This window comes from Mytilus trossulus, chromosome 11 (assembly GCF_036588685.1).
Source record: "Mytilus trossulus isolate FHL-02 chromosome 11, PNRI_Mtr1.1.1.hap1, whole genome shotgun sequence".
Classification (NCBI taxonomy): domain Eukaryota; kingdom Metazoa; phylum Mollusca; class Bivalvia; order Mytilida; family Mytilidae; genus Mytilus; species Mytilus trossulus.
This window is the reverse complement of record NC_086383.1, coordinates 44,150,070-44,222,158: the sequence shown is the minus strand read 5'-3', so window position 1 is coordinate 44,222,158 and position 72,089 is coordinate 44,150,070. Positions and strand designations below refer to the sequence as shown.

General features: G+C 32.0%; 2 protein-coding genes and 1 long non-coding RNA gene across 3 annotated transcripts in view; 2 read left to right on the top strand and 1 right to left on the bottom strand.

The window, feature by feature from the left end:
- The window catches only part of LOC134690396 (perlucin-like protein), a 10,445-nt gene extending 3,901 nt beyond the window's left edge, over positions 1 to 6,544 (top strand). Inside the window, exons 2-5 of the mRNA XM_063550369.1 lie at positions 3,191 to 3,264; positions 3,671 to 3,752; positions 4,770 to 4,985; positions 5,884 to 6,544. Of these exons, the coding sequence (XP_063406439.1) occupies positions 3,191 to 3,264; positions 3,671 to 3,752; positions 4,770 to 4,985; positions 5,884 to 5,891 (380 nt within the window). The 3' untranslated portion in view covers positions 5,892 to 6,544. The remainder of the gene's footprint in view (positions 1 to 3,190; positions 3,265 to 3,670; positions 3,753 to 4,769; positions 4,986 to 5,883) is intronic.
- A 31,361-nt stretch (positions 6,545 to 37,905) lies between these two features.
- LOC134691159 (uncharacterized protein DDB_G0286299-like) lies at positions 37,906 to 55,319 on the top strand. The gene is made up of 7 exons (XM_063551453.1): positions 37,906 to 38,486; positions 47,244 to 47,355; positions 48,295 to 48,441; positions 48,942 to 48,995; positions 49,916 to 49,990; positions 52,367 to 52,420; positions 53,096 to 55,319. Exons 1-6 carry the CDS (start codon positions 38,163 to 38,165, stop codon positions 52,408 to 52,410), a joined length of 756 nt encoding a protein of 251 aa, XP_063407523.1. The 5' UTR covers positions 37,906 to 38,162; the 3' UTR covers positions 52,411 to 52,420; positions 53,096 to 55,319.
- Positions 55,320 to 57,886: 2,567 nt separating this feature from the next.
- LOC134690395 (uncharacterized) lies at positions 57,887 to 62,815 on the bottom strand. Its single transcript, XR_010101923.1, has 4 exons — positions 62,692 to 62,815; positions 61,296 to 61,418; positions 59,147 to 59,267; positions 57,887 to 57,955 (listed from the first exon to the last, which is right to left on the bottom strand). It is a non-coding gene; the product is annotated as an uncharacterized LOC134690395 (long non-coding RNA).
- Between the last annotated feature and the right edge of the window lie 9,274 nt (positions 62,816 to 72,089).

Genomic DNA, 72,089 nt, shown 5'->3' with positions numbered 1-72,089 from the left:
ACGGCCTAATTGATGTATGTAAAATGTGAATTGCTTTATACATCAAATCTGTAGTCCATTACAAATATTTCACTAAATCTGTAAAAGAAGCACTTTACTATATTCAGTACACCTAACTCCTTTATAGGCTACCATTTTTTTTTCCCTGTATGATAGTAAGTGGTCCAAATTTATGCCTATTGAGACTAAAACTAAATGCAAGTTTTCCATTGAAAAGTGAAAAAAAAAACAGCCATCAGACCATATTGTCTTTTAAAAAAATTAAATGCAAGAGTCCTTTTGCAATTAGACTTCTTGTATCAAAACACCTTAGCATAGAAATCAGCAACAAGTAACACATTTTCACTTCTGATAGCTTCTGTGTGCATTTTTATATGTCAATATGAACTACCGCCTAAATTGACTCTAAATAGTTCTCAGAACTACATGGCCCAAGACCATGTTATACCCACGTGGTATACTTTTTGTAACTTTTCTATACATTTAAAGTATATTTAATGTATATGAAAGAAAAATTTAGGCTTAAAAAACTTCAATAACTTCAAATTGGCTGAGAAAAATGTATATTTATATAAGGCGTCCCTAAATTGGAAAATCTCTATTTTCAGGCATAGGCTCATATAAATTCGACTTTGGAATAATTACAATACATCTGGTAAATAAAATGAGTGTGCAGATGCTTTTAGTACTTAATATTTAATATTCAAGAGCATTTAAAAAGAAAATTTTAGCAAAATTAAAATTTTTTATGCCAAAATCTTGACAATTGAAGATATTTAATTTATACGTCAAAAATAAACATCCAAATGTCAATACTAAAATGACCCCAAATTCTCTTATATATGACATATGGTCATGAAACTATGCAAACTATCTCATTATTGCCTAAGCTTAGGTTATGCAAAGTTTAATAAAGATTGGTCAAGTCTTTCTGTCCTATTAGGTCCAAGTACACAGTTATCGTCCTTTGGTTTTCGTTGTCTACGAATATAGTCCCTAGTATAAACAGTGAATAACTTGCATGTTTTATTTGATATACTTTCCCAATTTATTTCTTGATATTAAATGCATGAAATATTAAGTTGGGGGATGTAATTACATGTCCAAAAAAATTGGGTGCTGAATCTTTTTGTTAAGTAGCGAATTGGTCCAGTTCTAAAAGGTCAATTTTTATCACGTCTGAAGCTGTCAAACTGAATTTTACACCCACATAACACAGAATTGTCAATATTTTGAGTTAGAGCTGGTAGAATATTCTATAATTTTGATATTATTTGTGTCACTGGTAGTACACTACACTGTAAAAAGCTTTTTGAGAAAGAGCAGGTGCGATTTTTTTAATTTGAATTTATTGTCTAAAAGAAATGCACTACGAAATAACTGTGTTCTCGGGCCTAAGAGATTGATTCCTGTAATCTAGATTCTGTAATTTGGCAACTTTCCTGAGTGATTTGCTGGTTTCAATTTGTTAAACTCGATCAAAGTAAAGGATTTACATCTTTGGTTTACAGAAATTCTGTTAAAATGTACAATTTTGGCATTCTTCAGCTATAATGAGCATTTTAAAGCATTTTACATTTTATGCCTAAGAGGCATGCTGAATTTAAATATGACAGCTTTTTTGTTCCTGATATTTGTGTTTCTATGCTTAAATCAAATTTAATTAACCATTTGTGAACTCTGAATAAAGAGAAAAGTAGATTATCACAGAAAAAAGTGCAGCATGTTTTATATTCATGGCCCTGGTTAAACGGCCTAATTGATGTATGTAAAATGTGAAGCGCTTTATACATCAAATCTGTAGTCCATTACAAATATTTCACTAAATCTGTAAAAGAAGCACTTTACTATATTCAGTACACCTAACTCCTTTATAGGCTACCATATTTTTCCCCCTGTATGATAGTAAGTGGTCAAAATTTATGCCTATTGAGACTAAAACTAAATGCAAGTTTTCCATTGAAAAGTGAAAAAAACAGCCATCAGACCATATTGTCTTTTAAAAAATTTAAATGCAAGAGTCCTTTTGCAATTAGATTTCTTGTATCATAACACCTTAGCATAGAAATCAGCAACAAGTAACACATTTTCACTTCTGATAGCTTCTGTGTGCATTTTTATACGTCAATATGAACTACCGCCTAAATTGACTCTAAATAATTCTCAGAACTACATGGCCCAAGACCACGTTATACCCACGTGGTATACTTTTTGTAACTTTTCTATACATTTAAAGTATATTTAATGTATATGAAAGAAAAATTATGCTTAAAAAACTTCAAAAACTTCAAATTGGCTGAGAAAAATGCATATTTATATAAGGCGTCACTAAATTGGAAAATCTCTATTTTCACACATAGGCTCATATAAATTCGACTTTGGAATAATTACAATACATCTGATAAATAAAATGAGTTTGCAGATGCTTTTAGTACTTAATATTCAATATTCAAGAGCATTTAAAAAGAAAATTTTAGCAAAATTAAAAATTTTTAGGCCAAAATCTTGACAATTGAAAATATTTAATTTATACGTCAAAAATAAACATCCAAATGTCAATACTAAAATGACCCCAATTTCTCTTATATATGACATATGGTCATGAAACTTGGCAAACTATCTCATTATTGCCTAAGCTTAAATTATGCAAAGTTTTATAAAGATTGGTCAAGTCTTTCTGTCCTATTAGGTCCAAGGACACAGTTATCGTCCTTTGGTTTTCGTTGTCTACGAATATAGTCCCTAGTGTAAACAGTGAATAACTTGCATGTTTTATTTGATATACTTTCCCAATTTATTTCTTGATATTAAATGCATGAAATATTAAGTTGGGGGATGTAATTACATATCAAAAAAATTTGGGTGCTGAATCTTTATGTTAAGTAGTGAATTGGTCCTGTTCTAAAAGGTCAAATTTTATCACGTCTGAAGCTGTTTAACTGAATTTTACACCCCCTTAACACAGAATTGTCAATATTTTGAGTTAGTGCTGGTAAAAGTTTCTATAATTTTGATATTATTTGTCTCACTGGTAGTACACTACACTATAAAAAGCTGTTTGAGAAAGAGCAGGTGCGATTTTTTTAATTTGAATTTATTGTCTTAAAGAAATGCACTACGAAATAACTGTGTTCTCGGGCCACTTTATATGTAATAGCCAAGCTGAAAAGCTGTGTTTTTGTATTTACAGAAAGACAATGGAAAAAATACAATGGGCATTGCTACTACTACGGAAACGACAAACGTACTTGGTTTTTAGCGGAGGTATAACGTTTATCAATATATCAACGTCGTTTTCTTTTAAAAATTAAAAAAAAAGAATAAATAACAGAAATATATAGAGTTTCAATTTTTAATTATATTAAAGATAAGTGCATACATGTATAAACTACATGTTTCTACCGTTTTATCTTCAAAATGAAAAATTAAGAAGGAAACTGTGTGTGTTCACTCCTGGCAGTTAAAACATCTTTGCTAATACTTATCTAACGATCCATAAACAAAGACGGATCAGACGACACAAAACGTTTTTATCTGGTTTTGATAAGATTTTTAAACCTTGTTAGGATGAAACTTGGGAGGCAAAATACTGTATTGTTTGCTAAAATTGCAAATTTAATGTATTGTTTGCTATAATCACAAATTTACTGTATTGTTTTGTTTCCTCTAGCAAAATTGTAAACAGATTGGAGGTAATTTAGCAAAAATTGAAGACGAAGCAGAAAACAAATGGATCAAGGATAATAGATCAGGTACATAACATGTACATGTAATAACAAAACTATTCTTCATAAATCAATTTTCAAATATCTGCATGTCTTTTCCAAATTGTCCGTTTATTGAAAAGGGAGTTGGTGCCAAATGATATGAACAACGTCAGCGGTTTGTTTTTCAAATTTCTTTTTGTCGTTCAGGAATTGGACTTTGATTGCAGATCTATAATAAACTCTTTTAAATATTTCTAATTTTCTAGATCGAGGGCTATTTAGAACTTGGCGTTATGTAAAAACACACGTCAATTGCTGGAGTCAGTATACAGATGCGTTTCTGTTGTGTGGTGCTTTCTCGGTGGGGTAGATATACATATCCTAAATTTTCAAAGTAACAACGTATCTAATGAAATGAAATTTGTTTGAATTCTTTCACCAGACGATTTGTTTGTTACCTCACACTTATCTAAAGTATTGTGATTCCTTTTTGAAGAACGAAAGAAACTCTCATGAAGTATCAATGAACGAGTTGTTTGAAAAAAATAATATAACCAATCAGTCTCCTTTAGATCTAGGACTTTAACACTATGTGATTTTTCCAGGTCTCAGTGGCTTCTAAAATGACTATATGTTTTGTTTATATAATGGTTTATAATCATGTTACGTTGTTTGAATGTGTATTCGTGTTTTTTTAAATGTACTTTAATCATTCTCATAATTTACTGTGTTTTATTTTGTAATTAATTTGATTGTATAGCTCAAATTGTGGGCACCATGACTGGTTGATAAAATTATCTTGTCTTATCTTATCTCCTTATATTCAGATTCCATTTTTTGTATCACTTTCAGTAGATACTGTTCGTGTTAATTTAGTAACTCTTTTTTCTTGAACTATCATGAAAGCATTGAATCGAGAAATACATTAACAAGGTAGTAAAACATTAATTTGTCATTATATTACCTTTCTATCTTATTTACGAATGATGCTACTTACAAGCACAGTAATTTGTTGTATTCAACTAGGTCAACATCAATAACTTTCTAATATATCCACTTCAGAAAAAGATCACTATTGGATTGGACTAACTGATCTAAATGAAGGAGAATGGCGTTGGAGTTCCGACCAGAAAGTAGCCACATACAAACCATGGCATAGTGGATCTGGAAACAATGGTGTAAATTATAACTGTGGGTTGATATATCACACCACTTCTTATACGTGGGTAGATGAGCCTTGTACTAGCAAGCTGCGATACGTGTGTGAAAGTCACTTCTGTTAGTATTTCTTTATACGAAAATTGATGAATTGTTTAACTTTATTATAATGTAAATAATATACAAAACAATTAATTTCCAAATTCTTTTTGTGAGACTTAAACCTTGTCTTGGGTTATGCATTATTTTCAGGATTTCATTTGGATGAATTTGACTAGTTTCCGTAAATGAATTGTTCTCGTAGACAACACTTTCAGGTGGAAAGAAATCAAGCGAAGCTCATATTGTCAAATTTATTATTTGGTGCTATATCAGCGGTGCACGATATCATGCTTGTAATGAACGTTATATCAATGACTTAATATCTTAACGCTGATGTATGAGCTATTTATCAAATATCACAGCGAACAAAAGGAATTGCGGATTTCAAAAACGGCTTTACACTTTTTAACTATTATGTTACAGATAATAATGCACAATAATGTCATATAACAGCACACAGCGAAAACTTTGCACAATCTTTATTACAAATATGTAAATAAATCACGGCTTAGTAACTCGTTGTAAAAACTAAATAGATCATTCGTGAAACTTTGTTGTAATAATAATTAAGTTTAGTCATCTCAACGGGTTTATTAGTAGTGATAACGACTCAGAAGCTAGACGGCACTTTGACTCTAACTAATTTTCGTACTTGTCTAAGCAGGTGTGAATTAAATCAGAGCTATACAGATAATGAGTCTTTGAATATAAGAAACATTTCGAAATTTCACATTTGGTATTTATAAAAACCAATTAATTGCCTTTGTTTTTTTGAATTTTCTATATTTGATCCCTTACTAGTTATTTCATTACCTGTAAAATTTAAAATTGAGAATGGAAATTACCTGTACATACTTTTTGTATGAAATTTGTTATTTCTTTTGTACGTCAAAAACAATTGTAATTATTTTTGCAGGCTACTGAAATTCGAAGAGATGTCTGACATTAGTCTCTAGTAAAGAGTAAATAATGCAATTTGTTCTTGCAACATCTAATGATATGTACGAAGGTAGCAATTATATAACTTCAAAGGAAAGAGGGGATTGGATGTTCTGGTTTTTCCGTCGCTATCAAACAAATTATTATTTTCTTTTAAAATTTAACATTATAAGGTATGTATGGGAAATCTGGATTTAGAAATGTGTTTGTCATCTGCTTAACCACAATTTTTGTTTCCTTCTATTGTTGATCAGAATTTATTTTTTTACAGAAAAAAAACCCAACCCCCTCCTCGTCCTATAAGTCATATGGTCGTTCCGTTATATGTGTTTTTCTGTAACATTTTGATTCTTTTATGAACAATATTCAAAATACATTTGAAAAGCAATAGACAAGAGACTTCTTAAATAAAGGAAAATCTTGCTTGGTCTTTTATGTAAGCTTATTCCCTCTCCCATAATTTAAACGGGTTATTGACAGATAAATAAGAATCACATATACAATAATGAATATATATGAATATCTCCCACGAAATTTGTTTTACATGAACACGTATACAAATTTCGGTTTCGATACCTAACATTACTGACGAGACATTAATTGTCGAAATCCGCATATGGTGTACAAATGTTTGCACCTCATGTTTGCGGTATACCAGTCACCGCAAGTTTATTGTTTTCTGTTTGGTATTACATTAGAAATACAAATCCATGTTACATCTCGTGATCAATTTTTTTGTCAATCATTAATGGCAGTCGGCAGTTTTTAAGAACATCAGTTGTTCGACCTGTTAGTCAAAGGCGTTTTGTTAAATTATGTTTTAAACTCTTTTTAACTTTGTTCTGTATTCTGACCCCTCTTCCAAGACATTTGTTTTACATTTACACGTATAAAAATTGCGGGTTTTATCAAAAAGTAAAATCACAAAAAAACTGAACTCAGAGGAAAATTTAATCGGAAAGTCCATAATCACATGGCAAAATCAAATGACAAAACACATCAAAAACAAATGGACAAGAACCGTCATATTCCTGACTTGGTACAGGCATTTTCAAACGTAGAAAATGGTGGATTAAACCTGGTTTTATAGCGCTAACCCTCTCACTTTGATGACAGTCTCATCAAATTCCGAAATCTATTATAGGTTTGAACGTTGTTTTCTAATTTTGTCTTGTAATTATTTTTAGTTTGGGATTGTATACTATTTTGATTTGGGTTGATATCATTCGTTCATCTAATTTCGACTTTTTAAAATTCGATTGTCTATTCTTGATTGAGGTAAATTATAGGGCAATCCAAATGCCGTTTCAATACTTAACTTAACTGAAGAGACATTAATTGTCGAAATCTGGTTATGGAGGTCAAATGTTTTGCACCTCATGTGTGTGGTATATTATCTGCACCGCATGTTTATTGTTTTCTGTTTGGTATTAAATTAGAAATTCAGATCCATGTTACATCTTGTGATCAATTTATTTGCCAAACGTTAATGGTAGTCAGTATGGGTAAAGAACATAAATTGGTCGACCTGTTAGTAAAATGCGTTTTGTTAAAAATACTTTTCATTTGATTGGTTTTTGGAAAATGTTGTGTGTGCTGTATTTAGACCCCTTTACCAAGAAATGCGGTTTTCTTCAAACGCAATCAATGAATCATAGGTTTAAACGTTGTTTTTGATTTAGACTTTTTTTCGTTTATGCTTGTATTATGTTTTGCTTATATGATCGTTCATCCTATTTCGACTCTTCCAATTCAAGAGTATAAAGAGTCCTAAATTAAAGTAAGTTCTAGGGCCTTCCAAATAATATTTCAATCCCTACCATCACTGAAGAGACCTTATTGGTCTCTTGTGGACAGTTGTCTCATTTGCAATCATACCGTATCTTCTTTTTATGCACCACTTACGATAGTAGAGGGGCATTATGTTTTCTGGTCTGTGCGTCCGTTCGTCCGTCTGTCTGTCCGTTCGTTCGTCCGTCCGTTCATTCGTCCATCAGTCCCGCTTCAGGTTAAAGTTTTTGGTCAAGGTAGTTTTTGATGAGGTTGAAGTCTAATCAACTTGAAACTTAGTATACATGTGCCCTATGATATGATATTACTAATTTTAATGCCAAATTAGAGAACTTATTCCACTAAACATAGAAAATGAAAGAGCGAGTGGGGCATCCGTGTACTGTGGACACATTCTTGTTTTATATTAATTGACGAAATTTGAATATGATGTACAAATTTGTTCACCTCAAGTTTGTGGTTTACCATTTTAGCCGCAACTTTATTGTTTTCGGTTTGGTATTAATAAATATATAGGATCCTTGCTACATATCGTGATCAATTTATTTGGTAAACGTTAATGGCAGTCATGATAGTTAAAGAACATCAGTTGTTCGACCTGTTAGTCAAATGCGTTTTGTTAAAAAATAATTTTTACTTTTGGACTTTAAAAAAACTTTAAGAAAACGTTGTTTGTGCTGTATTTAGATCCCTCTACCAATAAATTTGTTTAACTTGCAAACGACTAACATTCAACGCTGTCATACATGTAGGTTTGAACGCTGTTTTCAATTTAGACTTTTTTATATATATATAGTATTTTTACTAATTATGACTAGGGAGAAGAGAGGTGTCTGACTGGGACGTATACCACATCTTCTTTTTATATATATACATGTATTAAATCGAAACTCAAAGTCTTTGATTTATGAGAAAATGTCTATTCAAAGGTAGAAAGAATGAACGAACGCACAGATAACGTGCATAGGGATAACTGAATGCCACAGGTTTAATATAAGCCGGCGCATTGAACCCTGAGGGTTCACACATATTAATGAGTTAGAAATATAGTCTATGGAGGAATATTCGGAACCTAACTTATAGTTAATTCGGAACATTCATTCTTTTTACCTGTATTAGCTCCCTGTATTAAGAGAACCTCCATACGGAGCATTTAAGATATTTAAAACTTGGCAAAACAGAACTTTACACTGATAGTTGATAATATATATATATATATATAAAAATAGTTTACCATACGTATAATTCTTAAAGAATAATAAAGATTCAAAACATAGACACATATAACTCGGTCTTTCAAATGTTCTATAAATTAATCTAAAAATAATTAATGAGGCATTTCAAAATGGTCAACTAGCACGAGACATTAATTAGTGTAACTCTCCTACGAGACGCATTGATACATTAAATGATCTGATATAAAACCATTTTTGTAGAGGCATAACTTGTAATTTCAATATAATAAATAGTTCATTAATAAAACACACGAGGTAAATAGAGAATGCATTCTTATTGCCTCTGATGAAACGTAATTGTACAAAAATATGAACATTGATAGTTTAAAAGAAACAGTTATAAATGCAAAAGAATTAATAGACACAAAATAATATCCTTAAAAGACTCTCAGCAAAAAAAGATTAAACTGCAGTTGTTTAATTAATTCTAAGAAACTATAAATTTCACTTTAAAGGAAAGTTATACGAGCCCTCTATAGGTGGTATATTTTCACTATCATGCACATAGCCGCATCTGTCGGTCTTATGAATAAATATCTTAGATAAGTTCAAATGGAAAGAAAAACATCAAATTACACTGTCAATTTTGAGATGACGGTTTTATGTTCTTAAAAGGGGCATATTAGAGCAAGTTGAATATTTCTGAAAAATGGTGAACAAACTTTCCCCAATACTTTAGTTCACATACGAGGTAGTAGTTAAAAGTTAAAATACCTGTCCAAATCTAGAGCCTGTTTTTTGTTTGCTTTTCATCGTCACTGTATAAAAATATTGCCATTGATTAATATCTTGTACAAGACTGGTCAATTTGATGTCATTTAGCTGGCTTTGCTAAGACTCAAAAGAGGGACGAAAGATACCAAAGGGACAGTCTAACTCATAAATCTAAAACAAACTGACAACGCCATGGCTAAAAATGAAAAAAAAAACCGACAAACAATAGTACACATGACACAACATAGAAAACTAAGGAATACACAACATGAACCCCTCCATAATCAAGGGGTGATCTCAGGTGCCCCTGAAAAGCAGATCCTGCTCCACATGTGGCGACTTTCGTGTTGCTTATGTGATAACAAATCCGGTAAATAGTCTAATTTGGTAGGTCACATTCATGAAAGGGAAGGATATTGTAGTTACGACTTAAGGGACATATCCGATATCATTTTTGAAACGGTAATTCCATAACGGTCAACCAACTCGTGATGGCGTCCGTAAAATTTATGAAAGGATAATTTCAACTGCACCATTTGGAACTCTTGGTTTAATAGCTTCCTTGTGAGAATATTCATGCAAGTTGTCGAGAAAATAGGACTATTAAAGTTTCGCAACTATTTGGGTGTGAAAAGGTAATGCTACAACCAACTTCTCTTGATATTCTGCTTAACTTTGGCGAAAGAGTTGTGAATCATCAGTGATGTTATAAGACTTACCCCATAAGGCAACATTGCTGCGTCTTTAAGTTAGAAACTGCACGAAAGTCATATATGTGATCAAACTGTTCCACATGTATCCTCACAACCTGACACTTTAATACGATATTGCGCTTAGTTTCCGCATTGTAGTTTTGATATGAAAACAATATGTGTAAAGGCAAAACCTATACAAAGGACAGAAACCTTCACAAATAGTTATCAAATGTACCAGGATTATAATCTAATACGCCATACACGCGTTTCGTCTACATAAGACTCATCAGTGAGGCTCCGATAAAAATAGTTATAAAGCCAAACACGTACAAATTGAAGAGCATTCAGGACCCAAAATTCCAAAAAAAAAATTGTGCCAAATACGGCTTAAGTAAATGCAATTTTTAACAACATATTTAACAAAACTATAGAAAGGCAACTCATAAAATTTTTAATTAATAAATAAATAAATACATAAAAAGAAAAGGAGGTTGTATATTTATTGTCGACCTTCAAAACGCTTTTGATTCTGCTTGAAATATAGGTCTTTTATAAAAACCAGTGAAAACTGGTGTTTTAAAACATTTTTTCAGTTTTATAAAAGAGCAATGCAAGGATTCGAGATAAAGGATTGTATTTTTGAGATAACAGACTGTTACATCGAGATTACAGATTTTGAAACCGAGGTAACGGTTATACAAACGGATTGTGACTTAAGTTTGATAAAAACTAAAAATAATGTTTTTATATGCATAAATAATCAATCATTTGATAAAAAAAACAAAGTGTCAAGGACACAAATTAAAAAGAAATACCAGACTGGTAATTATGACAAAAATCAAAATGAATAAGCTTAGCTCAACACTGATATTCGCTGATGTAATTCTTACTAATAACAAGACCATACTTGGTCTGGACCTCGTCGCTGTATGTAATTGATTAATATTGGACACATACACATTGTCAGACATTCCTTATCAATCGTTTTCCGGTGTCAAACCACTTATGCATAGTTTAAAATATGTACTAACATGTAAATATTTCTATCTTCCTACAACTCAACTTTATCAAGAGAAAAGTCAACCGACAAAAAGACAGATCGACAGACAGACGAATGGACGGACGAACATGCATGCAGCAAAGGCGGATGCAATCGAGCTGTTACCACACCTGATTAGCCATGGCGATAGAGGGATAAAAAAAAATACCTCGTGTTGCAATGGACCAAAAGTCAAAACTGTCAAAATTTTTTATACAAAGAATTGAAAATATTTCAAATTATAAATACCAATCTACACGTACCATGCTAACAATCGTGAATGAACTGACAACTTTAAGCAATTGATTATTCATACGCACCTAAACTTTAACTAGTAGAGTACTGCACACGTTCCCTGTCAAATTTTACAGAAGCAGGGGATAAAGATATGATGATACCCATCCACCCAACTATCATAAACGCTCTGACACCTACAGTTCTAATTGAATAGAAAATAACTGAAACAACTGGTCTTGATGAGCAATATCAAGGAGAAATTATTAAACCAGGGACAATCGATTATTCATTGTTGAATTTATATCTCTCGAAAATGTTGATAATAAGTACTTTTAATTATGGAGAAGCGCTATATATCCATATTCATGATTCTACAATATAGCTATGATATAATAGTTTTGGAGTTTGACCCTGATTTGTTTCAGTTAAATCGATTTATGACGATCGAACAGCAATATACTATTCTTGCCTTATTTCAACCCATGTTGTAATTTCCATTTGGAAGCAATTCGTTATTGGAATCCAAATGTTTGCTCTGTGATGAATGACATGAAATCTTCAGGTTGAGCTTAGTTTTTTGTCGAACGACGATTAAAACAAAGCTTCGGGAATATCGTTTCAGGTGCCAATTAAAAACCTGTTAATAATTTATGCTGTTTTTTGATGATTTTCCTATTATTTAACCTCATGTCAAAATAAAAAGGAATCATGTGTCAATTAACAAAAATACATATAAATAATTTGAATATATATTTGAGGGAAATAAGATAACTTCCTGTAAACTTACCTCGTGTCAAAACTAAACGATAAAATTAAACGATCTAAAATTATTATGACTGCTGAATTTCTCTACATTGGAGAAGGTAGACAACACTACCACATCTGTATATCCAAATTATTACAATAAAAAAAAAATATTGCAGTTTCTTAGATAAAAAATTAACCTTAGAAAACTAAATTAACTAATGCCCAGTTTGGATTTAGAGTTAATCATAGAACTGAAGACAGTGTATTTATCCTTAAAACTTTAATTGATAAATATATTCATAAAAATAAAAGAAAACTTAATGTCTGTTTTTTAGATCTAAAAAAAAACTTTTGATTCCCTTTGAAGAATTAGAATGCTTTACAAATTAGCTAAAACGGGTGTGGGCAAACATTTGTTTGAAATAATTAAAAAACAGTTTATTTATACTGAAGCATCTTTAAAATAATATGATAAACATTCTATATTGTTTTACATTGACCGAGGAGTAAAACAAGAGGACAGTATAAGTCCTACACTTTTTAATGAATTTATTAATGACGTAGTTGAAAATTTTGACCAAAAAGATTCAAAACGCTTGAGAATATTAAATTCTGATATAGAGAGTCTAAAGCCGATGCCATAATTATTTTATCCAAAAGTAAAGAAGGTCTTCAAAATAGCTTAAATAATTTATCAAACTGAAAAAAAAATGTCAGTTATGTCTAAATAACTATTAAAACAAAAACAACGATCATTGAACAAAGAACTACAAAACTGGAACAATACATTGTAAGGTTCAACAATGAAAAAAATGATAACGTTACTAAATATAAATTTCTTGGCAATCTGATAAAAAAAATTAGAAATGTAAATGCAAGTTCAACAGAATTATCCAAAAAGCTAGGAAAGCTCTGTTTTCAATAAAATCACATGCAGCCGTTTGAGAAAATTTCTCTGTTAACGTATCCTGTAATCTTTTTTATTATTTTATTATCCAGTTTTAACATATGATACAGAATTATTATACATGTATAGAAATCAATCTTATCATAGAGCAAAAGGCAGATAAAATACCAGAACAAAGGTATATAAATATTTGGATAAGACTCCTTCCAAAAAGGTTTATGTTAATTTAAATAAATATGTTCTAGGTACTAAAAAAACATCTGCTAATTTAGGTGTTAAAGCTAAACTTGGTTGACAAACAGAAGAAAAATATGTAAAATCACAAGCAATTTTTTTTTTAGGCTAAATTAAATACTGAAAACATAAACCCATTACCTTGATTCACAAGGAATTTATACTTGGTCCACTTTTATCAAATATTCTACACAAGAAATGAATATTGATACAAAAAAGTAGTTTCCTGTCAAAATATGGAACAAGTAAAAAAAACTAAGGACTTGGATTAAGAATATTTCAAGTTACTTTTATTCCGAATTAATGGAAAATAAGTTAAACATTTAAACGAAAATAACAAACTTTTCTTCACAAAAATTTTAAGACAAACAAGACCATGATTTTTTTTTAAGATATCCGAATTTGAAAAACTAAACGTTTTTTTTTAACAAAAATTAGAAGAAGGGACCATAATTTACTCATAAAAAAGTGTACATATCTAAAAATACCTCGAGACAATTGAACATGTCCAACTTGTAAAACCTAAGAAGATGAAAATCACTTTCTCCTCTACTGTCAAATTAATACTCAAAATCTGTCTAATACTGACAAGCTAGTAGTCCTGCTAAATTCTTAATATAAACCAATACAAGTGAAAAACAGGTTCCTTAATCAAACAGTCTTAAGAGCTGAGAACAGGGACCTCTTAGTTATTCTAACTTGTATATTTATGTATCTTACCTCCTTTATATTTAAAGAGATATGATTGGTTAAAGAACTACATATGGTGATTGTATTTTTGATATAGGGTGTCCAAAAAAATATATGGCTAGTTACCATACATGGTTAGATACAATATGTAGTTAGATAGGAGTTACTTCCCTTTTTAAACAAAAAAGATGCCACAACCCTTTATGAAACGACACGGTGTTGAGGAAAATCTGAAAAAAATCAACAGACGAAGATGAACGGTTGAAATAGATTTATCAACAAATTTAAGCAAAAATGTCTTTATTGTTGTCTTTTGTTTTCTGTATAGACAAATGGACGTAGGATCTTAATACTAAGTATTGACTTGATCACTTTGATAGGTCGCTAGTCAAAATACCACATGTGAAGATAGTCGATAAGATAAATTCGTAACACGGTGTGCTAGTGACCTAATCCGATATATATGGGGTCTTTAATTTCATATGGGGTTCGGTTCTTAGCTCTCATCCCATATTGAATGTACTGACCCTTTTATATCGTATTAGGTCACTAACACACAATGTAACTAATAATATGTGTTATTTTTATGACAAAAATAAATAAAGAATCTATATTTATATTTTCGCACAAAAATAAATGACGCCCACAATATGTTTATATGGAGCAAACAAAATGCAGGCATAAAACATACATTTGACCACAACATATATGTAACGCACAAAATAGTATATTGTTGACCGATATATTTTTTATGTTTGCATAAATATTTAACAGGGCCTCTTAATAATCAGTCTACATTAATAACAGATACTTTTATTTTTCATGAATACCAGTGAAAAAATTAAACCTACATAAAATAGACTTTCGGTTTTGTTTAATACAACAACAACAAAACGTGCATATGACAGATTTAAAACAAAAATACAAATTCCAGGTACATTAAAAAAAGGAGGGGCGGGGGAGTTCAAATAAAATGACAAATCAAGTTTTATCAATAAACTGAAGGAGTGCAAAACAACTGTTATATTTTTTATTTCAGTTGGTAAATAAACTTATCATACATACCAGGACCAGGACTAAATTTAGTATATACGCTAGACGCGCGTTTTTTTTGTCTACAAAAGACTCATTAGTGACGCTCGATATCGGATATGTTCCTTACGTCGTAACTACAATACACTTCCCTTTCATGAATGTGACCTACCGAGTTAGACTATTAACCGGATTTGTTATCTCATAAACAAAACGACGGGTACCACATGTGGTAGAGGATCGGCTTACTCTTCCTGAGCACCTGAGATCACCCCTATATTTTTGTTTTGTTTGTATTGTTTATTCTTTAGTTTTCTATGTTGTGTCATGAGGACTATGATTTTTCTGTTTGCCCTTTTAATTTTTAGCCATGGCGTTGTCAGTTTATTTTCGATTTATGAGTTTAACTGTCCCTCTGGTATCTTTCGTCCCACTCTCGAAGGACCTCCTAATATAAATTGAAAAATTTAACTTTTGATTCATTGAAATGCTTTGGTTACCATAGAAACGGCATGCAAATTTTCGTCACACCACATTTCCTGCGAAAATATAGTAAATATATACAAATATGTATTTTGATGCTTTCTCTAATAAATAAATCTGCATTACTGGTTCAATTTATCAAAAAAAATAAGTTTGTTGTCCAATGAAACTAAGAAATATGATCTAGAATCGGTCCAGCTCTCTTTTTTTAAAACAATTTTATTTTTCAAAATCAGAAGAATCAACTCTCTTTCCGATTTGGACGAAAACATATAAAACTACATATTTCAAAACAAAAATAAGTGGGGTCTATGCTTATTTAGAAACATTGGCCGATTGAACTACCCCCTTTTCCCGCATTTTAAACAAGAGGTATTTCGCTTTCAGTGTAAAAATCAGTATGGACAGTGTGTGTGGCAGACACAATCTGAAAACTTTTTTTTAAAATAGCTGTCCTTTAAAGCATGTATTTCATGGATTAAGTGAAGGTGCAATACGGCAGATAACATGAAACAATAAATAACCAGAACAAATTAATACCATACCAACAAAAACTGATTTTTGCCATGAATGTTATCCTAGTCTACAATGTTGTGAAAAATACACATATACTGGTTAGATATAGGAAGATGTATTAGTAATGTTAAACCATTCAAACGGGAAAAACCAACGGTCTAATCTATATAAAAACGATGGACCACCAAAACAAACGACAACTATTGTACATCAGATTCCGGACTTAGGACAGGTGCAAACATTTGCAGCGGGATTAAACTTTTTAATGGTACCACGAGTTTGAATGTCGTTTGAGTTTCTTACTCCTCTCTTTGTCAACATGTGAATGTAGAAAAACATATAAAATAATGTTTGACAAGAAAAGGCTTAATCAGATATGACAAGACAATAAGTATTCTTTTTAGTGCATTTTTTTTTTTATAATTCGGTTAAAATTTCTGAAGTGCGTGTAGAGCAAGTCCATTGATAAAATAGGTCACCCTTCACATTGACATGTTGATCTTTTTCGGTTATATCAGTTCTTCAAGTTTTTATAAGGTTTAAAAAGAATTTGTGTCTTAAGCATAAGTAAAATGATATATAATTAATTGTCGAAAAAAACACCTGGCCCTTGGTGCATTACAATTGGTACTGCATTTGTCATACATTAATTTCTTTTTCAAAGTTGGTGCCACAAAATGACATAGGAGCTTTTTTATCAATTTGCGTCCGTCGTCCGTCGTCGTCTGTCGTATGTCGTCGTTAACTTTTACAAAATCTTCTCCTCTGAAATACAAGGCCAGATTTCACTAAACTTGGACACAATGATAACAAGAGAATCTAGTTTGAAAAAAATGTGTCCGGTGACCTAGCTAGACAACATAGATGACCGACATGGCTAAAAAATGAACATATGGTAAAATGAAAATGTTCTCTATTATTTTGGATACCTTTGTGAAAAGAGAATATCTAACTGAAGCAAAAATGTTTAAGTGATGAGCTCTTCCAATTGTCTATATACTTCAAAATGGCTTAGAGGAGTTATTTCCCTCAAATGACAATGTTGAAAATGCACATAGACCAATATGAGCGATACATGCTCTTTAGAACCTTTAGTTTAAGTAAAGTTTTGTGTATGAATAAACGCATTCTTTGTGTACTAATAAGTTTTTATTTTATCGTACTTTATATTAACAAAAACCTTGAACTACTTTGTAAAGGTAAAGCAAAATATCCAACTTAAGTAACAAAAAACACGATAGCTCTGCTCTTTAAATACACGTCTAGCTTTGATTGATGAACTATGTATACTAAGCTGCATGACGCATTTAACTAGGAGTAGTGTACATTAAAATCATAAAATTTACATAAACGTATCCCAATAGTAATAGTATCAGTAAATGATTCATATCTTTCAACAATACAATGAACCAATATCATTTAAATTTGTTTTGTACAAATATCAGGTTCAAATGTAGATAAACCTGTTCAAATGCTAAATTGAAAGGAGGAGGTATGATAAAACATTAAAGGACACCTTATGGGAGTTCGCTTCTCAGTTTCAAAGTAATTTTTCAAAACACTAATTTATATTGATAGGGGATTAATAAAGGAATCCAAAGATCAAAAAAATATATAGGTCACCTTGCTTGTTTTCGAAATATTAGCCATTGAAATTTTTGCGGGAAAATATTTTCTCTTGACTTTTCATATCTTTATCATTGACAAGTTCAAGTTCTCAATAACTATTAAAAAATAATTAAAATTTTATAAGACTTTTACAGATGGCTTATCATTATACACGTGAAAGATTTACAAAAAATGGGGTCACTGGGCAAATGTGTTTCAAGGCAATCAAATGGATAAAACCAGAGGATTCCGAAAATCAAGCAAGCTTCCTTAAATTTTCAAAATAAAAAATCTTCAAACTTCCCAAATTGAATCTATTTATGTGGATACGGTTGTATACTATAACTGATGTAATTTTAAAGTTTCAAAATGTAAAACTGACATACAGCATGTACAATGTCTAGGCATTATTGTATATATCTACAGAAGCCTGCAACACTCAGCAATATATATGTTAGACGGACTCTAAAAATGCTAAAAATAAAAAAAATATTCAAGCATCTGACGGCCGTTGTATATATAATAGATTGATTTTTTTACACTATGAAAATGTTGCTTTATAATACAGTCTCATGCTTTGGTTGTTGCTTTTGTTTTCAAATCTTTTATTTCATGGTACTAATGTATTTTCAGAAAAAAAACCTGTGTTGTATGGATACGCCATGTGTTATACAATTTCGTACCTCTTATGTATATATAACCTATGTCAAATATTCCCTTTAATATATATTTGACTTTAAAAGATATATTGTGTTTGTATTTTGATTGGTTTATTGAATTTAGTGTATTGATCATTATTCACGAACACCAGTTACATGTAATATGCATAATGATGTGTATTCATTAACCTCACTTCCAAATTATTTACAATTATATTCTCCCTCACTACGTTCGTCCGAATATAAAGTAATTATTATTCTATGGCCTTAACAAAGAACAAACGACATAAAGTAGGTGTGCTACTCGCTATAACCTTTAATTCTATATAATACAACAATGTATGTACCACATACAAACATAATAACAATAATATCATAATTCCAATTACAAATTCACATTTAATCAACCGTGAATACACGTGTCTACTTTAGGCTATAGCGAGAGTCGATGGTCAGAAAGATGACCGCACGGGTTTTAAGTGCGGACAAATGGTCACATGTCATGAATATTCATGAACTACTTACGTACGACGAACTAAATTTTATTTCTACTGACAATTGTAATCAACTCAAAGTTACTTTTCTAAATGTATGTGGAATTAAGTCGAAATTGTTGAACCCTGATTTTGAACTGCTTATCAAACAATATGATATCTCAATTTTTGTAGAGTCTAAAACTGATGAACTTGACCATTTGAATTTACCAGATGATTATACTTTTGTAGCCAAACACAGAAAAAAATGTAACAAAAAGTCCGGTGGTATAATAATTATTTATAAAAAAAGTTTGTCAACATTTTTGAAATTTTTAAAATCAGAGTCAGAATTTGTTCTATGGGTTGAAATTTTTAAAGACCCTACACAACTGCATAATTTGAATTCTTCTGTTTTACTTGGTTGTTTATATATTCCACCTGAATTTTCTAAATATTCATCAGATGAAGCCTTCACCGAAGTGGAAGAAGAACTGTTAAAATTTTCAAAACATACTGAAAAAGTTGCTTTGGTCGGCGATTTTAATTCAAGAACTAGAAAATTAAGTGACATTGTTGAAATAGATGAACACTTATTTGAGATTCTAAACATTGATAATGAAGTGACAAACGATCAAAATTTTATGTTATATAATCTTATGACAGAAAAAGGTATTCCTACTGAAAGATTTAGTTTAGACAATACACGTGTCAATAAATATGGTAAAAAACTTGTGGAACTATGTAAACGATGTTCAATTTGTATTGCAAATGGTCGTATTGGTAAAGACAAATGTATTGGTAAAACTACTTGCAAAGATGCAAGCCTCGTTGATTATTTAATTGTATCTCCGCATTTATTTGATGAAATTGTAGATTTTGAAGTAATTGAATTCAATCCCATGTTCTCTGATGTGCATTGTCGATTACATTTTTCGATTGACAGTGCACCTACAGTGGCACTAAAGACAGAACAAAATAATAATAAAGGTAATACTTACATCAAATGGAACCCTCAAAAGGCACCCGATTTTGAACAGATGCTCAGTGATGACACAGATCAAGTATTACAACAGGTGAACGGTGTACTCGATCATGTAAATATCGACGATGTCACGCCTGAACAGATTAACGGTATATTGCATGATGTTGGTAGCTCATTGATGAATACCGCATCTTCTGTCTTTGGTTCGAGAAAAAGAAAGCAAGAAAAACGAAGTGATTTTAAACCGTGGTTTAATAATGACTGTAAGATAAAACGTAATGAATTTCACAAAGCCAGGGATTCTTACTCAAAACGCAAGACAACTGAAAATAAAGACTCCATGAATAAAATAGCAAAGGAATACCGAAAGGTTCTGAACACAAATTTCAAAGATCACTCTGAGAAATGTTCCAGAGAGCTTAGGTCTTTATCTAGATCGGACACTAAAGCATTCTGGAAAACATTACATAAATATTCTAGTAGACGAAAAGAAAATCCAGATATAGATATTGAACTATTTTATGAATATTTCAAAAAATTAAACGCTGGTGACCATGTCGGTGATGTTGAAGATGAGGACTTTGATATAAACGATGTTTGTAATAATCCAATTTGTGATGAGATCTTAAACGGAGTCATAACTGAACTAGAAGTTAGTGAAGCTATAAAAGGCTTAAAAAACAATAAAGCACCGGGCTTGGACAAAATTTTGAACGAATATTTGAAACATTCGCCTCCTAGTCTAGTATCTATCTATTGTAAATTGTTCAATATTATTTTGAATACAGGTATTATACCTGAAAATTGGACTTCTGGTATTATTAAACCAGTTTTCAAAAACAAGGGTTGTAAAATTGATCCTGATAACTATAGAGCAATTACGCTCATCAGTTGCCTTGGGAAACTCTTCACATGCATTATAAATACTAGACTGAATATTTTTTCTAATGAACTGAATATTATATCTGAGAACCAGACTGGATTCCGTAAGGGATATTCTACACAAGATAATATTTTTGTATTACATGCACTTATTGAACTGTATTTTTCTTTTGGGAAGAAACTCTTTTGTACATTTGTGGATTTTAGAAAGGCATTCGATACTGTTTGGCGTACAGGGCTGTGGAAAAAATTACAAAAAAGTGAAATCAAAGGGAAATGTTTTAAAGTTGTGTACAATATGTACAGTGGCATTAAGTCTTGTGTTCAATTTAATGACTCTCAGTCAGAATTCTTTCCATGTCTAACAGGTGTTAGACAGGGGGAGAATTTATCGCCTTTTCTCTTCTCGATCTTTTTAAATGATCTTGAAGACTATTTTTGTCAGCTTGATGGACTTCCCTTAGAATTAGTTAAAGAGAAACTTGAAAGTGAATTACATATTTTTTATAAAATTTTCATTGTATTATATGCTGATGACACAGTTATCTTAGCAGAGAGTAAAGATAGTTTACAAAAAGCACTTGATGTATTTCAGTCTTATTGTTCATTGTGGAAACTACAAGTAAATGTAAATAAAACCAAGGTTATCATCTTTTCTAAAAGAAAAGTAAACCACAATTTAAGTTTTACATTACAAGGTCAAATTCTTGATATTGTAGATACATATCCTTACCTAGGTGTTATATTTAAATATAATGGTACATTTATTGAGACCAAGAAAAAACTTGTAGAACAAGCAGAAAAGGCAATGTTTTGTGTTTATAAACTTATCAGAAATGAGTCTATACCTGTTGATATCCAATTAAAGCTTTTTGATTCGATGATAGAACCAATTTTATTGTATGGTTCAGAAATCTGGGGATACGAAAACCTCAAAACTATTGAGCAAATCCATTTGAAGTTTTGTAAAAGAGTACTCAAAGTAAGGAACACTACGCCAAATTTTATGGTTTTAGGTGAGCTTGGGAGATTTCCCCTCGAAATTAAAGTTAAACTTAGAATGGTATCATTCTGGGCAAGACTTGTACAAAATGATACTAAACTAAGTAGTATTTTATATCAACTGATGTTATCCTTACAAAGTAAAACTAAATATACCTTCAAATGGATTAAATATGTAGAAACTATTTTTGATGAAGTTGGGATGAGTTACATTTTTAAAAACCAGTATGCATTTTGTGATAAAATTGTTGTGAAGCAAATTTTATGTGATCAGTTTATACAAAAGTGGTATAGTGATATACAAAATTCCTCCCGTGGCCTTTTTTATTCGATATTCAAAAAACAGTTTTGTTTGGAAAATTACTTATTGAGACTTAGTGAGTTTAATCGAACGTGGTTAACCAAACTGCGTACATCTAATTTACATTTACCTATAGAAACTGGTCGTTGGTTCAATATCCCAAGGGAAGAAAGAACATGTAACTTATGTACAAATGGTATTGGAGATGAATTCCGTATTTTGTTTATATGTAAAAATGAAAATATTGTTTTATTAAGAAACAAGTACATACCTATGTACTACACAGCTCACCCGAGCATTATCAAGTTTGAAGGTTTACTCTCTTATTGTAATACTGAACTATACAAAAAGCTATCATTGTTCATCAGAAAAGTTAATGTATTTCTTTGATTTATGTCATATCGATCCATATATATTGTATATCTTTTTCTTTATAATCATTCACACTGTTTGGTTCTAATGAGCTGTATATTTTGATTTAAATATGTTTAATCGTTCTTCTGTCATGTTGTTTGCATATATTGTATTGTATATTTGACCTCATGTTACACGTTTATATGTGTCTGAGTGTTTTCTAATAAATCGTAAAAATCGTAAAATCGTAATAATAAAGACATAATAATAAAGTTAAAAGAATGAAGAAAAAAATAACATTTTCGCCTAAATTACATTTCAATTGTTTTCCATGTTGTCTTGAAGTGTGTCCACGGAACCCAGAGATAGATTTCAGAATCTTGTCAAAGTCAGGACATTTGTAACCAAAGTATAGCAGTAACATCTGCACTTAAACTCTTGTCAATTTCCTTGACCTTTTTTGGGGGGGTGCACACCTGTCGCCAGAACAAAGTCGTCGTCACTATCTACAATTGGGTCAGTGTCTGTGTATTCTCCTAACAATATATCTAAATCTAAATTGTCGTCCCATGATAAAAAATCTGTCTTGGACATCGTGAATATCACAACAACCACCAAACATCAATTTTAATATAGATATAAATATTGAGATGATTGAAAGTTAATTTCAAAAGGGGAAATTTCGCTTGCTGACATCTTCGACATTACACAGTTATTTCTTGCAAAGATAATATTTTCCTCATATACACCTAATCATGGGTCCCCCTAATTAACAGACCGATTGATGCTACATGTAAACAGTGTCATTATTATTCACCTGCGAATTTGTTTACAATACAAGATTTTAATTCTGAAAGTCTTTGTCACAGGCACTTGTTTCTATCCATTGGAAGACAATATAATTACGTTGATAGTGTCGGTTCTTCCAATGGATAGAAACAAGTGCCTGTGGTCTTTGTCCTGGTCCTTAATACAAAGAAAAACAACAGGGTGTTCCGAGTGATTATCATCGATTGCCTAGACTACCGCTAATCTCGTTATCATATGATTAGAGGATGCTGGGTACGAGTTTACACGCGTGAAGTCAGCGAGATTTACAAGTCGCTAATCTCTTTAGTATACATGTCTCTGTCAGTTGGTAGTAAAAAGTGAATATACATTGTATATTGTATATATAACAAAGATTTAAGTTGATTCTGGACAAAGAAAGATAACTCCAAATAAAAAAAATTCTTACAATTAGATATTTCTTGCTTACTATTCTGGACAAAGAAAGATAACTCTAATTAAAAAAAAAATGCTATTTCACAATATTTTGCAATAAGATATTTCTTGCCATTGCGCAATACTGTGCAATTGAAAAGACTTGTTATTGCACAAACTTAATATAATAATTTAAGATCCTGATTTGGACTAACTTGAAAACTGGGCCCATAATCAAAAATCTAAGTACATGTTTGGATTCAGCATATCACAGAACCCCAAGATTTCAATTTTTGTTAAAATCAAACTAAGTTTAATTTTGGACCCTTTGGACTTTAATGTAGACCAATTTGAAAACAAGACCAAATATGAGGAATCTACATACACAGTTAGATTTGGCATATCAAAGAACCCCATTTAATCAATTTTTGATGAAATCAAACAAAGTTTAATTTTGGACCCTGATTTGGACCAACTTCAAAACTGGGCCGATAATCAAGAATCTAAGTACATTTTTAGATTCAGCATATCAAAGAACCCAAACGATTATTTTTTTGTCAAAATCAAACGAAGTTTAATTTTGGACCCTTTGGACCTTAATGTAGACCAATTTGAAAAAGGGACAAAAGTTAAAAATCTACATACACAGTTAGATTCGGCATATCAAAGAATCCCAATTATTCAATTTTGATGAAATCAAACAAAGTTTAATTTTGGACCCTTTGGGCCCCTTATTCCTAAACTGTTGGGACCAAAACTCTCAAAATCATAACCAACCTTCCTTTTATGGTCATAAACCTTGTGTTTAAATTTCATAGATTTCTATTTACTTATACTAAAGTTATGGTGCGAAAACCAAGAAAAATGCTTATTTGGGTCCCTTTTTGGCCCCTAATTTCTAAACTGTTGTGACCTACACTCCCAAAATCAATACCAACCTTCCTTTTGTGGTCATAAACATTGTGTTTAAGTTATAGTTATTGACCAAGCAAGTCGGTATATGGGATTTAATCTGCACAGCACGAGATGACACAATAACCCGAACGACGTAGGAGTTCGGGTTATTGGGTCATCTCGTGCTGTGCAGATTAAATTCCATATACCGATTTGATTGGCCAATAACTGTTTTAACACATGACGCAATCAATTTACGTGAACGTTTTAGAAATGTTGACGTCATTCCGCAATCCACGGATCCTAGGAAAATTTCTTGTAGGGTAAAGTAAGGCGAAAATACGACTTTGGTAAGTTTAAAATTTTTAATTTTTTTCATATTTAGACTCATTCTAAAATTGGGATTTAATGGTATATTTTTTTTTATCGTTTCCACAGGCGCTTGGGTATATGATAAAAACAAATGTTTTGTTGATTAAAATATTTCAGTTAACTTTATTCCCCATTTTCATTTAATTGGTGACGATTAAGACTTTCACAAACTGTACTTTCGGTGTATGAATAAAAAAAAAACATAACTGCAAGGGTTATTGAGTTTAAATCAGAATAATTGCTTTTGAATTTCTCAATGATATGCTTAGAGAGAAAAAGAAACGAGGAAGATATTATATTACCTAAATTTAAAATGTATAATAAACAGAAAATACGTTTCTCTTTCAAAACCTTTTACTCCCCGCAACCCCCCCCCCCCCCCCCCCCCCAATCTCTTTTTATCTTCTGTATTGCTTTTTAAGACACGTCAGTCTAAATGAAGTCTGATTGATCTCCAGCTAATCCCCCTGTTTTAAAACAAACTGAAATATGGTCCTCATTAAATTCGATCCAAAAATAGTTCCTTTATATTCGGATATTCAAAAAGTCGTTATAAATTCCATTGAGTCTGAAACTAATCTAAATCAGATTGATTTATTTATATTCGGATATTCTTAGATACAATTCTTTTTGGGCAGAAATTAACAAAAATTGTTTTAACTTTCTTTTTTACTTTAAAACACTGATATAGATTTACGTTGTACACAAAATATAATAAAATAGTTTATGTCCAAGCTTTAAGATAAAAAAAAATTGAAGGAATGAGAAACATTTCTTTTTCCTATTTTGAAACTACGATGTTTGCACGAAGTTTATCTTTGTCGTAATTTCAAGGCAGATGGCAGACTCGGGGTGGGGGCGAACAGGTCGTTAACCCTTAGATTTGACAAAGTATCGTGTTTTAGCTTCAAAACGTTAATATTGTCTTTAGTCTCGCTACACTCGGGGATTTTTTTTTAATTTGATAGAATAACGCCCCTTTCAAAATCCAAGAACCGCCCCTAAAGGTAAAAATAGATTTGAACTGTGCAGTTATCTGAGGTAGTTAATGCACACCTTAGCTGTGCATTATCCAGATTATACCACAGTAAGAACAAAGAGATTTTACTCTTGCCATGTGTTAAATTTCATTATTTTCTATTTACTTAAACTAAAGTTATTGTGCGAAAACCAAGAATAATGCTTATTTGGGCCCTTTTGTGGCCCCGAATTCCTACACTGTTGAAACCAAAACTCCCAAAATCAATCCCAACCTTTCTTTTGTGGTTATAAACCTTGTGTCAAAATTTCAGATTTCTATTGACTTAAACTAAAGTTATAGTGCGAAAACCAAGAAAATGCTTATTTGGGCCCTTTTTGGCCCCTAATTCCTAAAATGTTGGGACCAAAACTCCCAAAATCAATACCAGCCTTCCTTTTATGGTCATAAACCTTGTGATAAAATTTTATAGATTTATATTCACTTTTACTAAAGTTAGAGTGCGAAAACTAAAAGTATTCGGACGACGACGACGACGACGACAACGACGACGACAACGACGACGCCAACGTGATAGCAATATACGACGAAATTTTTTTCAAAATTTGCGGTCGTATAAAAACTGTAAATATCAAGCTTTTTGCACCTGCCCTAATCACTCAATATCAAATTCAGTTCAAATAAAACATCAACAAGTTTTTTGTTAAGCTCTCTTCTTTCATTTCCACCCAGAAAAACTAAGAAATGTTTTTAAGAGAAAGGGAAGGAAAAAAGATATAAAGAACTATGATCTTCTTCTCCGTAACGTAAATCTCTCCATCCTTGGAGAACTGACAGAGCTAACTTAGAATAGAATAGAACATTTTTATTTACCAAACTAGCAGTGGCGGATCCAGAACTTTTCCTAAGGGGGCCCTCTGACTGACCAAAAAAGGGGGGCCTCTCTGGTCATCAGTGCTTCAGTGATTCCCTATATAATCAACCAAATTTTTCCAACGAAAGGGGGGCCCTGTCCCCCAGCCCCCCATTGGATCCGCCTATTACTAGGGTCCCATGAGGGCAAATAATTATCAAAGTGTTTTATTGAAATTAGTTATTGCAGATTATGTTTATCTCCAATTCTTAGTATCTTTTATATATTTATAAAATTCAAATAGTACATTGGGATCCTTATATTATTCGTGTTATTCATCCAAATTAATTTGTTATTATTTTTAATATATACCGAGGTGCACCTGACATGCCTGAGACAAATTCGGTTTTGTCAAAGAGTACCCTGCCGGTATCTTCAAGATTCAATTTGCTATTTGTGAGCAGATATTCTTAATCTATAGCAGAGACATATAATACATTGTATGTCTATAGTAATCTCATAGTAATACATTTTCATTGCTCAAAGTGTCACAATATTGACAAATAATATTCAAAACCAAAGTTGCACTTGAATGTTACGTAAGGTCATTTTAAATATATCTAGCTGGGTTTTTCTCCCACAATGCCCAGTGTAATTAAAATGTTGAATATTTGTTTCTGGAATTAGGTTTTCTATGCCTGACATTTCCCCCCCTAAAATATAAATTGATCCATACCAAGATTTTTTGTTTGTTTCAAATACCTTTTCAGAACAATCGCATGCATTTTTTAACTTTAGGAAAATGATGAACCAATATTTTCTATATCAAAGTGCAGTGGAAAACGGCCTAATTCAAACAAAACTGCAAATTTTGTGCTTTTTCTATTAATACCTAAAACATATTTGCAGAAATTAAAAAGTAAAAACACAAAAATACTGAACTCCGATGAGAATTCAAAAAGTAAAGTCCAACGTTGAATCAAAAGGCAAAAATCAAAAGTCCAAACCCATCAAACGAATGGATAACAACTGTCATATTCCTGACTTGGTACAGGCATTTTCTAATGTAGAAAATGGTGGATAATATGAAGTTTTTACAAAGTATCCTAGAGTAAATTGTAATGATCCACCGATATGTTTCTTTTTTTAATCGTTCAGTAAAGGGATTAAAATATTCCCAATTTCACACCCATATAAAGGTATAGGCTTCATTATATTGTTTGGTCAAATACATGAATTGCATTTTTAACAGCTAGATTATACCTCCACAAAAAATCATTACATATATTATAATAGTTTGAAAAAGAACATGACGCATTAAATTGGATACCCAAATATTTATAATTAGATTCAATTTACATCACCAGTCGAATCAAAGATAGAATGCCGATTTATATGTCCTTCATAGGAAAACGTTGCACCATACACAAAAATAGTTCGTGGGAAAATTTTGGTTGATTATATAGGGAATCATTGAAGCATGACTGGAGCCCCCCCCCCCCCCCCCCCACTCCATAGCGAGTACGATGAATCAATGATCACAAGAACGAATATAATTCTCGAAAAAGTTAGACTTGCATATCCTTTGTGAACTTAATGTTGAGCATTTACTATTATTACACTTATGGATGAATTATAATTCACCATAAAATGTATCAAACTCAATGAGTTGAGAATTAAATTTTTTCAGAATATTTCAGATATTTTACCATCTTTCAATAATCTTTCAGACATAGAAAAATTTCACCTCATATTTCGAGGTAATGATTATGATGTCAGTAAATGTTGCATACAAGGTATTAGTGAGATGTACAAGTTCAGACGTTCACTAACTTAAGCTATTTTACGTTATTTAGTATATAAATTGTATAACTATGATGTAAAACTGTACCTCCTCAGTCAAATAGATAAATAAGAAAGAAAATATATATTACCATTTTATGTACATATAATTGATTGTAATGATTACTGTTTGTTTGTTCTTTGTGCTAAAGCGATATATGCTAGTAAGCAACCTGCTTACGTTCGAGTTTATAAGTTACATGACTATACATTAATATCCACCTTCGACACATGTTTCCTGTAAAGAATGTTTGTTTTTACTCATTTATGCCGTGCCGTGCTTAGTAAACATAATCTTTTTATTTTGAAGGCTTTGGTTTAACTCAGCTTTTTGACCTAGGCCAAAATAAATAAATAGTGTGTTTCCTATTTCACCCTGAAAAAAATTAGGTAGGGTAGGTAGGTAAAACATTTTATTTTATGAAAACTTTTTATTTTTTTCTGTCGATGATTCAGATTTAAATGAAATCATTTGATGTGCCTGCATGCTTCTTTGATATTTATAATAGTACTTTTAATTAAATCTACATATATATTTTCATTAATAATAAATTAATAATAAACATTTATACATGTGGGAACAGATTCCTACCCTCCCCCACCCGCTTTTTTAGTAGTAGAAACACTGTAAATCAATGCCAAGCAGCAGCCTATGATTTTTTGAGGGGACAATACTCTTGCACCCGCTTTATTTAATAAACAGATGTGTTTTGATGTTGTACAGAATTTAATATTTAGGAGTGGAGTTCTGACAATATTAAAGTTTCAGGTTTTGAGAAAAGTGAGAATCTTTTGTATTTATATTTAATATATGGAAAAAAATTGTAGATTTATTTTCCATCTCTGCTCATGCTGGTGTAAAATGTTCTGGGACTTGCCAGAGAAAATTTAAAAGAATAAAAGTAGACATGGTGCAGGGGCAGATTCATTTATAAATGAACATGAATCATACACCATGTCTGCCTACTAGGGAAACCTTTCTATTTCTTGTTACACATTGTCTGTCTCTTGTTATGATTAACTCCAACTGTCAAATCCCCAAAAGCATATAATTTATGTCTGAGAACAATTTTTTACAACATTGGTAAGAGCATATTTTACAGCAGTAAATTGATCTCATTTTACTCTTAAAATTATTTGGTCTCGTCAAATGTTTTCGTGTCATAAAACTTTTTTTTTGCCCATCATGTTATTCTTAAAAAAAGATTCATCATATTGTAATAATCCAGAATTGATGTCATTATATTTTGCAAACATGTGATCACATTTTGCATATTTGACAGCTAATAAATAGCTGCAGCCATGCGTGTTTATTTAAAATCTAGGTTTTTGAAACGCTTGACTTGTTTATATTAGTCATTGCTATCAAACGTTTTGAAGATCTATAGTTTTCTAAACAAATGGTCGGATCCGGTCAGACCGAAAAATCCGGATTTTTACAATTTTTTTTATTTTTGTCAATAAAATGTTTAGGGTCGGCGTCAGAAACGGAGGTAGGGTCGGGAAACCGGAAACACACTATTAATTTATTTTGGCCCTATCACATTGGACACTTCTGGCACAATACTTACATCTGAAAATAGTTACATATTATTGTATTCTTAATAACTATATATCTATCGCTAAAAATATTATACTGAAGGTCAGGAAATATAAGAATCAGTCTGTACATATTTAATTTTGATATTGAAATTCAAATTCAAACAAAGGCCATACTGTTATTTATGTATAATTGTCATTTTGTTTATTTTCTTTTGTTTTTTTCTTTTGTCTAATTCGACATCAGACTCGGACTTCTCTTGAATGGAATTTCAAATGTACGTATTGTTATGCGTTTACTTTTCTACATTGGCTAGAGGTATAGGGGGAGGGTTGAGATCTCATAAACATGTTTAACCCCGCCGCATTTTTGCGCCTGTCCCATGTCAGGCGCCTCTGGTCTTTGTTAGTCTTGTATTATTTTAATTTTAGTTTCTTGTGAACATTTTGGAAATTAGTATATCGTTCATTATCACTGAACTAGTATATATTTCACGGTTTAGGGGCCAGCTGAAGGACGCCTCCGGGTGCGGGAATGTCTCGTTACATTGAAGACCTGTTGGTGACCTTCTGCTGTTGTTCTTTCTATGGTCGGGTTGTTGTCTCTTTGATACATTCCCCATTTCCATTCTCAATTTTATTTTATCATAATTTTTTTTAATTAAGGAGTTTCTACTACACAAGCGACAATTTAAACACTTTTAGAAGAAGCATACATAGTCTATCCTTTTGACGGTATTCGCTGTCACACAGAAAAAAATCACGAAAAGCTCTCAAACTTAAAAAAAAAACGTAATTAGAGAACTATATTTTATGACTTACTTGACTTAATCCTCTTCGCTCCTTGTGGAACATAGGGCTGCTACAGTCGCTTTCCATCTTACTCTATTTTGGGCTATCCTTTTTGCTTCTGTCCAGGTATATCCAATTTCTTCCAATTCTTTGTGCCTTGATCTTCTCCAGCTGTGAAATGGTCTTCCCGGTCTCCGATGTCCTTGGGGATTCCATTCTAATGCCTGTCTATTGGTGGTACCTACAGGTTTCCTCAAAGTATGCCCAATCCATTGCCAAGTTGGTTGGTTCTTTCCCATAAGCATTTGTTACTAATGGTTTCTGGCCACCAAAATTTACAAATTTGGCGCAGGCATTTGTTGATAAAAACCTGGATTTGATGTTGTACACCTGCTGTAAGTCTCCAGGTCTCTGCACCATAAAAAGGACTGATTTAACATTAGTGTTAAAAATTCGAATTTTGGTGTTTTCTGTAAATGCTGTTGATTTCCAAACTGGCTTCAGCATAGCAAATGCTTGTCGAGCTTTACTTATCCTTGTCCTGATGTCTGCATCTGTCCCACCAGTTCTATCCATGATGCTTCCTAAATAAGTAAACTGATCTACTTCTTCAATATCTTCCCCTTCAATTGACACTGTTCCTCCTTTTCTGGTCTTTACTTTCATAATTTTTGTCTTCTTGGTGTTGATTTTTAGCCCAAGTTTTTTCCTGTTTCATGGAGTTCAGTGTTTTTGTCTCTCATGTCTTTCAAACGGTGAGATAACAGAGCCAGATCATCTGCAAAATCTAGGTCTTCCAGCCTTCGTGCGAAGTTCCACTGTATACCTCTTGGTGTAGTGTCTAGTGCTTGCTTTGTTACCCAGTCTATAGCTATCAAGAATAGTGTAGGGGAGAGTAGGCAGCCTTGTTTCACACCAGTATTTACATGGAAAGGATTGGTGAATGATGATTCATGTATCACCTGTACCGTGAAAGCCTCATACAATGCCTTGCTCATATTAACAATTTTTGTTGGTATGCCATAATGCCTTAGCAGTTGCCACAGCCCTTCTCTGTTGACACTATCGAATGCCCTTTCAAAATCGACAAAGTTGATGTAAAGGGATGATTGCCATTCTACCGATTGTTCAATGATGGTACGTAGTGTTGATATTTGGTCAGTGCAGCTTCTGCTTGTTCGTCTCTCAGTACCTGATCAATTGCATTTTAATTCTGCTGAGTATAATTCTGCACAGTATCTTACTAGCTACTGATAGAAGTGTTATACCTCTCCAATTCTCACATAGCCCTAAATCACCTTTCTTTGGCAGCTTCACTAACAAACCCTTTAACCATTCTGTTGGTATCTTTTCTTCCTGCCAGATCTTATTCAGGAGTTTGTACATGTATTCTATTATGTCATTGCCTCCAGATTTGAAAACTTCAGGTGGTATTTCATCTATGCCTGCAGATTTTCCATTTTTGAGTGATTTGATGGCCTTTTTCACTTCATATTTCTTGATGTTATCTATTTTGATGTTCAAATCTACCCCAGCTGGCTCTACTATTACTGGTTGGTCTGGTTCTGGTCTATTCAGGACATTGACAAAATATTCATTCCATCTTTCCATCTGTTCATTAAGATTGGTAAGGACTTTTCCATCTTTATCCTTTACTGGTTTAGACTTAGCTGTTTTTCGTCTACTAAGGGTTTTGGTAATATTATACAAGGTTTTGATGTCGCCCTTATACATGTATGCAGCAAATTCTGCCTCAGTTGCTAGATCATTTACAAATTCTCTCTTGTCTTTCCTACAACATTTTTTCACTTCTTTGTTTAGGAGCTGGTGTTTGTTTTGTGCTTCTTGTTTCTGAGCCCTTGTTCTTGCATTATTTTATACAATAATGATAAGTTTCAGAAATGAAGACAATAACAACAAAGAATTAAAGAGGAGATGAGAATTCCGAAAAAAATAAAACAAATACTAGTAATGCTGTGAAAAAAAGACAAAGAAGAATGTAGTCAAAAACAAGGTGACATAATGTAAAGAGGCAATCATACAAAAATGAAAGATAAATAAACCAGAATGATAGACACATTGATATCACTGGTTTTTTTTTACTTTGTCTAATTCGAATTGGAATGCGCGTCAAATTCGCTTTACTGTCCTAACGACGTTAAACAAAAACGTATTTCTAATACGAATTAGTTAATCCGAATTAGCCAATTCGAATCAATTCGAATTAATAAAGAAGAGTGTGTGAACGCGATTAGCGAATTCGATTCGCATTCGATTCGAATTCAATTCGAATTAAAGGTACGTGTGAACGAGGCATTAATTGATTCAGATCTCAATGATATCAAATAAATGATATTATTATAAGTCAAATATTTTATTGTCATATACACTTTACAGTTTGTGACCAACATATATTAACACAATAAACACAATAAACATACATATTAAACATACACAATAACAACAGCATCAAATTTTTTTAACAACAAGCAAGTTGTTAAGAGTCCCCTGCCCTCAGTGCTAATGACTTTTTCAAGAAGGATCCTAACTTAGTTGTTTTTAAAGGCGATGATGGATTTAGTAAATATTGATTTTTTTCTTCTTTTTAAAATCATTTAAATTATTGAAGTTATTATTTTCAGTACATATGTGATGAAAAAATTCATTTCTTAGAGTTTTATTATACTCACAATAGAGTAAAAAATGTTTCTCATCCTCTAGTATTTTACTTTTATGGCAAATTCGTTCCTCTCTTGGGATTTTAAAATATCTCCCCTTTTCAATCAAGAGGGAGTGATCACTTATTCTAAATTTAGTGATTAATCTCCTTATCTGAAAATTAGTCGTATTTAGATAACAAGATTCTAGTTTGTAATCTTTTTTAAGTTTTTTATAAAGAAAAAAAATACTTTTATCATCAATGTTTTGAAATTTAGTTTGAATTAAATCTTCATATTTATTTTTCATTTTCAACTTAATATAGATAAGACTACCCTCAGAGCTATGTAATGATCATTTGGTCTTGCGGTTATATATATAAACATTATGAGTATGACCATCGTTTACTCAGTCGCAGAAACCATCTCATAAAAATGCACTTAGTTTTTCGACTGTAAATTTTATACTTTGAGTATCACAGAGAAAGGTTTTAGGCTTCTCAAATTCAGCAATTTCCCCTGACAAGACAGTCGTCCGTTTAGGCTTTGCAGTATGTTCGATTAGAATATATAGGACCGTTAAACCGATATATTGTGTATAGCAACAGTTTACGCTTAATTTTTGGTCAAGGAATAAATATTTGGGTTGTCCAGTTGAGTTACTTTCTGCAGGGCAAAATTGTGGTCTTTCTTCAGCATAATATCTTTTCTAGTGGCGGTTAACATTTTACGTCTTTATCTGCGTAGTCCATATTTTCATTTGCTAGCTATACCTGGACGATTGTTGTTCATTTGTTCTCGCCCTGAATATGCAAGAAAAATTTGCAACGAAATAGTAAGCAAACGATAGTATGGATCGATGAAAACTGTATACAATAATTGCCGAACTGCTGTTTATTGTATATAAACATAAGTCTAATCAAGAGTCAGCTGGCAGTGCAGATATTAATAAACACACGAAAATATGCAAATATTTCTCATTTCATAATTATTCACACATTTCAGTTATTATTTAAGTAATGCACAATATGCATACATTTGCTTCATTGTTACAAAAAAGATGTATCAAAAGGAATGAACTACTTACTTTTATAAAAAGGTATTTTTTTTCGATAGTTCTTAAACCAGGACTAAGTTGTTCTTTATAGTCCTTAACCATCAATTTGAAAGAGCTCTAATTGTTTTCACTGTCTGTAAGTTTTGTGCTCATTCCGTTTAAGTAGTAACCATGCTACATCCTTCCATTTTCCTAGACTGATCCATTATTAGAATGTGCCATTTTTCAGATTAAAATGGAAAGAGTCATGTTTAGGAAAATACATTTAAGAAGATACCAAGTGTATTGCTGATGTTATTTGAACAGAAGGGGATGTGGAATATACATAAATGAGGTAGTATTATAACGACACATAAGACAACAGATCTTCAGGAACAAACTTATTTTTATTCTGTCGAGCTATATTTGTTATATGTGTCTTATGCATGTTGACTTGTATACTTTTGATTGATAAAAATCAAACACACAAATTATTTCAGGAATTTTTATGAAATTAAAAAAAAATGGATTTTACAGACTGATATTTTGAATTGTGAATTTGACAAAAAACAAAACAAAAAAAACACATAAATTATTAATTAGAATATTCAGTTTGGTGGATTCAGCCGTTGAACAAGGGTGATTTTGATGATATAACTGTGACGGTGTCAAACTGTTTTAAACAAATGTTAAGATTTTCATTAGGGTCTAGAATTTTTTTTGCCGGGGTAGGGGTATTCTTCATTTCTTAATTATACTTTTAATTAGATATTTTTTCTGTATCTTTTGTAAACCGTATCTGCCAATTATTCTCTGTTCTTTGTGTTTTAGAACCCCATTTTTTAAAATTATAATTCTTTAGGTTTCAGCACGCCATTGTTACCTATTCTTTATATTTTAGAACCCCATAATTTCTATTCTTTATATTTTAGAACCCAATTGTTAGCTATTCTCTAGGTTTTAGAACGCCATTGTTAGCTATTCTTTATATTTTAGAACGCCATTGTTAGCTATTCTTTATGTTTTAGAACCCCATAATTTCTATTCTTTATATTTTAGAACCCAATTGTAAGCTATTCTCTAGGTTTTAGAATGCCATTGTTAGCTATTCTTTATATTTTAGAACCCCATTGTTAGCTATTCTTTAGGTTTTAGAACGCCATTGTTAGCTATTCTTTATATTTTAGAACCCCATTGTTAGCTATTCTTTATGTTTTAGAACCCCATAATTTCTATTCTTTATATTTTAGAACCCAATTGTTAGCTATTCTCTAGGTTTTAGAACGCCATTGTTAGATATTCTTTATATTTTAGAACCCCATTGTTAGCTATTCTTTAGGTTTTAGAACGCCATTGTTAGCTATTCTTTATGTTTTAGAACCCCATAATTTCTATTCTTTATATTTTAGAACCCAATTGTTAGCTATTCTCTAGGTTTTAGAACGCCATTGTTAGCTATTCGTTATATTTTAGAACCCCATTGTTAGCTATTCTTTAGGTTTTAGAACCCCATTGTTAGCTATTCTTTAGGTTTTAGAACCCCATTGTTAGCTATTCTTTATGTTTTAGAACCCCATTGTTAGCTTTTCTTTATGTTTTAGAACCCCATTGTTAGCTATTCTTTATATTTTAGAACCCCATTGTTAGCTATTCTTTATGTTTTAGAACCCCATAATTTCTATTCTTTATATTTTAGAACCCCATTGTTAGCTATTCTTTAGGTTTTAGAACCCCATTGTTAGCTATTCTTTAGGTTTTAGAACCCCATTGTTAGCTGTTCTTTAGGTTTTAGAACCCCATTGTTAGCTTTTCTTTAGGTTCTAGAACCCCATTATTTTTCTATTCTTTAGGTTTTAGAACCCCATTATTTTTCTATTCTTTAGGTTTTAGAACCCCATTGTTAGCTTTTCTTTATGTTTTAGAACCCCATTGTTAGCTATTCTTTAGGTTTTAGAACCCCATTGTTAGCTATTCTTTAGGTTTTAGAACCCCATTGTTAGCTATTCTTTATATTTTAGAACCCCATTGTTAGCTATTCTTTAGGTTTTAGAACCCCATTGTTAGCTATTCTTTAGGTTTTAGAACCCCATTGTTAGCTATTCTTTATGTTTTAAAACCCCATTGTTAGCTATTCTTTATGTTTTAGAACCCCATTGTTAGCTAAACTTTATATTTTAGAACCCCATTGTTAGCTATTATTTATGTTTTAGAACCCCATTGTTAGCTATTCTTTAGGTTTTAGAACCCCATTGTTAGCTATTCTTTAGGTTTTAGAACCCCATTGTTAGCTTTTCTTTAGGTTTTAGAACCCCATTGTTAGCTTTTCTTTAGGTTTTAGAACCCCATTATTTTTCTATTCTTTAGGTTTTAGAACCCCATTATTTTTCTATTCTTTAGGTTTTAGAACCCCATTGTTAGCTTTTCTTTAGGTTTTAGAACCCCATTATTTTTCTATTCTTTAGGTTTTAGAACCCCATTATTTTTCTATTCTTTAGGTTTTAGAACCCCATTGTTAGCTTTTCTTTAGGTTTTAGAACCCCATTGTTAGCTTTTCTTTAGGTTTTAGAACCCCATTGTTAGCTATTCTTTAGGTTTTAGAACCCCATTATTTTTCTATTCTTTAGGTTTTAGAACCCCATTGTTAGCTTTTCTTTAGGTTTTAGAACCCCATTATTTTTCTATTCTTTAGGTTTTAGAACCCCATTATTTTTCCATTCTTTATATTTTAGAACCCCATTGTTAGCTATTCTTTAGGTTTTAGCACCCAATCATTCGAACTATTTCTTTATGTATTAGCACCTCATTATCGTTATTCTCTGTTCTTTATTTGTCTCCCTTTCTACCGCTATGACATTTATTCTGCACTTTTTAATGTTTCTTTCTATGATGTAACCCAATCAAGACCCTCTCTGTCTATCTGTGTGTGTGTGTGTGTGTGTGTGTGTGTGTGTTTGTTTTATCTTCCCGAACAAAGTAGTAAATTAGACTTTTTGACACACAAAAAAATAAAGAAAATCAGACATTTTCGTTTTTGGAACTTAAATTATTCCTCTAAATTGATTGAACTAAAATATCTACCTCTCATGTTTTCCCCTACTGATGTCTTTGCGTTCTTTTTGATTTTGAGTTGCTGTTTCATTTACGTCACCCGTATCTCCTATTGTTCATATATATTCTATTGTAAGTAATATAATTATTAAGATATCATATAGACATATAAGTCTACAGTCGTGTCTATAATTTAGCAGAAAATGAGAACGCGCTTTTTCGCGAAATAATAATCTTTATATACCTTAAATTACAAACCACACTCTCAAAGGAAACATGATATACCGGTATCAAAACATAATAAAAGACAGGTAAAATCGATCGATTTTAATCAGAGATAGTAGACAATATATACCATATGTAAAATTTTACAGCCACAATTATATCTATATATTTCTAAAGAGAGTCAGGGTGGGAGAGAAACAGCCTTGATTTCTTATCAAGTTTTGTACATGACATGGCGAACGTTAAAGAAGAAACAGGTAGTTTGGAAAAAATCCCTGATGAGGATGAAACTATTAGTCCAGAAAATGCACCTTCTACGGACGAAACTGTCAATGCCGAAACTGTACCCGATGCAGATGCCGAAAAAGTCTCGCCATCTAACGAATGTGAACTTTTGGAAAATGAAAATAAAACTGACGAAAAAACACATGAAGAAAATGATTCAGCATTGAATGGATTAGAGAAGTCGGAAGATCCGGAAAAATCGGAAGATCCGGAAAAGTTGGAAGATCCGGAATCTACAGATACAGCAGTAGAAGTTAGAAAAATACGAAAGGTAAGACTTAATTTGGGGAAAGCGATATATGCGCTCGCGATTTTCAGAATAGGAGTATTTAGAACATAGTGGTTTAGAAACGGATTTAGGGCCCCCTTTTGTTGAAAAAAAAGATTGATTTTTTAGTTAATCACTGAAGAATGACTGGGGCGGGCCCCTCTTAGACAGTCAGTGGAACCTACGTTGGAAAAATTCTGGACCCGCTTCCAGATTTTGTATGCCGCCCCAGAAATTTTTGGAAATGGATTTGTATTAAAAAAATGAAAAAATAAAAACCAAGTGATTATTCAGATTTCTGTTTCGCTAGAGTATTGTTATCAGAATTTTTGATAGTTCTGTTCATGTAAACTTTTTCTGTTTTTTTTTTGTTTTGCTTTTCATTGCCTTCAACTTCCAAAATTCACATGTTGTTACTTAACTTGCAATTGTGATAAAATTAACATTCACGATAATTCGAAAATCATGATTAAATGTATAGCTATTTTATTGAATAATTATTTTTTTCTGTATCGCAAATATTCAGTTTTATCTTTAATCTAAGCTGACTATACGGTTTGGGCTCTGCTCATTGTTTAAGGTCGTACGGTTACCTACAGTTGTTAATTTCTGTGTCATATGGTCTCTAGTGAAGAGTTGTCTCATTGATAACCATACCACATCTTTTTTTATACATACAACTTCGCAACAACCATCGAATCATTTTAACTTACTTCACGACAACTATAATAGTATAATTATGACATACATTTCTGTACTTTGCGACAATAATAGTAAACTTGTGACAAATCATGGATGTACATCAGCGAGGTCAATATTTAATTAATTGTAATGACTTGTCCACGAACGGACTTCTATAGTACTTGGACGACCTCACCAAACGTTGCATTTCTAGCCAGAGGTGTTCGTGACATATATTTTGGAAAATTGAAAAGAAACACAATAATTATTATTTTAGAATATTCAAGGATGGTTTTGTCTATATAAATATCAGAAACACAAAATTATGGCAGAGACTAGTTCAATATTTACTAGTAATAAAATTCCAAGTTGGAATGAATATACAAATTTTTATAGTCTATATTAAAGGAAATCATGATTGGTGTTACTTTAACACTACATGTATGTACACTAATTTTCAAACTAGCGCCGATGCCTCCATATAAAAAAGAAGATGTGGTATGATTGCCAATGAGACGACTCTCCACACCGTACGGCCTTCAACAATGAACAAAGCCCATACCGCATAGTCAGCTATTAAAGGCCTCGAAGTGACAATGTAAAATAATTCAAACAAGAAAGCTAACGGCCTTACATGTATTTATATAAAAAAATAACGAAAAACAAATATGTTACACACAAACAAACGACAGCCATTGAATTACAGGCTTCTGACTTGGGACAGGCACATACATAAATAATGTTGCGGGGTTAAACATGTTAACGGGATACCAACCCTCCTCCAAACTCCGTTTTGTTTTCGATAGACACGGGACTTTCGCAGACATTTCAAATATGATGGAAATACACCTGTAGATTATTGGGATGTTATTAGATGGCTGCTTAATGTCTAACAGCCAAAAAATATATAATTTGGAAATTAGTATGGCGTTCATTATCACTGAACTAGTATATATTTGTTTAGGGGACAGCTGAAGGACGCCTTCGGGTGCGGGAATTTCTCGCTACATTGAAGACCTGTTGGTGACCTTCTGCTGTTGTTTTTCTATGGTCGGGTTGTCGTCTCTTTGACACATTCCCCATTTCCATTCTCAATTTTATACATCTTCAGGACCAGAATTTAATGTTAATGTAAAATGAATACTAGTATACCATATTCTAGACCGACACGCTGAGTTGGATTTTAAGCGGTGCTAGTAAACAGGACAGCAGTCCACAGGCAGATATGTTACCCTTCACGGACACATTATTCTGAATCCGAGCTGACCAGTCTTTGCTCTTTTAAAATATGAATAACACGTGATAAACGGAAAAGCAGCGCACGACCTCTCTCACTCGAAACAAACACGCTACACGAGACCAACGAGGCGGTTCAGACATATGGATCATAATAATTCATGGCTAACGGGTTCATTAATCGGCTAATCTCAAGCGTACATATAACAGAAAAGATTGTCATTATTAATGATGATATCCAATATGTCGTTAATATACGATCTGAACATTACACCCTCATTAACTTTCATGTTAACTCTAATAAATCGATTCTCTTTGTTATATATTCAAGGTAAAGGCAAACCGTAAAGCCTAATCTGCAACGATACACCAAAATAATTGCCCTTTATTTCTAGAATACTATTACAGCGCAATGTGTCGTGAATATATACTATCTGACAAATCACACCCTTGCTATATAACGTTCATGTTGACTCTAATAATTCTATTCTCTTTATTATATAAGATAGAGCCAATCTCCCAAGCTAGACACAATAATTGCATTTTATTTCTACAATACTATTACAGTGTGAGGTTGTGAAAACCAATCTAAGCATATTATAACCTTGTTAGATCTTGTTATTGATCAGCACGTGCTATACTTGAACAAGGGCGGTTATTTATATAATAATCAGTCTTAACATAGCTTTGCTTTTAATCGAGTATACCAAAAATTGACACCATTTTAATAAAGGAATACGACTGAGTAATTTTTTTTATTTCTTTTATTAATATTGCAAAATGTTTTGCTCATATAGACACCAAGAAAATAACCTATGTTCCCATGATTATTCCGTCAAGTGATGGATGTTCCTATGAAAATGCCGTCAGTAGTCCGGTCAAACTAAGTTCTAACCTCAGACTAATTGCAACAGAAAATGTTTTAATTCTTATATAGAGCGTTAACTTAAAGCCCTAAATATTCACAGAAAAGTCCCATAAAATAGAACTTGAGGAAAACTCAAATTCTCCTTTTTAATTTCCTACGGAAATTAACATTGGAAAAGGATATAACATCGCAAAAATGAGTCTTTTTTGTCAGTTTTTGGTTGATTTTCTTAACATGTATGTTAAAGTATGGTACTTTGATGGGGTTATAAGTTCGTATTTGACTTTATTATATAACTTCATTTCATGAAATGGACAAAATCAAAGTGTTATGGGTATTTTTTTTTTGTGCACTTTTCTTTAAAGAAATTGGCTTTGTGATCATTTTGAAAAAATATTGTGAAAATTTAGTATTGTTTATATCTGTATATTATACTTGTTCAGCATCTAACTTGTTTAAAGAATTTTTAAACCACAAAAAGAAGAATATATGCTTATTTTTTTTTTTTTATTAAATTTGATATTCTTTACATGACATGTTGAAAAATTCAATAAATGGTCAAAATATGAGTTAAGAAATATAGATTGTAGCTTGAAGTGCCAGGTGTTTCCATGAAAATTCCGTCAAGTGCCTGGACGGTACGCACAGTATTGGTGAACCTTACTAGTTCCGCGTTTTTTCTTCCTAATTTGAGCATGTCTTTTTAGAATAAATGAAAACTGGTATGATATGTAATGTCTAAAAGACTATAGTTTTATAGTTATATCTTTGAAATAATAAAAGTATAACATAAAATTAAATCAAATAACCATTAAGGAAAAAAAACGTCAAAAAATATGAGCGTAACTTGTAACATGGAAATCGAGTTTTTTTTTTAGTAATTTGAATCAGAAAATCTTATTTTTGCACGCAAATTAGCGGAAAATGCTATGCAAAATTTTAACACAATTCGCTATTACGTCTTCCGACGTTTTGGGCATTTTTTTCAAATATGCGAGTTAGAAGATGCATTGAAATGTTCAAAAGATGATGTAACAAGACATATGCAATAGGGGGGGGGGGGGGGGGGGGGGTAAATTACAATGGATTCTACGGTAAGAAATTTTATAGAATGCAATAATATATAATCGAAAAAAACCCAGATATTCTTAATGTGCTTTTAATACCGTTTACAAAAAGTACAAACATATGGTTTGGAAGTGGAATTTTCTAATCGAATTTAAACTTTTTGCTTGTCTAGTCCATTTTGTTACCGTGTGCTAAATGCACAAAGTATATACGTTTTTGTAAAGATGTTGTACATTCGAACGTAAATATAAATCAATTGTGTATCTTATCATTTAATTTATGTATTGTTTTCGTAATGTGTTTTTAAAAGTCTTTCTGAAATAAAAAGAATTTTGAATAAATAATGAAAGACAAAAATATAATAAGAAAATCGAAATGTCTAGTCTGATTTGTTACCGTGCAATCTTGTAACGTTTTTCCGTGATTTTCAACGTAACGTTTATTTTGTCATTTTAATTTTTTATGCATAAACTACGTTCTTGTAGGCCAAAAAAAATAAATAACCACCACTGAAAGAAAAATAAGAAGAGAACAAAAAGCGGGATGCTACATAAAAAAAAATTACAAAAAAAAAAAAAATTATCAAAGACTAAAGCACTAAGTGAAACAAAGAGCTCAATTAAACAAAGACTTTATAATGAAACTAGCTGATCTAGCAGTTATTTGTGCTACACATGTGATACAAAGTTCAAGCGAACTATTTGATTACGCGCAGAGTAATTTGTCCACCACGGCAGACTCTTCTAAATGTTATCGACGAATTTTTTGATATGTAGTCTCCGTTCATCGAGATCGGGATAGGAACTTTCTTCTCGTTAAAGAAAACCGAAAAATTCCCCAAGTTCGATCATTCGATGACGGAGAGATTTTTGTAAGAAAATTATCTTGTTATTTTTGTCAATGTTGTATCGTTGGAAATTATAGCACCTGTATGAACGATGCACAATTTGGACCATATAATAAAATAAAAATGGTGAAAAAATCGGAACATAACGACTCTGATGCCGATTCCGATAACGACGAAGGGGTTGATGACGAGACTAACATTTGTGACTGTTTCAAATGGAACAATTTTTGCAGTTAAGGCTGACTCTTGAGAAGGCTGATGACACTGATTGTCCATATTATAATTAAAGAGCAAGCAAAAAACCCAATAATTTTAAGAAAAACAGCTACCGACAAATTTGGTGCCTCGTATCATCAGGGAAATAAAGTTATACATGGTTACTACCTTAACATTATTGATAAAAACCCATTCAAATTGAAGTTATTAAAACGAATTCCGGCAATCGTTCCCGCACTTTCAGTTATATATATTTTTTCAGAGGTTGATATTGATGATAATGGTCTTATCAATTTAAACGAGTCTCTGCATAGCCGAATTCTGCGGTGCTTAGACCACGAATAAAATGTATTTATAAATGATGTTTCTTTTTTGTCAATTGTCATTATGGAAATTATCCTTTCAATCATTCGAATATTTATTAAGCTTCAAACCTTCAACAATTAATATACTTAAACAATAACACGTACATCCAAAATCTATAATTTGTAAACTGCAATTTTTATTGAATCACAGTAGACACAAAAGAAAAAAAAAGATTTAGATGCAAACGTTGACAACGCTTTCTCAACGTTCCGTCGATGAACGTTTTCTGACGTTACAAACGTAGCACCAATACTGTGCGTAACGAGCAGGGTATTCCCATAAAAATGCCGTCAAGTGACTGGTAATGCCATGATAATTCCGTCAGGTGACTGGCGTTCCTATGATAATGCCGTCAAGTGACTGGTAAGTGACTGGTGTTCCCAGGAGAATTCCATCAAGTGTCTGGTGTTCCCATGAGAATGCCGTCAAGTGATTTTTGTTTCCATGGGAATGCCGTCATTACAAGTGGCCGATTCTGTTCTTACACACATTATTATTCACATTATTAAAAAAATAACACAAATAAAATACATTAAGTCGGGTGGGAGGATGGGAATTAACTTTACTGCACCAAAAGCGAACCTCGAATGACAATATCTTTAATATACAAAACCGCCAAAAGTATAGCACGAAATATTTGAAATGACCTTATTCAAATATTATGGTTAGTTCTAACTCGACCAATGAAAAACCAATGAAAAACATTTAACCTATTATATACTTTCAAACACGTGTAATTTTATAAACAAATACACGTGGTAAATAAATGTTTACATACCGGTGTACATAACTTTAATAAATATATGTATGGGACGCCAAAACTGTCGTCTTGTTATACACATATAAAATCTTTATCCAGCTCAACGTACTCTTATCAAAAATGAGATTTAAAAGTGATCTCGTATTCTCTTTTCTGTAAATCCCATCCAACCCACACCTACGGCATGTATTGTTTTTTCTGGTATTCGAACAGATACATGGTGAATACAAAGGAAGGTCTTGATTGAGGTACAACATTTCTTTATTTTAAAAAAATCTATACTATTTTTTCTTTAGTCTAATTCATTTTGTCAATTATACTGTATTCTTTATATGATTTATAAATGTACTACCATTATTATCTATTCTTTTGATTCACCTTCATTTTTTTTTAACTTTTTACCAATTATTTTTTAGCACCTACTTATTCTCCATTCTATATCTGTTTGGCCTTTATTCTATTTCTTTTGCATATAAATCTAAATTCTGTACTTATAAATATACACCTAGGCCCTCATTAACAGGGTGACAGATTTTACAGACAATTACTTATTGTTGTTGCCGACTGTATTTCAACCCCTATATGTTTTTGTTTGGTTTAAATTGCTGTCTCATTTGATTACGTCCTACATCTTCTCTTATTCATGGTAAAAATATGAGCAGCTGACAAACACTTCATACAATACATACAATTCATATATAATTTCATGTTTTTCATGTTTTTCATCTTTTACATTATGTATTGACAAAATTGATCCTTGAAGAAGTAGATCATTTGTTTTACGCTGTTTCCATGATTATCATATAAATTATTGTGATTTGGAAAAAGACCATGATTGTTCGGTCATCACCCTGATAAAGATAACATTAAAAAATCAAATTACTGCGGTAATTGGTTTTCTTTTATATAACGGAATCTCTCAGTTCAAATAATGGATCCCGGAATCTCTTAGTTCATATAATGGATATCGGAGTCTCTTAGTTCATTGCTTTATTGTTTATAATTGTTCATCTTTGAAGTCTGTACTGTAGCTTGCAGTTGTCTACTAAATAGACGTGTGATTGGAATATAATACAGTAAAACCTGGCTAAACCGAATCCTGAATAAATCCTGCAAATGTCCTTAAGCACCGTCACATCGAATTGTATGCGTTGTGAACCTGAATCGAGTGATGAAACCGAACATCGGCCAAAACCGAACAAAATCTTAAGTCCCGAAGAGGTTCGGTTTAAACAGATTTCACTGTACAAAAGACGATAGTACAGTGACTCAAGGATCAAAACAGCTAAAAGGCTAAATAAACTTCAAAGGTGAAGGGCCCGAGTCACGAGTGCATGCTTAAAATTTAAAATATTGGATCTAAGTAGTGTCGAGGATCGGGTACTTGATAATTTAGGGTTGTATTAATGCTTTACTAAATCGTTAAAGTAAACGAAACCCATAGTCATTTAGAGTAAGTTAACACTTTTATTCAAATGTATAAGAGTATCATTAAGCAAATGTTTGGTCGTTTTTTTTTTTAAAGAATCATACAATTAATGAGTTAAGACTTGCTTTAACCATGTTTTTAATTTGTAGCGCTAGTTTTGAGTGTGTAGTTAAATCAGAGTGACGAAGCAACATGGTTGTAAGTTTCAAGCTCTTATTTGATAATTTTGTTAACCTCAACCGATACATCAGGAAAATGTTGGTCCGTGAACTCCGTGAGAATACTACATAAACCATGTCATGCCGATCATATTGCACGATTTTTTGCGTCAAATGCTAATTAATGCAGACGTGACCGTCACGAGTTTTAACATTTGTAACAGTCTAAATTAGTCTACCTCAGGCATAGATTACCTTAGCTGTATTTGGCAACACTTTTAGGAATTTTGGTTCTCAATGCTCTTCAACTTCGTACTTTATTTGGTCTTTTTAACTTTTTTGGATTCGAGCGTCACTGATGAGTCTATTGTAGACGAAACGCTCGTCTGTCGTATATACTAAATTTAGTCCTGGTATCTATGATGAGTTTTTTCTATTAACGAAAGCAGCTTTAAGTTTATAGTGTAGTTCATGGTCATACGGATTGGTTTTACTTATAAAATGTCGTGTTGGTTACCGTAACAACATAGAAATAGGGGAATATGTAAAAAGAAATATTATCCACGACATTGTTGTAAAGTAATGTAGTTGAAGATGAATAACAGTTCCTCCTTCATTGCCATAGTAATAGATAAATAATTTTTCTGAGTAATGTCGTTTACTTGTTCTTAATATTTATGTATTCATTTATTTATTTGTTTATTTGTTTTATTGATACTTTTTTGGTACACTAGTATGGTTTTATATAGCATTAACCCATCTGGATACTAAAAATTGTTATGAACAAAACGTGAATATATTCAAACACGTATTCGAATTTATCAAAAGGTCTGAGAGATTTCTTGTTTTGTAGAAAATGTATTTACGATACATCCACGTCATCATTATCATCATCGTCATCGTTTTCAATGTTTACATCTATTTCTGTTTCAATTTTTTTTTCTCAATTGATAGACTCGTAAAATATTGTTTATTTTGATATTGCATGCTCATATTAATATTGTATTGTAAATTATTGTCGTTCGGAGCGGACTTCATAAATATGGCTTACTTTTGTCTCATCCATTTTACTTTCAGTAAATAAAATATGTTTAAACTAAACTAACAATTGTATAAAATATTCAATTGTAGAGTCAAACTAGAAAGAACAAAATGAAACAGAGAAGCAAGAAGAGTAAAAAGAACAGGAACAACAGTATAGAGGAAAAGCAAAACGGAGAAAACAATTTATCAGAAAACGAGAGTAAGCCAAGCAGACTTTTAAAATGAAATAATCGTACATGTAAATCCATCAATTTGAACTTTTATAAGTTGGTTTTCAACTAAACGGTTTGGGGTTTTCTTCATTGTTTAAGGGTGCACGGTTGCCTATATATAAGTTAACATCCTCTTCATTTGAAATTTGGTGGATATTTGTCTCGTTTGCAATCTTTCCACATTTTCTTATTATTGTAATTTGCTATTTCTCGTTTTATTACTTTTGTTAAGTCGATGAGCTTTAATGGCGATACCCTCTTAAACATTCAATGAAAAAATACATTATTTAGGCGGCAAATATTGTGCATGGTAATAATTTCGTTTATTCCTTTTGATTAATCCTTCAGTTATTTTGATTTCTAAAAGTCTTATGATGAATTTTGGTCCTTAGTGATAATGTCGATTCAAAATATTTGTTGATGGAAAAAAAAGAAAACAGACAAGATTTACATGTTTGAGCTTAAAAAATTTCTAAATATCTTTTTTTTTTAATGAATATCGTCCTTCTTATCTGTTAATCGCTATTTTACCTACTAGTATGACGACGTTGTCAATTTCATGTCAATTTCATTGACAACAACACGTGCCCCTTAGTTTCCAGCAATAATTGTTCAGAATCCGTTGAGAAAGGAAATTATCGCTATTTTACGAAATTTTCCCTTGATCTTGATGTACAATAATTTCCTTTTTCAGCGGAGAAGAGTGATATGAACGTCGTCATATTAAGTAAAATAGCGATAAACAGATTATCATTGGTCATCTCAACTCGATTACTTTTCTCACCTTCGCCGTCACGGCTCAAGTAAAAAACAATTTTGTTGAGATGATCCACAATTATCTATAATCACCAGTTAGCATGATAAATGGAAAATTTCTTAAAATAGCGATAATTGACATTATTATATAATTCTTGTTACTATTACAGAAAATGACATCGCTGTAGCAGTAGACGCCATAGATAAAATAAACGATGAAGAACAGAAAAAAGAAAAACGAAGTTCCGGACGGCCTATACTTATTCTAGCTATTATAATTGTGCTCCTGATCATTGGAGCTGGTCTATTTCTTTTAGGTAAGGCAGAATATTATCAGATTAAAATTTATATGTTGTGTCCTAATGCTGACAACACTTAAACTGTAGTTCTGTTTTGTGAATCATTGATGCGGGTAATTTAATTTGATATCTACCCATAAAGTTTTGAAGGAATATGTGACGTTGTTAATGTCTGTGTTATTTTGTTGTCTCATTTGCAATCATACCACATCTTCTTTTTTATAATTATAACACCCTCTGATGATCTTGTAGATATCTTGACCAGAATGTATAATGAATCATTTTCATATTATTGTTGCGGTTGACACGAGATCTGAATGGCATACAACCACCATATACAGCAAGCGGTTATTGTAATAGTCTTAATAAAACAAATATTGCGATTCTTCACGAAAAGTTTTGTACTTTATTACTCCCAAGTGCATTCGATAAGTGGATCACACGAACTTCGCTGTCATGTTTGTATATAAATACAGATGTTATAATAACATAACATTAACACAATTTTATCTTTTCAGATTTTTACTTAGAAATTTTCGGATCAAAATCAGAAGAGATAGCACAAATAGAAGGTAATCCTGTTTTTTTTTACCTATTTGAATTTCTTGAATTTTTGTTTTTGTTAATATTTTTTGACATACCATGACCGACTTAAAGGCCATGTATCTCATGACTTAGGCATAGAAACATATATCATGTATCATTCTCGAAAGATATAAGATTGACAAAGATAGATTTTCTCTCATTGTTTTGAAAAGATATGTCGACTTAAAAATAATATATAGATTTATAAAAAAAATAACAAAAACGGTTGACAACTATGTTTTGTCCACGAGATTTTTGATGAGGTTATGAATTGTTACAAAAAATATGGAATCGGCATTGTACAAGGAAGATCACTAAATGACTGCCCTGTTGCTTCACATGTTAAATTCCAATTTTTTTAGAAATCACAAGTCTTATTTCTTAGTAAGTTCCAATAACTTTACAGTCATCGCATGCCAAAGTTATACCGTACCGTGTTTTGTACTTATATAAAATAATCAACATACCTTTGATGAAATACATTGTACAAGACTGAGAAATGGTTTCCAGAGCTTTGGACAAGTACAAAGTAACCCCCCCCCCCCCAAAAAAAAAAAACAAACCCAACCCAAACCCAAAAAAAACAAACCCAAAAAAAAACAAAAACAAAACAAAAACAACAACAAAAAAACCCAAAAAACCCAAAAAGGTAGTTCAGAGATACAGGCAAAACCAACTCTGGTTTTTAAACTTTAAATCTTTATTTATTATTCAAAATTTTAATTCAAAAAGTGTTTGAATCAATTTTGTATCAAAAAGGTATTTTCAGTGATAAAAGGAGTGTCCAGTAAATCAATTTTTCCATTTGTTACACACCAAAACAACTCTATTTGTTTTGAATGCTTCACCCATGCGTAGTAACTATTTAGTTGTAAATGATGTACTACTTTCTGGTATATTCTTTCAGACGGGGCCCTAATTAGTGGAGTGACAACTGAAGATTATCTAGATATCACAACAACCAAAGCTTCTGTTCTTAATGGTGAGTTGCAAATTAATTACAAAAATCAGTACAGAAAAATAAAAACATTTTATTATGTGATGCATTTATATAAGTTTTACACACATCTTACATAATGACAATACCGCCTAAATGCTATATTTTACCGAAGTCAAGAAACAAACAAACACCTTCAAAAATGTATAATAGTATTTTTTGTAGGAAACTATTATACGTCGAAAAAATATCACGGAGCCACTTCATAAAAAGTCTGGAAGACACGATCTTGTGCACACTAGTAAAAAGTAAAATCACTAAAAATACTCCGGGGAAAATTCAAAGGTAAAGTTTCTAAACAAATGACAACATCAAAACCTCAAACACACCAATCGTATGAATTACAATTGCCAAACTTCTGACTTGGCAATTCCTTATGTAGAGAATGGTTGATTAAATCTGGTAAGCAAACTTTAATATGAATAAACAGATCCTAAAAGTCTGAATAAGTAAGTCATTTTCAATCTTTCAGTCATTTTTTTTTTTTTTTTTTTTAAATTTCAGACAATCAAGATGCAGTTGATTTGTTCAATGTCCTTTTTAACAGTACATTAACACGTACATATCAACACCATAATGAATTATTTGAAAAGCTACTGAAAAATAGTGAACTGACTGCAGGCAAATTGTCCCTACATTACTAATAGTAAATTTACCGCAGTTGATTTATATATAAAATTGGACTGAAAGACTGAACTGACTGATTATGTTTTTGGTCAGACTTTTTAATGATGTTAAGATCATAATGATCGTTTATGACAACAATTCGTTCACTTGTGGCAATGTTGCATTGGAATTTTTTAAAAGTACATAACACATTGTATGGCGTATAAAAATAGTACACTTTTCATAAAAAAAAAACCCAGAAGATTAGACATTTGAACAAATACATTTCCCATAACACCAAAGAGGGAAATAAAAATATGCCATTAGTCAAATATCCGATAGAATGGCAAATAGTGCCAAATACCATAGTAAGTAGTAAATTGTAGAATGTGACCGTTATTAATATCAAACATTAGATTACAAACTTATGGCATGATATCGAGATATCAATTTATCGAATGTGGTGGAGTTAAACATGTTAAACATGCATGAATGTCCACTTTTGATTAAACAAACCTGGAGATAGTTAAACATGTATCTTCCAGTATAACTGTTACACGATACTTTTACACCCTATGAGTTTTTGTCTTTATTGTCCACACTACAATTGGCTTATTCATTTACTCTAATAGTATAGAGAACACTGTATATGCCCCACCTACGATAGTAGAGGGGCATTATATTTTCTGGTCTGTGCGTCCATCCGTTCGTTCGTCCGTCCGTCCGTTTGTCCGTCTGTCCCGCTTCTGGTTAAAGTTTTTGGTCAAGGTAGTTTTTGATGAAGTTGAAGTCCAATCGACTTCAAACTTTGTACACATGTTCCCTTTGATATGATCTTTTTAATTGTAATGCCAATAGTAAAGTTTTTACCCCCAATTTCACGGTCCACTGAACATAGAAAAGGATAGTGCGAGTGGGGCATTCGTGTACTGGGGACACATTCTTGTTCTTATAGAGTTTTATTTGACTGTGCTCTTTAATAAAGGTTGTCAAGATAATCTTAATATTTGCATGCTAAAATCGTTTGCATGATTTGACTCGATCTATAAGCAGTTCTTTTCAAACCAAGTAATGGGGATAGTGCACAGATTAACAATACCATGCTATTTCTCTAATAGAAATACTGTGGATTCATTATTATTCGTGGGATACCAATTTTCGTGGCTTTCGTGGGTACTGGTGAACCACGAAATTAAATGTTCAACGAATAACAAATTTTCTATAGGCTTGTATCTAGACTTCAGCAAAACCACGAAATTAAATATCCACGAACTTGCAAGTTTTCCATAATCCACGAAAATTGGTACCCACGAAAATAAATGAATCTACAGTAGATGGATTAATTGTTAAAGCATCATGATAACCAATAAGTCATAAATATCCACAAGGGACCATATCAATTACGTGGGTGCAATCAGTTTTAAGAGGTTACCGTACGACTCTCAACAACTAGCAATGACCGATATTAAAAAGCAAACCAATTCAAACCTGAAAACCAAAGTCCTGATTATGACGAAACAACAAATTAAATTCAAATATAAACTAAATCTGTTACAGATAAAAAAAAATGAAAACCACAATGACATGTTTTAAATTTTATGTGTCCGAAGCGCTTGTCTGGATTTACAATTAGGAACGCCCTATAGAACCTCAAAAGACTACAATATTATTATGTAAATGTTTAAATAGCTAATGAACTTTTAAAGTTTTATTTAACCACGTAATAGTGCTTTTAATTCCATAATATTTTAACAGTGCCAAGTGTAAGGAGAGCACCGATTTCTAGGTTCAGACGTTAACAAGCACAAGGTAAGTATTAATGATTATGAACTTGTTGAATGATGTACATGTAGATTGTGTTTACATCTTGTATTTACCAGATTATGTGCATATTGTCATATTCATACACGAATTCAAGTGTTTATGAGGACTTTGGCTGTTTATATAAAAAAAAGATGTGGTATGATTGCAAATGAGACAACTTTTCACAGTGGATGTTCTTTTACAGTCGAGTACATATTCGAATGGATAATAGGCAAATGTTAAGGTATATATTAATATCAATGCGACATCAACATAAGAATGTAATATTTACCTCTGCGTATAAGCCACTGATCTGTTTAACAATTTATAGAAAAAATATACATAGTAAAAAATAGTTCTTGTTGCACAGTGACGTCAACATAGTTACTCACAAATACATGACTTCAGCTTTATTCTCCTGCTGAGAGAAAAAAAATTCTGATAAGATGACTGAAATTATGTTTCTGGATACTATATCTATTTATCAACAATTTATGAAATGCGGATTTTTATTTGCTTTGTGCAACATGATTGGTGCTTCCAACACAACAGGGATTACACATACACACTCTTCTAAACAATCATCAAAACATAGAGCATTGAGATATAACAATTGTTTTTAAAGGACTAAAAGTTAGAAATAATATTATTGATCGAAGATGATTGTGGATTTATTTTCAGGTTATTTATATGGCGACTAGTACTTAATCAAAACTACAGTTCAAGAACTTAATTGATGTTGTCCTGTGTCCTGTTTTTAGGAAAATATTCGTATCTGTAAGACACTAGATATAAACTCATGTTATCGGTATATTTACAAGTCAGGTGTGTGCGGCAGGAGTAGGAATGTTTGTCTTCTATACACACCGACTTTCAAAATTCAATTGAGATTGCATCCTTGGATTGATGACGAAGAAAAGATTCAAATTTGTGTGACTCGTTCTAGATGTACATTAGAGATTTCACTGCTAGATTTCAAAGTAAAATTGAACCAGTGCATATGCTATTTGAGTCCATGGGAGTTATTTTGACCTATATAAAAAATATCGTTAATGTGTAAGTGTATGTAATATATTTTTATTTTCTCCCTTAGTTTAATTTGTTCATGTTAATTTGAACTCTCAATACTAGATTTTGGAGTTTCGACAGAAGCTTAAGTTTTAGATCTCAACACTTGATAATTGAGGTATCGACACTAGCAATGTTGAATCTATGCACCAGCCGTCTGATATCTCGAAACAAGACGTACGAGCGACATGTATTGACACCAGATCGATTCTGTTCATTTTTTCATCTCTTCGTTTGAAAACACATTTTAATATTCATTATCTTATGAAAGCTGATCACAGTAATAATCAACTCAAGTATAATGATGTATTGATAGTTCCTTGTGGACTTCCACTTTCTGGAAAAAAAACACTGATAAGATAATGTTTATTTTTGACAAATTACCTTGTAACTCGTCATTTTTTGGTATATTACTTTTTGAATTCGTGACGTTCGTACAACTTAATACGAATCTTAATTTTAAATCATTTAGTAATGTTGAAGTCTTTGTCCTTATGCCTGTAGACGGTTGTCTCCTTAATAATTAAGCCTCATCCAATTTGTAAAATAATAAATAATACTGTCTTATCTTAGAACAATATTGGAAGAGAAAAAAATCCATAAAGCTTGGATATTTTCATGCCCCACCTACGATAGTACAGGGATATTATCTTTTTTGGTTTGTGCGTCCGTCCGTTCGTCCGTTCATGCGTTTATTCGTTTGTTCTTACGTCCGTTCGTCCCGCTTCAGGTTAAAGATTTTGGTCAAGGTAGTTTTTGATGAAGATGAACTTGAAAGTTAGTACACATATCCCCTATGATATGATCTTTCTAAATTTAATGCCAAATAAGAATTTGACCCCAATTTTACGGTCCTTTGAACACAAATAGTGCAAACGTCAGGTTACAGGTTTGGTCAAGGTAGTTTTTAATCAAGTTGTAACCCAATTAACTTGAACCTTAGTATACACAATTAAACCCGTCGCAATCTTTCGCCTGTCCCGAGTCGGACGCCTCTGGCCTTTGTTTGTCTTGTATTATTGTTAATTTTAGTTTCTTGTGTACAATTTTGAGTTTATTATGGCGTTCATTATCACTGAACTAGTGTATATTTTTTTTAATGGGCCAGCTGAAGGACGCCTCCGGGGAATTTCTCACTGAATTGACGACCTTGGTGACCTTCTGCTCTTGTCTGATCTATGGTCGTTTTGTTGTCTCTTTGAAACATTCCTCATTTCCATTCTCAATTATATGTTCCCTATAATATGATCTTTCTAATTTTAATGCCCAGTTAGAGTTCACTAAACATAAAAAATGATAGTGCGAATGGGGCATCCGTGTACTATGGACGCATTCTTGTTAATGATGTGTCAGCAGATAATGAATTTTCTTCGGTATTTTCAAACGCAATGCAACGATTAAAACATTCAGTATTTCTGGATAAAACTTTTTGGACCTAATGAAGACATATTGAGCTTAATTTGCTATTTGTGTTTTAATTGTTTAACTGTCTGTTAATTGAATTTAGAAAGTTAAACGATATTTCTTTAATATATATACATATTTGATGTTGAATATTTATATTATGTTATTTTAAAAATTAATTGAAAATTGCATCGCACTGTTGAGTGTCTTTGTCAAAACGCGTGTCACTTGAAATTCAGAATGTTGCTTTCTGCTGTCATATATATGCCAGGTAACATTATAAAATCTTCTTGGAATGTCAAACGACTTGTAAATGTTTACTAACTAATGTATATAAATCAATTTTGTAGTTTATAAACGACAAAACGTTTTTTTTTTAATTGTATGTGTATGTGATAATTGTTTATTTTTGTGTCTTACATAATGTTTTAATGTGAGCCCATTGGATGGAAAATAAAATATATTCTTCTTGTTGTTCTTCATATCTATACGATAAACGATAAAACATAACAAGAGGCTGTCACAACGACAGCAAACCGGATTTATTAGAATTTATTTGTGTCCTGGCAATATCACAAGAACCATTACTGATGATTGGTGAAAGTGAAAATCGTCAATATCAAATTTGACCTTTATTTTGTCATCAGTATCAACATATTAAAATTTGTAAAGCTTAGATTGAAGGGTTTGTGAGTAAATGCAACAACGTGAATGGAAACACCATTTTACGATCTTTCAAGAACCATAACTCCTGAACGATGAAAGTCAAAATCGTCATTATTGAACTTGACCTCTATTTTGTCATCAGTAACAACATATTAAAATTTGAAAAAGCTTTGGTTGAATGGTTCATGAGATAATGCACGAACACGACTGGAAACACCATTTTTCAATATTTCAAGAACCATAACTCCTGAACGGTAAAAGTCAAAATCGTCATTATTTTACTTGACCTCCATTTAGTCATCAGTAACAACATATTAAAATTTGGGAAGCTTTGGTAGAACAGTTCATGCGTAAATGCACGGACACGACTAGAAACGCCATTTTACGATCTTTCAAGAACCACAACTCCTGAACGGTAAAAGTCAAAATCGCCATTATTGGACTTGACCTTCATTTAGTTGTCAGTAACAACATATTAATTTTAAAAGCTTTGGTTGAACGGTTCATGCGTTAATGCACGGACAACATTTGATTGACGCCCACCCGCCCGCCGAGCATCCCCAAATCAATAACCGACATTTTTGTCACAAAAATCCGGTTCAAAATGGAAACGCTCAACAGTGAATGAACCTTTCAGCTTATTTCTTGAGCCTTTCAAATAAACACTGTCATCATTTAAATTGATATGGTTTTTTTCAATTGTGATTTTTCCATTTTCATTTTCACCATTCCAGCAGTGCCTGTATACGGAGTTTATATTTCCCATTTTCTCTGCATATATATGCATGTGATCTGCAGGTGTCTCAATTTTCTAGCGACATGTCTGATTTTTTTTATATCCGAAATATCGTTTTTGCAGTTTTACCAATCGTGTCCTATTCATAATTGTGACATTTTTTCTAAGTATGGATTGACATGTTCAGTGACGCTTACTCTCAGTCATAATTAATTACTTTGCTCGTCCTGTGCTCTTTTATTGTAATAAAACTTCTGTATCTAATTTATATTTTATATATTCCTAAGAACTTTTATTTTAATAAGAACAATTTTTGAAATCAGAAAAAACACGTCAGAAATACTTTGGCTTACATCTTATACTTTTTTGTAATCATAATGTTAAGATCTAAAATCTTTGAAACTATTGTTTTTGAAAATGGATACTTTTCTTCAGGCTTTTAATTATTTTTCCACTCGTATCCATGATTTTATGAGAAGATTGAAATTAAATTCACGTTACCATTGACAACTATTTATTATATTCTTTAAATATATAGTTTAAATGTATGTATCAGTAAAGTGCTATAACATGTTGGAAGATCAGGTATATAGACAAAACCAATTATAAATGAAGGGAATGAAATAAATGTAATTACAGCCCACATACTTGAATTGATAAAACAGCTAGATGACATCTCTATTAGATAAGATTGCTTAAGATTTGTAGTTTTTCTTTGGTAGCAATAAGTTAAGCGAAATATATAACGGAAAATTCAACACTCGAGCTGCCAACGAGAACCTGGGAAAACTGGGCAAAACCAAAGAGTCGATTAACACTTATATAGAAAACTGTATAGATAGAATAAACAACACGAACCACTAAAAAGCGTTGAACGATGATCGTTTTGTATTCAGCGAAGCTGAGTTATAAAATCGAGAAGAGATATTGGCGTGAATGCTAAATGCATTATATTCATAGCATAAGTTTGCTTTAAATTATTCTATATCAATTTAATGTGTTTGATTTTGCCATTTGTCTACGAACTTTCCGTTTTGAATATTTCTCGGAGTTTGTATATTTGTTATTTAACTTTTTAATGTAGTGATTTGTATTTGATAAGGTTATGATTACGTTTCGTAACACTTCCGAACAATATCTGTTACTAAACGCAACATGTCTAAAAAGTAAAATCGCAAAAATACCGAACTCCGAGGAAACCCCAATCGGAAAGTCCCTTATCACATGTCAAAATCAAATGACAAAACACATCAAAAATCAATGGACAACAACTGTCATATTCCTGATTTGGTACACATTTTCAAATGTAGAAAATGGTGAATTTAACCTGGTTTTATATCGCTACATCTCAGACTTGTACGACAGTCGCATCAAATTTGATAATATTGATAAGGATGAGTGAACCAAACAAACAGACGCAATAGATAAAACTATCAAAAACAATGGTAAAAAGTCTAATTCGGTAGGTCACATTCGTGAAAAGGGAACGGGATTGTAGTTAGGACATAAATAGCACATCCGATCCGATGTCATATATATAGCAGACACATGTAGAATACATGTACGAAACCAATTAATCCAGAATTTAAAGATTTAAATTGTTCACAATAAAATAAAATTTATTTCTCATTCTCATTCCATAATATGTAAACTGCCCATGTCTGTTTCTAAAAAGGAAAAGAAGGAAAAAATTAACGACATTTCATTTCAGTGACAACGCTAGTTTACAACGTGAGATATATTTGTTCATAGGATTTTGAATTTCTTATGATAGACCAAATACATCATTGAATTGTTTGTGTAGTATTCATGGATATGTGTTTTTCAATCTGGGAAAATATCCATTTAATGTTGTTTCATTCTAGTTTCAAGCTAATCAAGCAGGCAAAGGTATCGCATTATCACTGTGTTATATATAGTTTTATTGGTAATTACTATGTTGAATTCATTTTTACATGGAACCACCTCTGAAAGGACATTGTTTGATATTTGACACTATACAACAACAGCACATACCTGTTATCAATGAAATCAATATGCCAACGTTATACCTGGCTTTTACTTGTGATATTATATAATAGGACCAACATATGAGTGCATTTCTAAGTCGCGATTAAGCACATTTTGACATGATTTATCATATAATATGACCAACAAATTAGTACAAGTCGTGATTAAGCACATTTTCACAGAGTATATATTAACCTTTGAATACTATTTTAACCTAATTAACCTGACCAATAGAAAAAGACAAACAGGCGCAGGTGCTCAAAAAGGTGGTGCCAGCTTACCCTTTATTAGCACCGGCGACACCACCGTGTTGCTCATGGCAAGTAAAAGACAGTCATGTAATCGCATTCGATGATGTCATAATGCAGGAAAAGATGACGGAATAATACCTGCGTTCAATTATATGCTCAACTGCGTATTTCTCTCTCATGTTGTCTTTCTTTTGATTTATGATCACAGTCAAATGACAAACAAGATAAAATAATCAAAGATACCATGTTCATGCCAGTTGTGCGTCTACATAAGACTCATCAGTGACATTCTAATCAAAATGTTTGGAACGCCAACTGAGAAACGATTTGGACAAACATTTAATACTTAACATCCCAAAAGTATGCCATTAGGGTAGAACAACCTTAGTGGCAATATAAGCAAAAAGAATTACAATCGTATCATCCTATTTGATTGACAGTGATTTTCAAATTCTTATTTTCCCATTAAAAAACAAACGAAAATACCGAAACCAAGAAAAAAATCAGAATTAATCAGAAGTGTAACTAACATAATTGAAAATAGTATGCAGGGATATTACACGAACAGCACACAGAAAAAGCGAAAGTGTCACTTACATTATTCACATAAGTTATGCAGGAATATACTGACAAACACATTTGCCATCAAAGCAATGCCTCAAACGGTCTGGGCACCACCAGTCCTGTGTATCTAAGCATTCCTGTTTACTGGAACATTCTGCAACAATCAACATTATGTTAATATATTGGCGTTGCTGTGTATTCCTTCTTTTTATATCAACAACAACAAACAAAAACAAATTAAAAATGCTCAGACGTAAATATTGCATAAATATTTTAGATTCTTTTGTTACTTTACTAGCACATACCCGTGATATCGCGGGTCATTGACTGAATTAAAGTATATAACTATGCGCAAAGCCTTATTTTAGTATAAGTTATGTCATTTGATAAAGTCATGCCGATTATACGATACACAGTTTTCTCTGCTTTCAAATCTTTCTGTTTGAACCCGTCGAACTGGAACTTATCAATTATTGGTAATATTAACAAAAGGTACTGGATTTTTTATTTAATCAACAGCATTGTCCTATATTAGTTATAAATAAAGTTGAATTATTTGATTCGCTGTTTTAAGTCGTGTCCACTAACAAATTGAAAACTGTACCTATACGCCTTATCTTTAGTCCAAATTTTTAGTATTTGTATTGTTATCTTAGAAAGTCTTACTGATTAAAATACTATAATAGGTAACAATTTGACAATTTAGTAGTGTCAACCCTGTGATAATGACCCGTGTATATAGCATATTAATCCTGAATACAGTGGTGGTGTGCCTGTCAGATGCAAAACGTACAGATAAGGTAATAGGTTACAGGTGATTATACTATTAGTATCGGTATCGGACTTTACCCTCAACTTCTTAATTATTGGCAATATTAATTACGTGGAAAACAAAAGGGTCTGAAGTGGAGTAATTTTTAATCTGCACCTTTTGGTCTATATTAGTTATATATAAAGTTGAATTCTTTGATTCGTGGTTTTTACGTGATAACGGCTGACAAATTGGACCTCGTAATTTAAGTATTATAGATATGTTGGTTAATAAAGGCAACAGTAGTATACCGCTGTTCAAACTCATAAATCCATGAACAAAAACAAAATCGGGGTAAGAAACTTAAACCGAGGGAAACGTATTAAATATGAGAAGAGAACAACGACATAACACTAAAATTTAATACATACAGAAACGAACCGAGCATCAGACAAAATCCCACGAAAATAACAAATATAACATTAAATCCAAATACATGAAGTTTGGATAGACAAGTACCGTAACACGTCTTATCGCAATGTGAATTACACTCAAAAATAAAAGAAAACAAACGACGCAACGTTAAATTGTAACAAACACACACAAACGAACTATAACATAACAATGGCTATATTCCTGACTTGGTACAGGACATTTTTAAAGGATAAAATGGTGGGTTAAATCTGGTTTTGTGGCATGCCAAACCTCGCACTTTTACGGCCATGTGAAATATAACATCGAATTGACAACACCACAGGACTACAATATAAATAAATTGGAGAACACAATTGACAAAGAATCCCACGAACAACAGCCAACAAAAGGCAACAAGTTCAAAATTTTAATACGCCAGAACTGCATTTTGTCCACACAAGACCTACTAGTGACGCCCAGATACAAAAGTTTGAAAGCTGAAACAAGTAAAAAGTTGAACAACATCGAGGACCAAAAGATAAGAAAACGGCAAGGGTTTTCTGTTATTTAACCGGAACATCCCTATTATGTAGAATAATTTAAACCTTTGCAAACAGAAAATTTTATAAAATGACTGTACAAAAGATGTACATGACAAAACTGCAGTATTAACTAATTACAGGAAACAACTGAAATATAATACATAACCAGACATTTGCAACACACAAAGTAGACACATCCGAATAAGTTTAAATCCCAACGCCCAGTGACGTCATAATTGAAACTGTAAAAAATGACAATAAAATGACGTCATTTGAGTTACATAGTTTTAGATGAAGTTCGTGTTGATCAGTCTTAAGTTTTCTGTGTTGTGGTGTGTGTACTAATTTTTGAAAGATTTTTTTAGCCATGTTGATTATTTATCCAAATTCAATGTTACTTTTTTTCCAATTTGGGAACTTGTCAACCACGGATTAGTTTTGAAACAATAAATCCATGTAACTCATTACTACTTACGGGAGTCGTTTAAAACACACACACATATTCCGTTCTGGCTATCGCACTGCAATGTTGATTCATTGTCACAACTGGTGTGAGCACAGTCTCCAACAGTTGTACAACCTTCTCCATTGACGAGGCCTACACAAATATTTAGAATAGTGTCATTATCAAATTCAAATAATTGTTTTTTTCGGTATACCTTTATACCCATACATCTTTAATATAAAATAAATGATTTTGTTATTTTCTTCATAAAAGTAGGCAAAAAATAACTAAAGATCAATGAAAATAATGATTTTAAAAACCATTGTCTTATAAGAACGTATTGGTGGTAGCCATATCTATATAAATATTCGTTTGTTACTAAAAAAAAACCAACTAGAAAATATATCATGTTATATATGAAGTCATGGCAATAATATATTTTGATGTATATGTAATCATTGTAAGGTGAGATACATTTCTTTCTATTCATTAATTATACACTTGCAAGAAAAGAACTAAACGGACATAAAAAGAACAATAAGAATCGTGTAGATTCACTTTACATGATAATTGCAACCTTAGTTTGGGGCACTACAACGGGGTTGATATTACCATCGAGGACCATTAGTCTACCAGAAGCGGTGCCAACTAAGTTCGGAAGACAAAATATGTTTAAGTTTTGTGAGCATTAATTAGCAAAACAACATAAAACAGCCAAACTTCTCCGAAGCTCAACTTATTCTGAGGTATCTAGTTTGTAGCCTAGGTTCAGGTTGTTTAAACCTCAGTTTAACTTGTTTACAAACAATGTTTTTAACGCATAGTTGAAATAGAGGCAGTATTGAAACACCGAATACTCGTTAGATGGTATCCTAATGGACTGGTGATTGTCCATCAGTATTTACAACACAATAATCGTAATGGAAAGTTCGAAAAGAGGGCATACATACACTGTAAAATCTTTTTTGACAATAAAAACTGGAAGTGTTTATAAAGAACACCTAAATTGGTATTAAAGACGATATCATATTATATATGTCTAAATTAGTTGAAATGCTTATAATTGTACAAAATGACAAGGATAAGGTCAAACGTTTTTGCTTAGTTGTCTATGCTGTGTATTATGTACTATTGTTTGCCTGTTTTTTTTAGCCATATTGTTGTCAGTTCATTTTCAATCTAAATGCCATTCTGGTATTTTTCGCCCATATTCTTGAATACAATAGAGCATAACCCTTTGATTTCATAAAAGAATTTTAGTTAAAGTTAAGCCTATACAATCATTGACAATTGATAGTCTCATTCTGTGTTTTTAAAAGTCAAGTTATTGTACAAAAAAATATAATATATAAATAAAAGTCATGCTTAGGTGTATCATATACAAAACATGCCCAAATAAATTATTTATTAGTAAATATATTCTTACCAAAAATCAGGACAGCTAGAAGGCAGGCAGTCAGTTTATACATGGCTATGTCTTATGTCGAAATAAACTTGATAAGTGATCTATCTGCTTTTGTCTTGTTAAATCGTGACAACGTTTTAGATTCTTCATATCTACTTTGCCCTCTATAAGGTCAAGATTTCAGGTCAAATTTAAATTCTTAATACTGCTTATTGTGATTGTTGCGGAGGATGTTAGTACATTCTCAGTTCATTGTAAATAATTTGGAGATTTTTTCTTCCATGTGACTGTCTTAATAACCCACTGGTTCGTTCAGAAAAGATAAAAAAAAAAAACACTTTCCAATACGTTTATATTACTGAGATAAAGCTATGAATTACTTGTAGACTTGTTTTAATCCTGACGTCTAGATCTAGTATGTTATATAAATATGTTAACGTGACAAGTCTATACGACAGGTTACAAAACACGAGACAATTACATCAACTGTTCCAGAGAGAGGCCTACATTAGAGATATCGTTCATGTTCTAGATTTAAATCTAAAAGATTATGTTAGACATCAAAATATGATAAGAGGATAGTCCAAGTTAAAGCCTTGAGGTGATCTTGTCCAAGAAAGATTTTGAGATAGAATTTTATGGTATTTCGATTTCAAAAATTGATTGATTGATTGTTTTGTAATTAACACCACTTTTAACACTATTGTGCTATTTTATGGCGATTAGCTCGGAAAGAACATTCAAACTTCGGTAGAAAAAGTGACATTCCTAGATAATTAGGTTTGCAGTCGAGTGCACCTGTTGTGTGCGCTCAACACTTTGAATACACATGAAAACTATATCGACGAGATCTAAGGATGATATTTAAGTTTATCCATAAAAGAAAATAGTTAATAAAAGAACGTTATACCGGAAATTCTACCATAGTTCATGATGTCATTACTGAAATGCATTGGTACGTGCAGAACGCCATAAAGATATCTCCAGCTGAAATATGAAATTTATCATCATCCACTGATTACTTCAGATTTTTAAATAGAACAAAAGTGTTTAAGCTATCTTCTAAAGCTCATATTTCATGACTTACAATCACCAGACAAATTGGCAAAACACTCAAAATGACACTCATAATTTTTAACCATCTTCTTTGTCATGCTTTCTAGCAAATTAGGCATACTGTTTTTTTCATGCATGTGTATATGTATAGAAAACATCTTTCAAATGGTTAAAAAGTTAAAATAATCTCTTTATTTTAAATTTTGCAACAATTTTCATTTATTTGATAAACAATATTACAAACGGAGCAGGGGGTAAAGGTAGATTATTGGTGAACACGAGAAAAAGGAACCCAACATTTGATTTTAAGTTGAAGCTTAAAACCTTTTATTTTTGAAACCCTTGACATTTATCGATCGTGATTTGATTAAAACATAAGAAAATAAAAATACTAAATAAAAGACAATGACGGTTTCACATATCACCTTTCTAACGCTGTCAATGCTTTCACAGATCTTCAGGTAATGTGAGTTGTATACATTAGTGTTGATTGCCGTTAACAATATATCAATGTATTCCCGATGTCAACTTCATGTGTGTGGAATAAAATTCATCATGTAAGCTTAAAGCAAAAAGTTTTCTAAGACTTAAATACATAAAGGTTCACAACACAAACATTAAAAGACTATTCAGAACTATTAAGATACTAATATTCTTTTCCATAGTGAGCTGTAAAGTTTCGAAAAATAACATTATTTGATGAGCTAAACATTTACAGAAAAAATATTGATTTGAGTATTTTAGTGCAGTAACACAAAAGCAAATGGTTTCATTAAAAACTAATAGTTCCATTTAAGTTGGCCTTGGTGAATTGCTTCTTCATCAAATTTAGACACAACGAATTGAATAATAGGGTAATCGTGACATTTCCTCGTGTCCTAATGCATTTTATTTACCTCTATAGACACAGATTGAGTATGTTCTTATTCAAGAACAAATGATTACTAATTGATAACGTTTAAGAAGGAATTTTTTATAAAGTTCAAAAAAAGAAATATGCGACCTTTGCGACAATTCTTTAGATTCGTATTGGAGAAAGCTGAAGATAATCTGAGATGTTTTAAGGATCTCTTTAAACTAGTACTCGAAACTTTAGGAGCGAAAGATGCCAGAGGGACATTCAAACTTAAAGATAAAAAATAATTCACAATGCCATGGCTAAGAAAGTAAAAGAAAAAAAGACAAATAATAATACACGAGAAAACACATAGAAAACTAAAGACTGAGCAATACGAACCCAACCAAAATCTGGGACTGATCTCAGATGATCCTGAAACGTAAGCAAATTCTGATCATCATGTGGCACTCCGTATGCAAGCTCTGCTGGAATGATGTTTCATAAACATTTCACAATTGAGATGCTGAAATCATCTCTTTTGTCGTGAAGTTTTGTTTTCAATCGACCAACAATTCGAGTTATTTGTTATACAAAATATGATGTATCCCTCACCAAGACAGGATACATTGGTAATTTTTTTTATTTATGAAATAAAGCAATACCAGCTCTTTTAGTTTTGTCTATAATATTTGAATGGGAAATACTAGTCACTGCATAATATTGTGGGTACATTTTCATATTGCAACTAAAATATGTTTTTTGATTTTAGATTCCTTGTAGCAATGGGATCAACCCTGTAATCCACCATTTTTACACAAAGAAAATGCTCGTACTAAGTAAGGAAAATGAAGATGTTTTGCTTTCGTTTGATGTGTTTGAGCTTTTGATTTGCCATTTGATAGGAGAGTTTTCGATTTAAATATTCCCATGTTTCCTTGGAGTCCATTATTTTTGTAATTTGACTGTATGTAGGTTATTAATATTCTCTGTATCAATATAATTATGATTATTATAAAAACAAATATGTTTGCCATGAGCTATTTAATCCATCGGATGTTTCTGAATTGTTGGTAGGTAGATGGAAGTTGTGTCTCTCCTTGTGAGAAAAGTTGACCAAGAGATTAATATACTTTTCTCTGCAAAACTATATTCACAGTTCAATGAATCTGGTTTTGAGGCAGCTGAGCACATCAAGTGTTTACTTTGAACTGCTATAGGTATCGCAGTTGTCCATAGCGAGTGTATCTGAACTGAAGACATTTTTGTTAATGATACATTTTGTGTTTGCATCACAGAAACATTAAAAGCGCAGTTTCACTTAAACACAGATAGTATATCTCTCAAACAAAAATGAAAGTCTACTGATTTTCCTTTACTTAAGGGCGACCTCAATTTGTGCTTTTATACCTTGTGCTTTTCCACATTTTCCGCGACAACGTAAACTCTGTCCCATTACATGATGTGCACGCATCTCAACTTATATTTTATTTCCGTTGATGTTCACACTAAAAATACATTGTAGGTTTCGATTTACACAATTTGAGCAAGAGTACCTTCCTTTTTGCCAGGTTGGAAGTTTACGTGAATAACTGCCTTCATAAAAAAACCTTTTAAACCTGTTATGCTGACGGGTAGACTTCAAACTCTCAACTAACTTCCAACACATTTTCGCAATCTGGGATTTTTTGTAAATTAAATTAGATTACAGAAATATAGTCGTCTGATCACTACATTTACCGATTGTGTCTCTTTTTTGTGGGTTAGATGTTGATTGATTGTGTATTCGCATTTGAGGTGAAAACCATACCCGACTACAATTCCGTTTATCAGGAACGCTATATCAATTTATGAGTTTGAAATCTTTCGCCTCTCTTCTTTTTGTTTTCCACTTTACAGAGTGTGTTTATCTTCATACACATTCCTGCATTCACGTAAATAATATGCCTAATTATTTTGTTCCGTTTACAAGTTTATTAGTACTTTTTGACATTACAATGAATTCGATGTGTCAATTACCAAGAGATCATGAACATTTCTTTTGTATTGATGCTGTTACACTTCGCAATGGTTCAAAGAAATGCCTAATGCGTGTCTACCCACACGTCAATGTTTCTAGTTCTGGTATTTGAAAATATAACTCAAATCAAACATATCTCAATATTGAAAAGGACTCTAGACAATGGCTGTTAGAAAAATCCCTTAAATGAACCAATACGTAACTACATTTCTAATGCGGACGATGAAGTATCTACTTAACCAACGTTAGGCAATATTCTACTGTTATTCTGGTCAAAGGACGATAATCCGAATGTTTTAAGAGTCTGATCTCTTCTGATAAGTGTGTTATTTCGTCGATTTTAAAATTATACTATTAAGAAAATGGGAATCAATGATGAGATTATTAAGCAATTAGTGAGAAACATTAATATATAAATCAAAATAAAACAATGGGTGTAGTATTAGTGTATAGGGTACCTATTCCTTTCCACCAGATGCACATTTCAACAATTATCCGGAGCAGTGAACTTGGAACCGTACAGATAATAAATTATTCTTCAAAAGTTTAGAAAACTAATTTATGATTTATAATTTCATAATTTGTCCCTTTACGACAAGCATTTAAACAATTGTCCATGAAGACAAATTAACAGATGAATTACGTGATAAATGTGTTTTTTTCTTCTGATGCGAGACAAGTTTTACGGTCACCGTCACGATTTAGTGACCGATATCAAGTGTCTGTATCTCATCCACTGAGAGACTTGTGGTTCTGGTACTAGATTTAACACCATGACTAAAATTAAAAGACAGCTATATACAATTCTAATGCAACAACGTTTGTAACGTTCATTTTGATTGGATAACGTCACTTATTTACATGGCATCAATTAGGAGATAACTGTATTGTATTTTAAGCTCCGACGGCATCAAATCCCAAATTGATGCCGTCGGAGCTTAACATACAATATTGTTATCTCCATTTTAATGAAACTGAGAGAAAACAACGTTAAAACATGCATTTAAATCTGTCATATGCCGTCTGCGCTTGTGCGTACGTCCCATAGCATCAATTGTCAATTGATGCCATGTAAGAAAGTGAAGTTATCCAATCAAAATGAACGTTACAAACGTTGTTGCATTAAAATTGACAATTGATGCAATGGGACGTACGCGCATGTGTAGACGGTATATGACAGATTCTAAATGCATGTTTTAACGTTGTTTTCTGTCAGTTTCATTAGAATGGAGATAACAATATTGTATTTTAAGCTCCGACGGCATCTATTGGGGATTTGATGGTCGCAAATACCCGTTTACTGTCTCCGCTAACGCGTCGCCAGTAAACTTATTTTGCGACCATCAAATCCCTAATTGATGCCGTCGGAGCTTAAAATACAATACAGTTTTCTCCTAAATAATAGTACAGAAGACACGACATAGAAAACTTAAGACTAATCAACACGAACCCCATCAAAGACTGGGTGTGATCCAACCTGTGCATTAAACGATATTGTCCTGTACTCATGATCGTTCCAATTTGATAAGTGTAAATCGCATAACGGGTAATGTGTACATAACAGGAGATGCCTCCCTTGGAGTTCATACGATTCCCCTTTATAGTTGTCTATCCTGTATATCTTTCTTCAAAATGGATCAACTAGTTTTAAACCTCGACATACTACCGTTGTCCCATTACATGATGTGCAATGTATATGTTATTTCCGTTGATATTCACAATAAAGATACATTGTAGGTTTCGATTTACACAATTTGAGCAAGAGTAACTTCCCTTTTGCCAGGTTGGAAGTTTACGTGAATAACTGCCTTCATAGATAAGCTTTTCAAACCTGTTTTGGTGCCAGGTAGACTTCAAACTCTCAACTAACTTCCAACACATGTTCTCAATCTAAGATCTTTTGTAAATTAAATTAGATTACAGAATATAGTCGTCTGCTCACTGCATTTGATTGGTTGTGTATTCTCATTGGAGGTGAAAACTATACCCGACTACAATTCCATGCATACACAGCTGTTATCAGGAACGCTATATCAATTTATGAGTTTGAATATCCCTTTGCTATCTTTCGCCCCTCTTCTTTTGTTTCCCATTTTACAGAGTGTGTTTATCTTTATACACATTCCTGCGTTCACGTATATAATATGCCTAATGTAGGTTTTGTTCCGTTTACAAGTTTATTAGTACTTTTTGACAAAACAATGAATTCGATGTGTCAATTACCAGAAGATCATGAACATTTATCTTGTATTGATGCTGTTACACGTCGCATTGGTTAAAAGAAAGGCCTTATGCGTGTCTACCCACACTTTAATGTTTCTAGTTCGTTTTTTTTTTTAAATATAATTTAAATCAAACATATCTCAATATTGAAAATGACTCTCACAAGACAATGATGGCTGTTAAAAAATCACTTAATTGAACAAATACGTAACTTAATGTCTAAAGCGGACGATAAAGTTTCTACTTAACCAACGTTTGGAAATATTCTACTGTTATTCTGGTCAAAGGACGATAATCCGAATGTTTTTGGAGTCTGATCTCCTTTTAGAAGTGCATTATTTCGTCGATTTTAAAATTATCTCGTCAATTCTTAAAAAAATAATGGGAATCAATGATTAGATTTTTTAGCAATTAGTTAGAAGCATTATATAGATTAAAACAAAAAGATGTGTAAAGGGTACCTATTCCTTTCCACAAGATGCCCATTTTAACAAATTTATAATTTCATAATTTGTCCCTTTATGACAAGCATTTAAACAATTGTCCATGAAGACAAATTAACAGAACTGCTTGTTTATGATATCTCCTTTTTACGCAAGTTTTACGGTCACCGTCACGATTAAGTGACCGATATCAAGTGTCTGTATCTCAATCATTGAGAGATTTGGTGTTCTGGTACTAGATTTAAGAACACAAGAATAGTTATCTAAAAGATGGACGAAAAATACCAGAGGGAAAGTCAAACTCGTAGATTGAAAATAACTGTCAACACCATGACAAAAATTAAAAGACAACTAGACAATAATAGTACAAAAGACACGACATAGAAACTTAAGACTAATCAACACGAACCCCATAAAAAAACTGGGGGTGATCTAACCTGTACATTAAAAGATATTGTCCTATACTCATGATCGTTCCAATTTGATAAGTGCAATTCGCATAACGGACAATGTGCACATGACAGGAGATGATTCCCTTGGAGTTCATACGATTCCCCTATATAGTTGTCTATCCTATATATCTTTCTTCAAAATGGATCAACTAGTTTTAAACCTCGACATACTACCGTTGTCTCGGTAATTGTTAGGCAAACAGTATTTAGTATAACTGCATATGCAAAACAATGTCAGTAAACTGTTATAATATAGGTACATAATTATCATGTACGTTTAGATAAAGGATACTACAGATACAGTTAAGTCGGCTTCATATCTTGACTTACATCTAGAAATTGACAATGAGGGTCGGTTGAAGACAAAACTTTACGACAAAAGAGATGATTTCAGCTTTCCAATTGTGAACTTTCCATTTCTAAGTAGCAACATTCCAGCAGCACCTGCATACGGGGTATATATCTCCCAATTGATACGATATTCCCGTGCTTGCATTTCCTATCATGATTTTCTTGATAGAGGGTTACTGCTCACAAGGAAGCTATTAAACCAAGAGTTCCAAATGGTGAAGTTGAAATCATCCCTTCGTAAATTTTACGGACGCCATCACGAGTTGGTTGACCGTTATGGAATAACCGTTTCACAAATGATATCGGATATGTTCCTTACGTCGTAACTACAATCCCCTTCCCTTTCATGAATTTGACCTACCGAATTAGACTATTTACCGGATTTGTAATCACATAAGCAACACGACGGGTGCCGCATGTGTAGCAGGATCTGCTTACCCTTCCGGAGCACCTGAGATCACCCCTAGTTTTTGGTGGGGTTCGTGTTGTTTATTCTATGTTGTGTCATGTGTACTATTGTTTTTCTGTTTGTCTTTTTCATTTTTAGCCATGGCGTTGTCAGTTTTTTTTAGATTTACGAGTTTGACTGTCCCTTTGGTGTCTTTCGTCCCTCTTTTAGAATACAAAGTGCTAAATAGTTTCCCGTTGCCGACAATGTTAGCCTTTTGTTTAATTACTTTTAAAAGAATTTTTATGGTTGAAAGTGGTATCAAAAGAAAGATCAATTTATTGTCATCAAAATACAACACAAAAAAATGTATGGTCCCATTGGCTTTTCCGGGTGAAGTTTGGGTTATCAAGAACGCATGACAATCCCGCAAAAAAATGTCACTGATTTTTAGCACTTCACCTCAACTAGTAAAAAAAATTCAAATAATTCCTATGTAAATTATTTTACAAGAAAGCTATGCTTAACTGTAGTCATACAAACGAGGCTTTCCAGAAAAAAAAATATCCATTTAATATAACAACCAATCACAAAGACTTACCATTTTTCTTCTCTATGTCATGTTTCCTTCACCAAGATGGGAACGCCAATAGATTTTCATTTGGTACATTGATACCTTTAAAGTACTACTAAAATGAATACAACACTAATAGTAATTTCTTTGTGTCGCCTACGATAGAAGAGTACCATGTGCCATCCAGTTACAGGTTTTAATAATGGATTTATGTAGATGTTAGTTTTAGATAAGGGTCATTTTTCGTCATATCAAGTTGAAAATTTTACAAATATCCTCCTTTGTGTCAAATAACGAATAAATATGCCAAATTTAGGTTTCGACACAGATTTCACAGTACATGATTTTTGACGTTTTGGAGTTTTGATTACGCTTTCTTTGCAAGAAACCCATACTAGGTAATACCAGAAGCTTTAAAATTGTAATTTGAGGAAGTAAAATAAAAGACTGGCTGTTTAATGTGTACAACACAAAAAAATAATTTTGATTTGAAACAATAAGTTTGATTTGACCCTAATTTTAAAAGACTTGACAATAAATTATTAAGTTATGTTCAGACTTAATTTTTTGAAGTTAATCAATTTTTAACAAACTATCCACTTGCAGTAAAGTAAGATCTGTTCAGCCTATTTTCAAGCTGTATAGTAGTTGTTATATACATATATGTATGCAAAATAGCATTGAATTGTATAAAAAAATCACAAATATACTGAACTCTCAGGAAAATTTCATATGGAACGTTCCTAATCAAATAATAAAATCAAAAGCACAATCACATTAAACAAATGGATGACAACTGTTATATTCCTGACTTGGTAAAGACATCGTTCTTTGTAGAAAATGGTGGATTAAACCTGGTTTTATGGCTAGCTAAAACTCTTACGTGTATGACAGTGGCATAAATTTCATTTTTAAAAATATAAACGAAATATCTATACAGAATGAAGTAGAAAATATATAGATTTATTTGTGTTTATATTATCGTCACTTTCTGTGCTGAATTCACTAATTATAAATAAATGAAATAAGCTAAAACTCTTAAACGACATGTAAATAGTGTTGTCAGTTTATTTACGA

Bases quoted from the DNA above. Each gene is read 5' to 3' on its own strand.
- LOC134691159 (XM_063551453.1), top strand. From the start codon at position 38,163: ATGGCGAACGTTAAAGAAGAAACAGGTAGTTTGGAAAAAATCCCTGAT. The intron at 47,356-48,294 runs GTAAGCCAAGCA...TTACTATTACAG, and splicing joins CAATTTATCAGAAAACGAGA to AAAATGACATCGCTGTAGCA. The intron at 49,991-52,366 runs GTGAGTTGCAAA...ATATTTTAACAG, and splicing joins CAAAGCTTCTGTTCTTAATG to TGCCAAGTGTAAGGAGAGCA.